The sequence below is a fragment of the Hippopotamus amphibius genome, chromosome X (genome assembly GCF_030028045.1).
Source record: "Hippopotamus amphibius kiboko isolate mHipAmp2 chromosome X, mHipAmp2.hap2, whole genome shotgun sequence".
In the NCBI taxonomy this organism is placed as follows: Eukaryota; Metazoa; Chordata; class Mammalia; order Artiodactyla; family Hippopotamidae; genus Hippopotamus; species Hippopotamus amphibius.
In genome coordinates, this window is record NC_080203.1 from 118,889,902 (window position 1) to 118,961,990 (window position 72,089).

Sequence of the window (72,089 nt, forward strand, 5' to 3'; positions counted from 1 at the left end):
TTAGGAGCTGAGTAGATTGTCACTCCAGAAAGCCTTTGTCTGTTCCCTGAGAGTTTGATCTGGAGTTAGGATTGACACTGACCTCAAGAAGGAAGGACCTTACCAGTTGGGAAGCCCCCAACAAAATTAAAAGCTTGGTGGAGGTCCAAACCAACCTTCCAGTGCTGTCCAACAGCACTTTCTCGGATGATAGAAAAGTTCTATTCTATGCTGTCCAATACCATAGCTGCATGTTAAACATTTGAACTGTGACTTGTAGGAATGAGGAAATAAAATTTTAATTTTACTTACCTTTAATGAATTTAAAATTTAAAATATCCATATGTGGCTAGTGGCTACTGAGCTGGACAGCACAATTAGGCACCTCATCCCCGCTAATCTCTCTTATCCTCTGTTTTCAATGATCACCACCCAAGATTTTATTACCTATCAAAACCATATGATTGATTTTGATGATATCAAATTATGACCTCTTGAAAAATTCTCTCCAGGAAGTTAAAATTACTAAGGAAAAGTTTATTCATCTTACAAATGAGTGGTATTCCACACATCACTTATAATTTATTTAAAAAATGTAAGTTCAAAACTAGTAAGATACTGATGTGCTGGGTTTGGGGCAAGGCATTTAACCTCCATGGATCTTTGATTCTTCACCTGTAAAATAAGGTGTTTATACTAAATGAACCTGAAACCCTTTACTAGCTCTAAAAGAATGTGATTTGAAATAGCTGCTATGATGGTGAAAATGTTACATATGTTCAAAGAAATAAAGTTATGGAGATGGCTGACATTTCTAATAAGGCTGCTACAAATTTAATGAAAACATGAATTCAATATAATTACAGGGAACAATATTAAGACATAATAGTAAAGTATAAGGTAAATCTGAAGGGTCTTGCCTTGAGGCAGAAAGTCTGAGAAGGAGAATTTTCTTAGACTGCTCACTGTTCTCACTGTCCATTATACAAAAAAAAATTCCATTTATTGATTCTAATGAAGCCCATAAGTTTAACCTACAATTTGCTGTAAACAGTAAAAGATGTATTACTTTGAATTTGTTCACATAGGCCTTTAATAACTTTTAGAAACCCACTGAAAAGCAAGAGTTGATCATCAAAGAAATCATTTCCTAGCTCTCATGAGGAATTACTTTGATCTTAGCCCTGGCAAAAAGACACTATCAAGACCACAGTTTTCACATCAGTGCATATCACTTAACATCAACCCAAACACCTTATGACCCCACATCATAGAACAACCGGAGCTCAAACTGTTTTGGGAGAAAAAGTTGCTTTTACAAAAGGTGCCCAAAAGTGACTAAATGAAATGTTTCTAGTACCAAACATCCAAGTGCACCAAAGACCAACTGCAAATTTGGCCACACCAGCCCTAGAAAAGAGCAAATCCGTGCTAATATGTTGCTTGTGGAGAGAATTCTACAATCTGGGTGACAACATTCTGAGAAAACCCTGTCCACAGCCTGGGATTCTCCAGAAACCCAGCAACTCTAAATGGTAATAATAACAGCTAATGATTATATAGCACTTACTATGGGCCAGACACTGATCTTGGTGTCTGGTGTTAGAATAAGCCTGAGTCGTCATAAAAGGGATGAAAGTTTGGCTCATTCACACTCAGCACAGAGTACTTAGCCAATGGTACCTTCAAAGCACTGCCTAATTAAAATGCTTAAAACTTCTGAATAGACGGAATGCTATATGCAACACAATTTGTTTAAATTATTTTATAAACTATACTGGAAATTACTTAGGGATCAAAAAGTTTTCAACATGAATGTAGCATTTTCCTTCTCTTATCTGGAGAAAATAAGCTCAGATAATTGGGGAAAAGTGTGGCGGTGTCTGTCATAGTCTATAGGGACCGAAGTGCAGGCAGATAAAGGAAACAGCAGTCTTTGAAGCATTTCAGACTGGAGAGCCCCTCTCACAGGGACTTGACACCTCAGTACACCTTAGTGGTGTCTTAGAATAGATTTACTTGTTCACTGTTCTGACTTCCCTTTTTTCAATTACTAGTTCTTTCTGACTAATGTTAGAGAATGTCATGAAAAAGAAATTTGTCACCAGTAACCTGCATCTTTTCCCTTAACAGGCCCTCTTCTAGAAGACATTCCTTTAAATTCTCATCTTGCTTTCTCCTTTCATTTTTGCCTTGCTTAGCGCCTTTTCATCTGTAATCAAAACCACATTTCTTGGATTATATAAAAGTTACATTCTTAAAATCCATTGTATAAGCTTCCTCAGAATTAAGAAATTAAGGTTTATAGTTTGGCAAATCAAGATTTGAAGTTACTAGTGGATAACCTTAGCACTTAATCCTTTATATATTACTGTTCCCTGTTCTCAATGAAATTGGGTAGTAAAATCAACCTCACATACAGTGGTGCCCTTGATTCACAAAAACTGCTAAATGTTCAAGACTTTTGTGCACTGATTATTAAACACAGTCATTATTAAAGATTAAATTATACAAATTTATGCTTAAAAATTATATTAAGACAAAAATAATACTCAAAACTCATCACTTGCTGATTATCTCACTGCCTTTTATGATTATCTGTGCTTTCAAAGTTAAGTCTACTGTATCAGTATAGTGGAAGTACTATATGGTGTGCTACTGCACATCTCTTCCTGCACCCGTCCATGTTTAGTAAAGTCAGGTTGGTAGCTGGAAATCAACCAGGGTGGAAATATTTACACCATGGAAATCAGCAAACACTACAGATCAAGGCTTCTTGTCCCCTGGGGTAGATGTCTGTTAAGCATTTGCCTGCATACCACTGCTCATATATGTGATATAAGAATAAATATGAAATAATGTATAAAAGGTGTTTAAGTATGTGGCTCTATTATCATTCAGTCAATCAGTGAATCAGTTGTTTATTGTGTAATTCAATGCACTGAAAGATTTCTAAGAGCATATTAAAAATTCAGTACTAAGATTTGTTTCCATAATGACATGGAGCTCAGCTTGATTAACATAATAGCCTTATCTACAGCTTGTCCTAATTTTGATTAGTGATATGCCTTTTATGGAAATTTAAAAAAGTATTTTGAGTTCTAGTATAATCCATTCATTTGTCAGAGAAGGAAACAGAGGGTCCCAAAAGCCTAGTATTTTGCCCAAGGTGCCACAGACCTCTAGTAGTAAAATGGTAGTAATATATGTTATCTATGTATCTTATAAAGTCTTTTGACACCTTTCATAAGTGGATGAATTGTTTATTAAAGGTATGAACCAGTGATGGTTCTCACTTTTGGTATTTATGATGTCCTTGTGGAAACTGAGGACAACATATATAATAGAAATTGAAACATAGGAAATTACCTTTATTGTAAATAAAGAATGGCTAAGTGTTAGCAATATTATATAGTTCAACTCATATATTTAACCTAACAAAGCAAATATTCAAATTGATGTGACCTTTACTTTTCTTTCCCACTCCTGTCTTACAAACATAACGTAATTAAGATAAATTTAATCACATGCGTATGTTACAGATGTTTAAATGAGAATTTGTGGAATTATTTGGCTATAAGAATTTTATGGTTTCTTTTCTGAAGAATGATATTGTGCTACCATTGTACTTTGAAACATTGTGAAACAACTATCCCCAAGCTTTAAGATGAAGAAGAAGGAAGACAAATAGTTGATATAAGTTTGTGTGGAATTTGTGTCATTTTCTGGTTTGGGTTTAAGATCAAAAAATGGCTAAATTATATGTATTAGCCTAAGCTTTAAAAAACACTCACCACGTAAGCATTGGCTTAGAAAACCTTAAATTGCTTTTAAAAATGGTCAAGCCAAAATAGAAGAAAATTCGTGGTTTTGTGCCCAATATACAATTACACAATTACAGAATTTATATGCTTGCAGTTGGATTTACAAAACCTCCTTAATGTACTAAAGTGTGGTCTAATTGCTTACTAATAAAAGGGGGGAAACACTCTCTAATTAGATAAATACCTTTTACAGCAATCTTAGGAAACACAGTCTGTTTGCCAGAGGGTAGCAAAGAGTTGGGAATGTGTGCTCTGTGCCTCTTTTCACCCTGTTGTTCCTGGTTGGGCAAGGTCAGCCTGGAATGCAGGGTCCTTGCCCAGAGCTGCTCAACATTCCTGACTAACAGCTCTAATCAGCAACTCCTTTAGTCAACAGCATTCAAGAGATGAAAGGAGGCAATGGTTTCAATTTTTTTCCCCAGATAATTGGAGTCAAAATAGTAATTGACTCTTGTTTGTTTTTCCAATGTACCCTCTGGGAATAACCTCAGGGTCAGAGTAGTTCTCAGAGTCCCTAATCTTTCCCTGTGTTTCTGTTTTCAGTAGTTTCTGCAGATCCTGCTTTGTTTTTGTTGCTGTTTTTGTTTGGTTTGTTTTTTGTTGTGCTTTGGGTTATTTAGGCTCTTATTCTGAAAAGCTTGAGAAAGCAGCTGTCCTCCCTTTAGCAAGCTGAGTTGTAGAACACTGGAAAGCATGGTTATGGAAGTCATAAAGCCTGAGTTCTAGTCCTGGATCTGTTACTAATTCATTATGAAACCTTCAGCACATCAATTGAATTCAGAGTACATCAGCATTCCCATCTGTAAAATAAGATGTTGGGCCGGAGAGTATTCTCTTAAATTCTCAATAGCTCTGTATTAGCTGGAAAGCTGTGATTCTAAGGGAGAAAATCTTGTCCCAGAGGCTTCCTGCATCCATTTATACAGAGAAGCCTTTTTGATACCTTCAGAGAGCAACAGTCTCTTCCTTTTTTTTAAAATATATAACTTGTGCACAGCCTTATTTCTCTATTTATCATGCATGGCTCTCTTACCAGGGATGTGAGACCGACCCTTCAAGTCCGGAACTGTAATTTACTCAACTCTGTTGGGGATTTAGAGAGAGCATAAAAGCACAGCCGTGTTTATGGAAGAAGGGATGAGGCTGGTGTACTCTGAATTACTGTGAGGCAAGAGTAACAGGGATGAGAAAAAAAAGGAATAGGGAGGGGAACACAAATAAGAACTCCACTATTTTGGGTGTGCTGGGCTGTGTTTAGGAGATAAATTGTGGAAACACACTAGCAAGAAGGAGGTGACTCAGCAGAAGTCAGAGAATTCAGAGATGAGAGACTTGTTTCTTAAGAGAGGAGTAATAGTTCCTTAAAACAACAACAACAAAACCTAAAACAAAAACCAAAACAAAACCTGAAATTTTTCTTATTGCAAAAATAATCCATGCTTACTGTAGAAAATTTGGGAGGTAAAATAAGACTATCAACCATAGTCAACAACCATTTCTTTACAGTGTTTTTTTCTAAACGTCTTTTTGTATACCTAATATTGTATTGAGTAAGCAATTTTATATCTTGACTTTTCACTTAAAATGACACAATTTAAATTCTACTTCATGAATGTACCATAATTTACTTAACAATTCCCCTGCTTTTCCCTATTTATAATTTTTCTCTATTATGAGTATTTCCATGATAAATGTTATTTATTTATTTTATTGAAGTATAGTTGATTTACAATATTATATTATTTTTAGGTGTACAACAGTCATTTGATATTTTTATAGATTATACTCCATTTAAAGTTATTATAAAATATAGGCTATATTCCCTGTGCTGTACATTACATTCTTGTATCTTATTTTATACCTAGTAGTTTGTACTTTTTAATCCCCTTCCCCAATCTTGCCTCTCCCCACACTGGTAGCCACTAGCTTGTTCTCTGTATCTCTGAGTCTGTTTCTGTTTTGTTATGTTCATTTGTTTATTTTATTTTTTTATTCTACATATAAGTGAAAACATACAGTATTTGTCTTTCTCTGTCTAACTTACTTCATTTAGCATAATATACTCCAGGTCCATCCATGTTGTTACAAATGGCAAAATTTTGTTCTTTTTAATGGCTGAGTAATATTCCATTGTGTGTGTATACACACACACACATACATGAGGGTGAGTCAAAATTTATCTGCACTCTGGCTGTAGGATTTACTTTAATTAACTTTTAGAAAAGATAAATACATCATTTTTCAACATAATCTCCTTGCTTTTTAATATACTTTATCTATTTTATATTCCCTCATTAAAAAATGTTTTAGGCTGAGCTGCGAGCCATGAATGCACTACTGTCTTCACTTCTTCATCAGAAATGAATCTTAGTCCTTGTAGGGCTGCTCTCAGGGGACCAAACAGGTGAAAGTCCGGTGGCACAAGATCAGGACTATAGGGAGGATGCTTGAACACCTCAAAACAAAATTTTTGAAGAGTGTCGACAGAGTGGGCAGAAGTGTGCGGACATGCACACCCTCAGACCACAAAAAACGAATTGCTGCATGCTGATTTTTTTTCATGCAAATCACAAGTAGGGCATCCATTTTTGCTCACACCGCAATTACAAATGAACTGATGTAACACTTTCACACCTGCACAGCAGTGACTGGGCAGATAGTAGCTTTGAATGGAAAGCGCTGATAAGACAGTGTGGCCAACAGAAGTTTTAATATAACCAGAGTGTGGATAATTTTTGACTCACCCTCATATATACCACATTTTCTTTGTCCATTCATCCATGATGAACATTATTATGTGATACATTTCTCCATATTTTTGAATGATTTTCTGAGAAGAGATTTCTAAAAGAAACATCGCTAGAAATAAAGATATGAAAACTTAAGGAATAAAAATATAAACAAACATATAACAAAAATATAAACACACATAAACATTCATATGTGTTACTAAATTGCTTCCTAAAGAAAGTGTTATCAATCTTCACTTTCACCAGAAGGGACCATAGAAATAAGAGCTGTCTGAGGTTGAAATGTTCTATCACATTTAACTGAATTATCTCGGCCCCTATTGTAAAGGAGTCTCCTATGAAGGGAGGTGGGACTGAATGACCCAAAAGGTACCTGCCAACTACAAGAGTCACTGATTAAAAATAACTGAACTACTACCAAGAGAACTGGCTATCCAATAATTAACTCCCCAAGAAGCTGGAATCTCAGCTCACTTAAGGCACAATGCTAGCTGCTGAGGATATGGTCCCTGTCCTTAAAGAGCTTATACTCTAGTGGAGTGACAGATATTAAATAGTTAATTTCAATATAATGGTAAATGATAATACCTGAGACATTTCCAGGGTATTATGGGATCTCAGAAGAGAGGCCCTTAAGCAAAGAAAGGTGGGGAAATCATTGTAGACAAAGGAAACAGCATTATCAAAGTGAAAAACATGTATTGTGTGTTCTATGTGTGTGTGTCTACAGGCCATTAAGTTTATTAAAGGATAAAGTATTAAGTGGGAGATGATGTAAGCTTGTAGGATAGTCAGAGGCTAGGTCATGGAGGGCTTTACATGCCATACTGAGAAGCTTAAACTTTATTTTATAAGCAATGGAGAAATATTTGAGGCTTTAGAGAGAGAAATATTTGAGGCTTTAGACAGTCCTATGTCATGATAGATAACATTCTGACTGTGGTGGAAGAATGGATAAATTTTGAATGAGGCAAGACCAGAAACAAGGAGATCTGTTAGGAGGCTTTTATAATATCCAACTGAGGAATGGTAAAAGTTTCAGTCAGGGCAGAGGCAGTATGGAGGAATGGAGAAGAAAGGAAAGGCTCAGAATTATGCTGGATGTCAATTTGGCAGGAGTTGGTAATTGATTGAATGTGGGGGCTAAGGGAGAGAAAATACCACATAAAAATCAAGATAATAAGAATTGCAAAGAATCAGTGCTCAACAGGTTAACTGTAGAAGAGAGGTCCAGGGGAACACAGTAGAGGAATGTCTATTGATTTTGGTAACATGGGTGTTACTGATGACTTTTGCATAAACATTTTAGAGAAGCAGTGAAGAAGCAGTAGGTTAAGGAGTTAGTTGAAGGCGAAGAAGTGTACACAGTGAGTGTATAATGATCTTTCAAAAAGCTTGGTTCAAAAGGACAGAAAGAACTAACACTGTTGTCAGAGAGGGAATCTAGGGTCAATGGAACATTTTAGGTTAGGAGGAACCCAAGCTTCTATGTAGGTAGGAGAGAAAGAGCTACTGGAGAGGGAGAAATTGAAGATACAGGACAAAAGAAATGACTGATTAAACGAGATAGTGAAGTAAATAGAAGAAGTAAAATCAAGAGTAGGTATGGAGACACTGACTTTGAATGGTAAGGGAGACTCATCACCTAAAACTAGATAGGAAGAAGGAAAGATGGGTCAGAAGTAAGTCTGTCAGTGGGGTCAGGAAGATAAAGATGTTCATTCCTAAAGAATGCAGAGTGTTCCAGAGAGATAAGCGTATATGCAAAGACCTGGAATGAGAGGTAGAGAGAGTGTGATGGTTTTGAATAACTTCAGTATAGCTGAAACATAAATTGAGGAGAAAGGTAAGAGGAAGGGTTAAAAATGAGGCCATGGTGGTAGCTGGGTGGTCCCTTGTAAGCCACATTAATGGATTTCAGCTTCGTTTCAAGGATAGAAGAAAGTTTGTAGGGGCTTAGAGAATGTCTTGATCAGCATTTTGTTTGGAAGCATCACTCTGGCTGAAGTATGAAGAATGGGTAGGAGGGGTAAGACCTAAGATAGGGAGAACAATATAGAGGCTGCTGGAGTAGTCCTAGTAATGGATGATAGTGACTGGATTAATGTATTGCCTGTGAGGTAGAGAGAAGTAGATGGATTTGAAAGATTTTTAGAAAGTAATAATTGACAGGGCTTGTTGATGGATGGGATGATGAGGTGAAGGAGAGAGAAGATTAAAGGATACTCCCAAGGTTTCTAGCTTAGGCAACTGGGAGGGTGGCGGCACCATTTATTTGAGACAGGAAACTCTAGGAGATAAGTATGTTTGGGCTCTACTGATGAGTTTAATTATGAACAAATTGAGCTTGAGTTCCTGTGAGACATAATACACTAATTCATTTATTCATTTACTCAACAAATATTTCTTGAGTACCTACTATATGCCAGTCACTATGCTATGTTCTGGGACTAGAGCAATGAATACAGTCTAGTTTAAAGTCAAGTAGACATGTTGATATTTGAATGAAGGTAAGGAAAGAGTTTAAAGCTAAGTTATAGGATTGGGAATCACCAGTGCATGAAATCATCTGGGGAGTCTCTAGAAAAATGTCAATATATGGGGCCGGTTGAAGAAGAGGTACCAAAAAGAAAGCTGATAGGTAGTGGCCAGAGATAGGAGAGAAATTAGGAAATGTGGTATCACAGAAGCCAAGAGATAAAAGTCACTTGAGGATCAAGTGATGAATGTTTCTGACAGATCAGAGGAGAAAGTCACTGTCCATTGGATTTAGTGATGAGGCACTCATTGGTGAGCTATATGGGAATATCATTGGAATAGTATAGGCAGAAACCAATTGCTGCGCATTTAGGAATGAATAGGAAAAGAAATGGAGATGGGCTTTGTAGATGTTTTGAAAATTTTTAGCTATGAAAGGGGAAAGTAACATCAATAATAGCTGGAAGAGGAATATGGGTACCCAGAGTTAGGCAAACTGTAATGTTGGGGACACAGTCCTTTAACATTTTTTTTTTTTGCCACACCATGGGGCATGTGGGATCTTAGTTCTCCAACCAGGGATTGAACCCCCACCCCTTGCAGTGGAAACGTGGAGTCTTAACCACTGGACCACCAGGGAAGTCTCTTTTAAACATTCTTTTTGGGAGGGGGGAGGACACAGTCCTTTAAACTCACAAGTCTGTCTAAGACTTCTGATCCCAACTACAAGGAGTTGGGGTTCAAATACAAAGCTAGAGGGTAGAGTCCACACATGATCACCCTCCTTCTGACACCAACTATAACTTTGGGGGTTTCCCCAAAAACCCTACGTTTCAGTAATTTACTAGGAAAACTCACAGAACTCATTGAAACGTATTATACTCACAGTTATTTATTACAGGGAAAGGATACAAATTAGAACCAGCTAAATAAAGTAAGTGATATATAGGATAGAGTTTGGGAGGGTCAAAGGTGAAGCTTCTGTTGTTCTTAGGATGCATTACCTTCCTGGTTTTAACGTGTGAAAATATGCACAGAGTGTTGCCAACCTGTGACGCTCACCCAGCCACGATGCCCGGAATTTTTATTGGAGCTTCACTATGTAGATATGATTGATTGACTGATTGTCCGTGTTGTTGAATTCTGTCTCCAGGTCCCCACACCCAGGACACTGGACTGATTTCACATGGTCCTAGGGGCCCACTTTGAATGGCAAAGACACCCTTATCACTTGGGAAATTCCAGGAGTTCAGAGTTCACTTCCCAGGAGCCAGGGATAAAGGCCATACTTCTTTTTGACAAGGCCAAAGTTTTTACTATACAATGGAATTGAGTGAGGATTTTTGGTTTTGTATTTATTTAGTCTTCGTTGAATGAATTAGGCTTGGACATGTTTAAATGCTGATTAGTAATTGAGAGCTTCAAGATTAGAGATAGAGGGCAAAGTTCAGACAGCAAGATTCTTGAGACAGCAGGAAGGGATGGATTCAGACAACCAGGGAACACAGGTGTTAGCCTCCATCCACATAGCAGCAGGGAAAGATGAAAGGATGAGGACTGACTTGATGACTGCATAAAAGGAAGTCTTGACTAATGACCTCTAATTTCTCTGTGAAGTAGGAAACAAAATCATTTGTTAAGAATGATGGCCCAGGAGAAAATCAGGAGTATGAGCAGAATGGACAATGTTGGAAATAGTTGCCATGGACCAGAAAAACCCAGCAAGCCAGAAGGCCTGAGCTAAGAGTCTATTTGATATTTTAATACTGATGACCGGGAATTTATAGTGGTGCCAATCTGCATGGTTTCAAGTTAAGTTCAATGATGCAGTCCAGGCTTAAAGGATTCTGAGGAAGAGATTCAGAAATGGAATTTTGTAATGTTCCCAATTATGAGACAGGAGTGAAGTTTCTTTACTAAAATATTTAGTGACAAGCTAGAGGCTGCTGGCCACATCCACAGGGTACAGCTAAATGATTTGGAAGGAGGGTTGCAGCTAGAGTAGGAGGGGAAGAGCAGGACAGTATGCCTAAGGGAGTACAATGAGAATGGAGGGCCAGAGAGATTTGCATTTGGGTGCTAAGGCGGACAGTATAAGAGGCATGGTGGACTTCATAGTCTTGGTATTGAAAATGGAACTTTTGGGCCAAGTTAATGACATTCCTCGGGACTCCCTTAATAGTACTCTGTGGGAAGTTATAGGTGTCAGCCTTCAGATGGAAGATCAGTTGCCTCTGGTTTATAGCTCTGGGAATGGGGAAGTGGGAAAGAGGGGAAAGGAGTCTATGATGGTAGCTTCTACACCTAAGTTCACTGAATTGGTGTTAGTCACTGTTGTCTTTTAAGTTGTAAGACAGGAATGTCTCTCTGATCAGAAAGTAAAATTAAGAATCTAGAGGAAGGGCAATTGAGCTCGGTGCACCAATTTGTATTAGGGACTGGGGAAAAAGAGGAATGAATATGCAGTGAGGACTTCTGCAGCAGATGCTATCCACGTACTGCCCATGCTCCTTCGACTTTACATATCAGTGTGCTCTGGGCAACTTCCACCTCCAGGATTTCCATCTCTACCTGAGGGTTTTCTCCAGAGGACCACTCTACCATCTCACAGCAAGCCTTAAGTGCTAGGGAATTCTCAGCCCCAGGAGCAGCCCTCAGTCAATGGCTGGCAGAAGTGGGTGTATAAATGCCCTAGCTGCCTTGATTCCTGTGAGGGATTATCTGAAGCATGTGTTTTATACAGGTTCCTAGCATTTCCCCAGTGGGATTTGGTCAGTCTGGTAGGTGTCAATAACCATGCCCTTTATTGGCTTCCTTTTCCTCTCTCACTTCTCCACTTCCCTGGCTGTATTTACCGCATCTCTCCAATAATAAGCCAGGTACACCAGCATCCTTGTCTTTGGGTCTGCTTTTTATAGACCCCAAGCCAAGTCAACAATCTACAAGCCTGTTGTTTTGCCTATGTTATCAAGCTTAATCCTAACAACAACTGAGAGCAATAGTTATTGTCTTAGTCAGTTCAAGCTGCTGTAACAAAATAACACAAACTGGGTGACCTATAAATGATAGAAATGTTTTTCCCTCACAGTTCTAGAGGACAGATCTGAGACCAGAGTGCCAGTATGGTCTGATTCTGGCAAAAGCCCTCTTCTGGGTTGCAGGCTTCCAGCTTCTTGCTCTGTCCTCACATGGTGGAAGGGACCAAGGAGCTCTGTGGGATATTTTTCATAAGAGTGCTAATTCCATTCATGAGTGCTCTGCCCTCATGACCTAAGCACCTCCCAAAGGCCCTACCTCCAAATATCATTACCCTAGGGGTTCAGGTGTCAACATATGAATTTCGGGAGACACAAAAATTCAGATCACAGCAGGTATGATTATTCTCATTTTAGAGATGAAGAAATTAAAGCTCAATATGTTTTGGTAATTTAGCCCAGGTAAAAGATTTAAACAGCAGATCTAGGATTTGAACCCAGGTCTTAACAGGATTAATCCATAGCACCACAGAAATAGGAAGTCACTATTTAGCATAAGATTTCAGTTCAGAAAAACTCTTTATTGCTTTTATTTCCTGTATTTAAAAATGAATATTTTTATACTACTTTTATTTGGGGGACAGTAGTTTCTATTTTGTTTCCCTAGTTTTTTAGTAAACTTCCCTTTGAAAATATTAGTCTGCCTCTTCTATGCTGAAGTGGAAGAAGAAAAGATGTTTTCATTTTATTCCAATTGCAGGGAGAAGTGAGTGCTCAGCCACTAGTGTGGCTGTCCGACTCAGCTCGGCCATCATTATTCCGAAGCTCGTTATTGCTCAGACCTTGTAAGGTTTGGTTTTACTGAGGAATCCCATTCATTATTGAGGGCATGTATCAAAAATAGATTCTGACGAGTTAAATATAGAAAGTCCAGGCCATCATCTAGATGTCAGAGTCATAAAGAAAATGACAATGATTCACAGAATGTCAGAACAGGAAGAAATCTCAAAAACCACCCTGTTCACTTTATTTTACAGATACAAGACCTGAGACCCAGAGCAGTTAAGTAATGTTCCAGAGGTCGCACTCAAGTAGTACGGAATAGAGACAGAGCCAGATCACCTGATTAAAGTTCTTTTTCTATCCTTAACATTACAGTGCCCCAAATTTTGTTTTGTCAGATTCCTACTCTTACTCCTCACATCCAAAGTTCTTTTAATGTTTCTGATCGCCAAGTGGGCCACACAAATATTGGTCTCTTCTTTTGTTCTGTTGCTAGATTAGAAACTAGGAAACTTCTAAGAAGGGTAGGAGATGGCTGACATTTCTCACGTATCTCTTCTGTGTTTTCCGATGCTGGTAGAAGGGCTTATACCTGAAGGTGTCTATGTATTGTGACAGTTTTAGAACATGATCCCGAAATTCATTAATACTCCTCAAGAAGCAAAGTCTATATCCCCTGCCCTTGAATATGGGCTCTATGAATGCCTGACTGCTAGAGTATGGCAGAAGTGAGGCTGGGCCAATTTCTGAGCCCAGGCCTTAAGAAACAGGCAGCTTTCACTTTCTGTCTCTTGAGATGGTCATCCTTGAAACACAGCTACCATGTGTGAGAAAGCCAGCAACCCAAGGAGAGGCCACAGTGAGCTGCAGCTGGCAGTCAGCACCAACTTGCCAGTCACATGAGTGAGCCTCTTGGAAGTGGGTCTTCCAAGCCCATTCAAGCTGCCCCATGTGGAGGAGAGCTCTGCCTGCAGAGCTCTGCCAAAATTGTTGATCTGTGGGCAAATACATGGTTATTGCTACTGTAAGCCACTAAGTTTTGTTTTGTTTTGGTTTTTGGTAGTGGTAGGGGGATTAAATGGCAAAAGATAACTGGAACAAGTATTTCTACAAAAAATGCTGTATAATAAACAACCCCCAACTCATTGGCTTTAAATAGCAGTCATTTGTTCTCTCAGATCTTCAGGTCACCTAGAGCAGCTCTACTCCATGTTCACTCACTTTGGGGACCAGTCTGAGGGGTTGCAGTCCCTGGGACAAGTTCTCGTGGGATGGTAGAGGTCCAAGAGGGAAGCAAAAGACACAAGGCCCAGGCTCAGGACTGGCCACTGTTGCTACTGCCAACATACCATTGACCAAAGAAAGTCAAAGGGCCAAGACCAAAGGCAAGCAGTGAGGAAATATACTTTGTCCCTGTAATCAGAGGAGCTGTGAAGTCACATAACAAAGGTGGGAAACAAGAAGGAGTGAAAAATTAGGACCAATTGTGCAGTTTATCACAGTGAATAGAACTGAGCAACTTTGGGCTGAAAATACCTCTTTTTTAAAGCATTAATAGATTCTCTGAGATCTACTATCAGGATGTTTTACTGATTTTAGAAAATTTAAGAATAAAATTAAAGTAAACTCAAGAAGAAGGGAAAAAAAGAGTTCATATGCACAACATTTTTTTTTAACCTTGAGTGGGCTGAGAAAAATACTTAACTAAAAAGAAATAGCTGCTAGAAAAACACGATTGTCTTTTTTCCCTGCCTAAAATGCACTGTACGATATAATCTGGAGATGAATACTTTTTGCCTTTATAAAGCAGATTCTTTCAAGGGAAGTGTTTATTGTATTCCCAGTAAAATCGTGGGTTTCCCATGAGGATAAAAATACTATCTTTGGGAAGCAGTAGAAAGCTATATTATTCCTCTTTGCCTCTCTATAGCTATTGAAGATTAAATTGGGAAACTAATTTATAGTCTGTGAATTTTTTTTAATTTAATTTTTATTTTATATTGGAGTATAGTTGATTTACAATGTCATGTCAGTTTCAGATGTACAGCAAAGTGATTCAGTTATACATATATATATCTACTCTTTTTCGTATTCTTTTCCCATATAAGTTATTACAGAATATTGAGTAGAGTTCCCTGTGCTATACAGTAGGTCCTTGTTGGTATCTGTTTTATATATAGTAGTGTGTATGTGTTAATCCCAACCTCCTAATTTATCCTCTCCGCCCTCACTTTTCCCCTTTGGTAACCTTAAGTTTGTTTTTGAAGTCTGTGAGTCTGTTTCTATTTTGTAAATAAGTTCATTTGTATCATTTTTTCAGATTGTACATATAAATGATATCATGATATTTGTGTTTCTCTGACTTACTTTACTGAGTGTGATAATCTCTAGGTCCATCCATGTTACTGCAAAATGGCATTATTTTGTTCTTTTTCATGGCTGAGTAGTATTCCATTGTATATGTGCCACATCTTCTTTACCCATTCCTCTGTCAATGGACATTTAGGTTGTTTCCATGTCTTGGCTAATGTAAATAGTGCTGCAGTGAACATTGGAGTGCCTGTATGTTTTAAAATTATGGTTTTCTCCAGATACATGCCCAGGAGTGAGATTGCTGGATCATATGGTTGCTCTTTTTAGTTATTTAAGGAACCTCCATACTGTTCTCCATAGTGGCTACACCAATTTACATTTCCACCAACAGTGTAAGAGGGTTCCCTTTTCTCCCTCTCCAGCGTTTATTGTTTGTAGACTTTTTGATGATGGCCATTCTGACTGGTGTGATGTGATTGTTTCTCTTTAGAGAATCTGATTTTGAGTAATATCAGAATAAAGCAAACACTATTGATGGGACTGTGGTAGATTTGTACTGTCAACTTAGCTAACCCAGAACTACATTTCCCAGAATTCCCTTCCTTGCATAGTTTTTGTTAATATGGGTCACAAGAGACATTTTGGGTAAGATTTGGATGGTGGAAGTGAAGCAACATAGTCTTCTTTATACTTGGAAGGATAGTGCAGGGTCACAGGTGCTCTTACAATGCCCACATTTGTCACTGATCCGCTAGCTCACCCTGTTGGTGTGGGGCAGTAGGTGGATTTACCTCCTCCAGCTCCTGCCAGATCCTCTACAGCTTCTTCAATCCTGAGACAGTGTATGCAGCTTCTGGGAAAACAGTGAGGTCTGATTCCTCTAGCTGTAACTACCTCTTCAGCTTCTCTGATTCCTGTATCAAGCCCATGTTCAGCTTTGTGATGAAGGGTGTCAGGTTCCCCTTCATGTCAACACATCACTGACTAGAGGCTTCGGGGCAATTAGAGACTCACATAAGTTCTAGTTTGTTTTCAATGTCCAATTTCCTTCCTGGCTGCCTGTCCTGCTCTTTAGACCCAGTGCTTGGTGCAGAATCAACAGCCATACAAAAACTATTTAATCAGCTTCCTTGATTATGTAAGGTCAAATTCCATAATAAATCCCTTATTTAACATAATTGCTTATGGTTTTGCTTCTCTGATCAAACCCTGACAAATACAAGGACCTTATGTAAAACTCAATATGATTTATCTTTTCTAATATTTTTTCCAAATACCCAAATCTGTTAGCCTATAATAAAGACTTACTAGATGCCAAGTACTTTGGTAGGCACTAAAGGAAACAAGATGAATAAGATAGTTGATTCCTGCCCTGGGAAGCTCAGTCTGGTCCCCACATGTATTGCTAAGCTATGTAAAGTAGCTCAGTTAACAGTAGCACTGTTAAATACAAAGAATGTTATTATCCAACTCCTAGAACAAACCTGGGTGCTCTACTGATTTCTCTGTAACCTGTGATGTGTGTCTAGGTACAGTGGAGTTGCCTGATGACACGTGTATGACACTAGGGAATAGGGTAACATGGCACTTAGTTGCTGTGACATCCCAGTGACATGTCACAGTCTTAAGTGACCTCGAAAAGTGAAACCAATCTTTCCCATGCCCAGAGGATAATAATAGAAAGTATATAAAAGTAGTATTGCTAATAAAATAATATAGGTTGAGAAGGTAGAAATCCAGCTTTCTCACTGGAGCAAAGAAAATGATTCCCAGGTACCAAGGGTCTGGTGGCAGAGAGGTGAGGGGCTGTGCATGCTGCAGGCTATGGGGAACTTCATCACCAAAATTAGTGCCCCTGGGAGGAGGCACAGATACCACATAACTTACCTTAATAGGGGAGGAGGAAACTGTGTGATGATGCTGTTCCCTGTAGCAATGTCTTCTGTACACATATTTCTAAAAGGTAAAAATGATCTCAGATTTAGTTAAATACACGATGGCACATCCATGCTGTGTAATACTATGCAGCAATAAAAAGAGTGAGGTAGATGTATATGGACTGTTGATGGGAAAAAGCTGCAAGACACATCAGTCAGTCAAGCAAGGGGCCAACTGTGGATAGTGTGCTACTGTTTGGGTTTGTAAAGGAATAAACATAGCCTATATACATAGTTGCTTGTGTAAGTCTGGAATATCTTTGGAAGGATTCCAAAAAAGCCAGTAACATTGGTTGCCTCTGGAGGGGAGGACAGGAAGGCTAGGGGCCAAGAGTAAGAACAAGACTTTTCACCAAATACTCTTGTACCTTTTCCATTTTGTGCCATGTGAATTTAGTACCCATTCAAAAAATAAAGAAAGAAAATAAAATGTAAAATTAGAGAGAAAATGGCCAGGCAAATGTCAAAGGCATCTGGAAGATAACCCACCCCTCTTGGAAGCTCCACAGAGAAAACTGGTGCTGGAGAAGGCCCCCTACTTACTGTGGCATTTGTCCAGATGCCAGGTTTCCAAGTACAGGGAAATTAGGGCTTGAAAAAGAAGTACCTTGCAAACAATATGGCGCAGATCCAGTCTCGGGTGAAGAGGTCAAGGGTAATTATTTGCAGTGAAGGCCGTTACAAAGGACCACAGTGGCTTACTTGGTAGAGCTAATGGCTCCTCTTTTGACTAGTTCCCCAAACTGGAAGATTGGGAGGTCTTTTTCAAAGACCATCCCATCCATTTGCCACATAAACTATCAAAAACAAGACAAAATGCAACCAAGAATCCAAACATTCTCAAGAGTGGCTAAAGTGTGAGTCAGTGCTGGAACAACTGAAAATTCCTGCCAGCTAAGAGCTAAGAACAGAGCTACTTGTTAACCACCTCAGGAGCACACTCAGTCAGCAGAATGGAGCCGTGTATGACAGAGCCTCGGGGCTTAAAAAAAGTTATTGAAGCAGAGAATCCCATTAGAACCTTCTGGGGACTAGTTCACACACTCCCACGTCACACTGCATACCTCAGAGAGTGCAATTCCCATCTCTTTTAGGAGAAACCAGCCTCTCATTTGCTTTCTCAATCACAGGTATTTCCACCTTTGTGTCTGTCAAACCACCAATACAGAAATTCCAAAGGCAGCCAGCTTTTCATCTGGAAGAGAGAAAGGCAGCCAAAGTCCTCAGTCTCCCATCACAAAAACCCCCAAGGCCCCAGAGTCTAGAAAGCACATATTTTCAGCAGAAAGTGCTCAGCCCAGCCCTGTCAGGATTGCAGTCTTGGTGTTTGTTATGTATATTTGAAATGTTCGGAGGGAGAGGGGAGATGAAAGAACTTAGGACCCTCAGGCACATCGGAAGTCATCCCACCTCAATTAGCTTTTCTTCCACTCTGTCACCAGGTTTAAGGGGAACTTGAAAGGAAACTGCAGCTGCAGGATGCCCCTTTGCCCATCCCCCACCCAGTCCAACCTACTTTCATCTCTTGCCCTAAAAAATAAATAGGACAGTGTGAGGATAGAGGAGGAAAAGAGAGGCTGGGTCACAAACCTCATTTTCTACCTCAACTCCTGCTCTTTTGTTTTAAGATCACCTTTACCTGGACCTTACTCCCCTGCATTCCTGATCCTTCTTTTAAGAGATCTGAGTTTATTTTCCCAAGTCAAAATAAAATACCCAAGGCAGAAAATGCTCTGCAATGCAAAACACATCAACCTTCTTTTCAGAGCATGGCTTTACACAATTATAGCATGTTTGAGCTTCAGGAGAACTTAGACATCATTTTTCAAATCTCTCATTTTGGGGCAGCTGAAACCCAGAAAAGTTAGTCGACTTGTCCAAGTTAGTTGCAGAGCCAATAGTAGGAGGGAGGTTGTCTGACTCCTATCCAGGATGTTTATCTACACACTTCAAAGTGAGAATTATATTTTTTATTCTTTTTTATGCTTCATACTTTATGCTGAATTTTGAACATACTAAAATAATACTCCATATTGAAAAGTCACTTATCTAATGATGTTAACTACTCACAGCACACAGTTAAGAATCAGAAAGCAATTGAAAAAGATCAGATACTCCAAATAAATGTATTTGAGTTTATATACTAAGTTTCTTTACTCTGAATATAGGAAAGGTCCTCAAACCTTCCCTCAAAGTCTATTTACTCTAACTTTGCACACAGTTCTAACAAGTTTAGGTATTTGATTTTCTTCATTCATTTGTTTAATATTCATCCACTGAACCCCTGCTCTGGAGCAGCCACTGTTCTTGGGGGTTGAGGGTTCAAAGATAAATAAGGCACAGCCTTGCAGCTCACATTTTAGAATTGTAAACTTAAAATTCCAAGGCAGTATGCTTGTATGGAGGTTGGTGCAGGTGCTATGGGGCCACACGAAATCCAGCCTGGGAGAGTCAGAGGAGACCTCACAGAGCAGGTGAAGTCTGTGCTGGGGCTGGGAAGGCAAATAGGTGTTTATTTGTCAAGACAAGGAAAGAAGGACATTCTAGGCAAAGAGAACATGATAGAAAAGGTAGGGGGCTTGGAAGAGCGTCATGCCTTCCAAGAAGTACAAGTTTTCTATGACTAGAGAATAGGGTAAGTTCAAACATTGTTGGGCTTATATACCACTCCCAGAAGGTTAGACTATGTCCTGAAGGCAATACGGAATTAAACAAAAGTGATAATTAAATTTGCATGTTTGAAAGAAAACTTTAGGGACCTGTGATGAATGGACTGAATACATAGGGGACTGTGGGACTGAACTCAGAGAACTTCTTCTTCAGGTTTCCATAACAGTACACGTGAGAGTTGGGGCCTGAGTAAACTTAAGAGCAATTTAGGGGATACAGTTACGAGAAATGTTGATTTTGGAGGCAGAAGGTGAGGAAAATGCAGGAGATGAGAATGACTCCCATATTTCTAGCTAGTTGTTTCCCCCCATTACATTATGCCCTTCTTTCCTAGTAATAGAAGCTTGAATTTTCATGGGAATGGAAAAAGCCCATATTTCCCAGCCTCCTTTGCAGCCAAGTAAGTTCTGGCCAGTGGCTGTAAGTGAAAGTGGTTTGTGAAACTCCCAAGATGAGCCCTTAATGGGAAGGAGCATGCCCTTCTCTTCCTTTTTGGTGACTGGAACACAGCCATAATGACTGGAGGTAGAACAGCCATTTTGGAAGATAAGGCGAAAACTGCATATAGAGGAGGGCAGAGGAGCAAGATTGAAAGGACTTGGGTCCCTAATGATTGTAGAGCTGCCAACTCAGCCCTGAAGTACTCTCATTTACATGCAGGAAAAATAAACTTCTATTTTGTCTAAGCCACTGTTCTTTCTGGGTTTCTGTCACTCACAGCCACAACAAATCTTAACACAGATAACCAAACAGTTAGTTAAACCATGCACTGAGAAAGTGAATGAAAGGAAGAATAAATTTGGGAGAGGGAGAGAATATAAACTTGGATAAGTTGATGTTGAATTGTATATAGAGCTTCCAGATAGAGATATCAAGCCAGCAGTCAGCTCTACAGGTTTGGAGAGGTTTTGGATAGAGACCCAAACTTTAGAATGGCCAATGTGGAGGTGGCAGTAAAAGCCATGGGTGCGATTATGAGTGAAAAGTGGATGGCCAAGACAGGAGTCACAACTGGGGGTCAGGAAAGTCAATTAATGAGAAAGAAAGGAGAATGTATATACTTTGGACACAGAGGCAAAGCCAGAGTCATAGGCAATGTGCTCAGGCCAAGATGGAACGAACAGATGGACATGCAGCCAGTGGACTATGCTGATTGTCCAAAGCCAGAGTGGAACACAGATGAGGCAGAGGCCAATGGTCACTCTAAAGGCCTCCATGCTGTTGATGTGGGAACAGTGAAAAGTGTGGTCTGAGCATTTGGGAGAGCACAGTGAGTAACAAATCATCTCATATACAGAGGAACGATTAAAATATGAAGGTATGACATTAAGAGAACCTGCATCATGAGTAGTTTCAGACAACACCATTATCAGGGAAGTTTGACCCCTAGCATGGGAGCTATCTATACTCTGCCTTGGTTATAAGTATCTTTATGGTAGAAGCAGGTAGTAACTAGAAGGCTAGTGCATCTGTTCAGAGCAGGGCAGGTCCCTATAGAAGCCAGTGGTTAACAATGTTTTGATTCTCCCTGGGGTTCTACTTGGTTTAGTAACAGGTCTTGTCCTGTGATAGAGCAAAAGAGAAAGGAGAATAAGATGCAGTGAAGAGAGAGAGAGAGAGAGTGAGAGAATTCTGAGAATACTGATTTGGAACACTCCATAGTCATGTCATCTAAAATGCTTTTGCTCCCTGAGAAAACCATAATCCCAAAAGATACATGTACCACAATGTTCATTGCAGCACTATTTACAATAGCCAGGACATTGAAACAACCTAAATGCCCATCAACAGATGAAAGGATAAAGAAGATGTGGCACATATATACAGTGGAATATTACTCAGCCATAAAAAGGAATGAAATTGAGTTATTTGTAGTGAGATGGATGGACCTAGAGTCTGTCACACAGGGTAAAAGTAAACCAGAAAGAGAAAAACAAATACTGTATGCTAATGCACATATATGGAATCTAAAAAAAAGGTACTGATGAACCCAGTGGCAGGGTAAAAATAAAGATGCAGATGTAGAGAACGGACTTGAGGACACAGTGGTGGTGGGCGGGGGGCGGGGGGGCGGTGAAGGGAAAGCTGGGATGAAGTGAGAGAGTAGCATTGACATATATACACTACCAAATGTAAATAGATAGCTAGTGGGAAGCTGCTGCATAACACAGGGAGATCAACTCGATGACTGGTGATGACTTAGAGGGCTGGGATAGGGAAGGTGGGAAGGAGTCGCAGGAGGGAGGGGATATGGGAATATATGTATAGATACAGCTGATTCACTTTGTCGTATAGCAAAAACTGGCATAACAGTGTGAAGCAATTATACTCCAATAAAGACCTAAAAAACAAAAAATAAAAAAATAAAAATAAAATGCTTTTGCTTTCCCTGTTACCAAAATATTTCCATATCTACATTCTTTCAAGATCCATCTCACATTTTATCACCTCCACAAGGACTTCCCAAATCGCCCTGTGCCACATTGAGCTCACATTCATAAAAACTCAAATAGCACTTCTACCTCATTTGTACTACAAAAGCAATCATTTAATTATATATTGATTTTGAATTGTAATCTCTGTGGAATCTTGTCTTTCTGAATAAATTACATACTCTTTGAACACAGGGATTACATTGTACATGGCATCTGTATCCCTCACATGTCATGTTTATAGTAAGTATTAAACAGATATTTGGTGATGAAATGGAACCAAGGAAGCATGTGAATTGTGTAAATGTCATGACACACTTGCTAGTAACAGCATCTCCTGGTGACTCTTTAAGCAGGATTAAGAACATACTATATTCCCTGTTCTTCTCTTTTGACATATGTATTAGAAAATATTTAAGTAATCACCCAGGAGTGTTAAGGTGAGCCACCACCTTATAGTATACATAAGGGGACAATTACTTATCTAGTGGCTGGTTTATCCTATAGTGCTGACCCTTTGGCTTTCAAAACTTTTTCATCTTTTTACAAAGTAATTTACCTCAGTTGGTTGAAATGGTTTGAAGTTTCTTTCTTCTTTTTTTTTTTTTTTTTAAGGAGCAAGGAATGGGTAAAGGGCTCGCATTTCCATGTAATGACTCTTAGACATAGTTTGAATTCTCCTATGCAGAATGGCGCTGAGACTTGGGGTCTGCAAATTTATATGTAAACCTCGAAGCTCCTAGTGGATACTCTGACCAGTACATTGAGGATTATGGTGGCCAAGGTGAACTGACTTTCCAGGGTCAGCCACAGTTAGGCTCTGTTTAACTATAGAGATAGACCAAAAGATAGAGTATATTGAAAACTATAAGCCCCACCCTGATTATTCAAAATCCTGAATGGAATATAGGAAAAACAGAACTCTAATAACACAACAAAGACAAAAAAATGAGTTATAGATTCAATGGCTATTAGTCTTAAGTTTGGTAGCAGGAACTACCTGATCTTACAGAGATGCAAACTGTTGGAAATGACAGTAGCTGCTTTTATTGAACTGTAGTGCCAGGCACTATGCTTTGTTCTTTAAGTACATTATCTGTAAGCCACAGCAATCTTACAAAAGTATCATTATCTCCATTATATGGTTTTGAAAACACAGTCAAAAGGATGCTCAGTAAACTGCTTAAGGTTGCATTGGTATTAATTGGAAAGAAGTGGGATAGAAACCCAAGTCTGTCTGAAGCTAAATATTATGCTTTTTTTCAACAGAGCTATATATTTGCTGAATTTATGTACAGTTGATTTAGTTTAGAAAGAACTTTCATGTATTTCATCTGATAATTATGTATGACAGGTTATTGTTATATCCATTTTGCAAATAAGGAAAAACAGGGGTAAGTCACTGAATATGGATAAGTATCAGTTTCCTCTGCTGTAAAATGGGGTAATAATGTCTGCCTTGACTTGTTATTGGGGGCTACACGTTTACCATGTCTAATTACCAGTCCACAGTCAGTGCACAATAAATGCTAGCTCTCATATTGTTACTATCATTGGCAAAGTCACAAAGTCACACAGCTTAAAGGACTTGTGTGCAAGTTTTCTGATCCTATCCTGGTGATTTACCTCCTGTGGCTGGGTCCAGTGAAGCCTTAGGAGGATATCTCTACAGGTCTGCATTTAAGCTAGACAAGCAGCACAGGGTATAGGCAGAAGTCAGGCATCCCAAAATCCTTACTGCAGTCAATCCTGCAATTGTTTTTTCACCTTGGCTACACATTAGAATTAACTGTGAGTTTTAAGAAATCCTGATGCCCAGGCCAAATATCAGACCAATGACAACAGGGTCACTGGTGGTGGGGCTCAGGCATTAGTATTTTTTAGAGTTTCCCAATATACAGCTAGGGTTAAGAGCCATTGATGTAGAGAAAAATAAGGGCAAAGATTTGTCCATCATGAGTTGTTTCTGACTCGTAATGGCCTTGTCATCCACAGGCAGCTTCCCATTATAACATCTTAGCTTCATATGATGCTCTTCAGCTGGCAGAGTACTTTCTCCTTCCTCATTAGGCCATCAAAACACAGAGAAGCAGGCCAAGCAAAGACCATCCCCATTTTTTTTGATGAGAAAACTTATACCCACAGACATAATTTTGATTATCCAGTGTTGTGACTAGTTAGTGGTACTGCTGAGTCTGAAAACCTTCCAAGCCAATACTCAATTTTATACCCAGACTCTTTTTAGTATATTTTTCTTTCTTTGGGTTATCCAGAAGGATATTTGTGGTCCCCATATTAATTCCTTGAATTCCTTTAAAGAATCCCCACTTCATCAGCTGAAAATTTCTTTAATTGCCATTTTAACAAACATTGATTTGCTGGCAAAAGAAAATTCAAAAGCAGCCGTGCTGATCTTAATAGTAAGTGGCATTTGTAGAATGTTATTCTATAAATGGCATTTATAGAATGTTATAGAATGCTATAGAACATTTAAGAATGTTATTCCAGAGCAATGTAGCTATTAGATTAATTTTATATCTGATTCTAGTAAACTCTTGAAATTGAGAAGCAAAATTTCTGAATTCTATAGAATTAAGACAGTGATGGTTCTTGGAAGGGAATTTGATCAAACCCTCTTTGTCACTTCACTAAACTCTGACTCCTATACACAATACGTTATTTAGAATATAATAAAATGGCTTGCTTCTCTGTAGTTAGGAAGATGATCTAGTCACTGTTTTGAATTTCAGCTGAGTGATGTCCTCATGTATATCACATTTATAGCTGATAAGGTTACAACTGTGATAACTACTCTACTAATCACTGAAATGTAGACAAGGTCAAGTTTTGACTTTTTAGGCAAAATTCCACAAACCAGCCAAGACTCCTTTATTTGAGATCTAAAGAAAATGAAGTCAGAAGTGTGTTTTCCAGTGAAGAGTGGAAACAAACAGGCCTGGAGGGACTATTAGGGGAAAGTCAGTATGGATTTAGCATCAGCTTAGAAAGGCTAGTGGCCTGGTTGCTAATTCTAACCATCCTTGACTTTCCATTAGCCCAGTATTTAGACTGTGTATTTTCTAAAGTTAAGAACCATCCATTTCTCACTAGCCATTGCATTTGCAAAGCAAACCAAACCAAAATAAAACAAACAAACACTGCCCTCATCCCAAACTGGATCAAAAGAGATATTGTACTAAGATATTAATACATGACATGTCACAAAGACAGAACAGGCATCCCCAATCACTGTGTAAAGTATTCCCAGTTCCCAATTATGAGAGCTTTAGAGAAGGCTTATGCTCTTATTGCCTGATTTTCTCCAGTCCATAGTAATTTCAGTTGTATCTTCTTCTATCTAATTCTTTGAATGGGTGTTGGCACCTTTTTCTCTTAGATTGGAAGCTGTTGGATCTAAAGTATAGGCCTCTGTCAGTTGCCATCAAATCATTTTACAGTTACTCAGGAGTCATGCAGCTCATTTAATTATTAAATATCCTGAAATATCAGGTGTACAATTTGCAGTGGAAATATAACAGTAGACCATCTTTTCTAATGGGATTTCAACAGGAATGAAACTAGAGGGATAAATCTGGCTCTCAAAGTCATTAAGAATATAGGGCATTCCAGTTCCAAAGCGGTTCCTAACGAGGAGGATTATGTAGCAAAGAAGTAAAAAAAAAAATGCAGGTATTCAGTTATCATAACTACTTACCCCAGAGAAACATACAAGTTGTAGATTTTGATGAAGAATATATTTTCCATTCTTGATAAATCAATTGTGATCTTGTTCACTTGTGTTTAAGAAGAGATATTTCCCTCTTGAAGAAACCAAAGTATGTTTGGTTTGTAGTTTATTGGAAAAAGTCATCCAGGACATTTGTCGAAAATAAACACACAAAATTTACTAGGATCCAGATGTTGCAAATCTCTACTTTTCTTTTTCAGAGTTACTGGTGATGGGGGTGGGTTTATGTGTATGGAGGGGGATGTCATCTTTACTGGAAGAGAGATGGAATCCTAGGGCAGAAGAAACAAACTGAAGCTTTACTGCACACATAAATCATGCTTGGCCCAGGGCAGCTGACAATTTGTAAGGCTAACCTATAATTCTTTTCATTCTTGGAATCACTTCAAACTCTAAACTAGTTTTGTATAACTGTCCAAAGCCAGTTTTTTTCTTTTTGTTGTGCTTTTCTATTTCTATTCATTAACAATGATCACAAACAAAACAAGAAAGAAATTAAATGGGTAATGCTGGGTGCATTCATTTTTATACTGTAAAGAGATCCTAAATCAGTGTGCAAAGGAAAGGAATTCATTTGCCTTAAGGAGAGTATGAGTAGTCCCACTCTACATCTGTTTGCTCTTCAGCAAGACAGTCCTGTTTAGAGAGCTGTGATGAAATCCATTAAAGACCAGTTATAACTATTAAACAATCCTCTCTCTCTTCACTTGCTCCATTCCCCATCACTTAAGACCAAATTTCACAGGAGGACACATTGTGGTTAAAATGTGTGTAAGACTGTACCATAATCCAAGAGGACGTAAAGGCTAGCTTTGTGAGTTAGAGACCTATTTGATGTCATTGAACTGAGAAACCATCCTTTTAGCTATATTTCTTTAGTCTTTTAAAGTAGCTTATGGAGTGGAAAATGCTTCTTAGGGCTCCAGTTGAAATCCCAGCTATCAAGATTCTCACCCCAGAAGGCTTTAAGGTAGTCGCTACCTATCCATTGGGAACATGAACCCTACAGAGTGAGGGTTCTCTTCTGAAGATGGGATATCAAGTGCTCCTGGAAAAATAAGGAGTTCTTCACTGAGAAAACATGATCTGTGTTGATGAGCATTGTAGATTTGTTCAGTGTTGACTTAGCTAAGCTGGAACTGCATCTTTCCAGAATTCCTTTCCCTGCACAGTTTTGAGTTAGAGTGAGCCACAAGAGACATTGTATATCATTATGAAGATATGAACAAAGCAGAACCATCTTCTTAATCCTGAAAAATCACTGCAGGGCACGAGGTGCTGTTGCAGCTCACATAGTTTCTTTCTTATCTCCTACTTTGCCATAGCTTTTCCAACTCCTAGGACAAATGGATGTTTATCTCTGAGGTGAAGTGTGCCAACTTATATAGGAAACACTCGTCATCCAAGTTGGAGGCTTAAAGCTCATGGTGAGGGACTAACATGGTTCCACTTCATCTTCATGGGTTCCAGCTCAGCCTTGTGGGTTCCAGTTTATGTTTGTTTCCCCTAGTTCATGTTTGTCTTTCCTTTTTGAATGCCAGCCCTGAGAGTTTGGGCTCCAGTACCAGACTCAGAAGCAACAGTTTCACATTGGCTATTTGATCAACTTCCACAATTGCATATGGTAAAATTCATATAATAAATCCCTTAATATAGCTATCTATAGATATAAATATTAGTAAATAGATGTAGTTAGAGATAGAGATAGTAATAGAGAAAGAGATGGTAAATTAAATTAAATTTGACTGTGCTGAGAGGCTTACGGGATCTCAGTTCTCGGACCAGGGATTGAACCTGGGCCATGGCAGTGAAAGCTCAGAATCCTAACCAGTAGGCAACCAGGGAACTTCCTGATTCTGCTTTTTTGATTACACCCTGACTGATACTAGAAACCTGGACCCTGTAAGAACTTGGAGGACCACCTCATGGGGAAGGAGCTAAACTGATAGTGACTAAGGGAACCAGCTTAGACCTGAATGTCAGTTCTCTTGCTACTGCCTCAAGGTCTGGCTCCATCACTAACTTCTGGCCTTTGTTCAAGCCACAAACTGTCTTATTTTTTGATCCTGCCCCTTACGTCATCTCAGTCTGCTCTACTAACTATTGTTGCCTTGACTCGTGTTTGTGGCCATTTTTCCTTGACCTTATTCCTGGATCTTCCATCTGTGTGTGTGACTGCACGTCTCACTGAAGTCCTCCTGCATCCCTGCTGCCTATGGTAATGCATTTATGGCCACATCTCCTGCACTCGCTATCCCCTCACCATAGTCTGCCACTGTCTTTGCAAAGGCAACACCTCTAATATGCTGACTTCTGTGCTAAGAAAAATAACATCACACAGAGAGTTTGAGGTGGTAGGTGGGTAGTTGAGAGTGAGGGATTCAGAGTTCTGTTAGCAAAGGCAAACCTATGTAGGAGACCACATTGGTGGCCTCTGGTTAACCAAGGAATATCAGGAAAACTGGTATGCCTTCAGAGAACTCTGGAGAGCTGTGATTGAGGCTCTAAACAAAGAGTTGAGGACCCCAACACAGACCTCACCTGCTTCTGAGTCTGAAGAGAAGCTGCTTTGCAAACACAGTAATTGGTAGTGACACTCTTAGCAACTGGGACAGTGTGCCAAGTCTTTGAGATGTGACAGGACATTGCACTGCCTGAGCAGCCCTCTGCAATGGGTAAGCTAGAATTGATATTTTTCTTATGTTTGTAACAATTTTTGACCTCTAAAGTTTCAACCTGAAGTTCAAAGAAATAGCCTTTTGTGAAACTTTCAATTAAAAACAAAAGTCTGTATAAGAAAATAGATTTACTGTAGCATTAAAAAGAATAAAATAATTAGTAATAAATTTAACAAAAGAAGCACAAAATATATACTCTGAAAACCACAAAACATTGTTGAGAGGAATTAAAGAAGGCCTAAATAAATGGAAAGATGTTTCATGCACATGGATTGCAAAACTTAATATTGGTTAAATGGCAATACTCCACAAAGCAATCTCTACAAGAATCCTAATTGAATTCTTTGCAACATTTGACAAGCTAATCCTAAAATTCATGTGGAAATGAAAGGGACCCCAAATAGCCAAAACAATCTTGAAAAAGAAAAGCAAAGTTGGATGACTCACGTACTGCAATCTCAAATTTTACTACAAAGCAACAATAACCAACAAAGTCTGGTACTGGCATAAGGATAGACTGACAGATAAATGGAATAGAATTGAGAGTCCAGAAATAAATCCTCACATTTACAGTTAACTGATTTTTGACAAGGGTGCCAAGACAGTTCAATAGAGTAGTCTTTTTCAACAAATGGTGCTGAGACAACTGGACATCTACATGCAAAATGTCCATCAACTGATGAACGGGTAAATAAAATGTGAACTCCTACTTCACACCATGCATGAAGTTTAACTCAAAATGGATCAAAGACTTAACAGTAAAAGCTAAAACTATAACATTCTTAGAAGAGAACAAGCATTAATATTTATTTTGAATTAAGTAAGATATGACATCAAAAGCAAGCAACAAAACAAAAACGTGTCATCTAGACATCATCAAAATTCAAATAATTTGTGCTTTAAAGGACACTATTAAGAAAGTGAAAAAGTAACCTGTAGGATGGGAGAAAAATTTTGCAAATCATACATCTGATTTAAAAAAACTTATCTCAGATATATCAAGAACTCTTACAACTTAATAATAAAAGACAACCCAATCTAAAAATAGGTAAAGAATCTGGATAGACATTTATCCAAAGAAGATTAAAAAAGTCTGATAAGCACATGAAAAGATGCTCAACATCACTAGTCATCAGAGAAATGCAACTCAAAAACACATTGAGATATCACTTCACATCCACTACACTGGCTATAATCCAAAAGACAGATAATAACAAGTGTTGATAAGGAAGATAATAACAAGTGTTGACAAGGATCTAGAGAAATTGGAGCTCTTGTACACTGCTAGTTGGAATGTAAAATATTTCAGCCACTTTGGAAAACAGTCTGGCAGTTCCTCAAATAGTTAAACTTAGAGTTCCCATATGACTTATTAATTCTAGTCCTAGGTATATGCCCAAGAGAAGTGAAAATATGTGTCCACAAAAAACTTGTACCTGAATGTTCATAGCAGCATTATTCATAAAAACCAAAAAGTGGAAACATACCAAATGTCCATCAACTGATGAATGGATAAATAAAATGAGGTATATCCACATACTAAGAGTATTATTAAGCAATAAAAAGAAATGAAGTACTGGCACATGCTAAAATATGGATACCTTGAAAACGTTATGCTAAGTGAAAGAAACCAGTCACAAAAGACCACATATTCTGTGATTCCATGTGTATGAGATGTCAAGAATAGGCAAATCCTTAAAAATATAGAATAGATTAGTGGTTGTCTAGGGCTAGGAGGGATAGGAGAATTGGAAGTGAAAGCTAACGAGTATAAGACTTCTTTTTGGAGTGATAAAAATATTCTAAAATTGATTGTGGTAATGGATGCACAACTCTGTGAATATACTAAAAACCATTTTAAAAAATTGAAATATAGTTGATTTACAATGTTATGTTAGTTTCAAGTATATAGCATAGTGATCCGGATATATATATATATATACACACATATATATACTTTTTCATATTTTTCCCATTATGGTTTATTACAGGATAATTGAATATAGTTCCCTATATAAACAGCAGTAGAAACTTGTTTATCTATTTTATATATAGTAGTTTGTATCTGCTAATCCCAAACTCCTTATTTATCCCTCCCCCTTCCCCTTTCCCCTTTGGTAACCATAAGTTTGTTTTCTATGTCTGTGAGTCTGTTTCTGTTTTGTAAATAAATTCATTTGTATCATATTTTAGAGTCCACATATAAGTGATATCATATAATATTTGTCTTTCTCTGTCTGACTTACTTCACTTAGTATGATAATCTCTAGGGCCATCCATGCTGCTACACATGGCATTATTTCATTCTTTTTTATGGCTGAGTAGTATACTATATCTTCTTTATCGATGGAAATTTAGGTTGCTTCAGTGTCTTGGCTATTGTAAATACTGCTGCAATGAACATTGGGGTGCATGTACTTTTTGAATTAGAGTTTTTTTTTTTTTCCAGATATATGCCCAGGAGTGGGATTGCTGTATCATATGGTAACTCTATTTTTAGTTTTGTAAGGAACCTCTATACTGTTCTCCATAGTGGCTCCACCAACTTACATTCCTACCAACAGTGTAGGAGGGTTCCCTTTTCTACACACCCTCTCCAGCATTTGTTATTTGCAGACTTTTAAATGATGGCCATTCTCACTGGTGTGAGGTGGCAACTTATTATAGTTTTGATTTGTATTTCTCTAATAATTAGTGACGTGGAGCATCTTTTCATGTGCCTATTGGCCATCTGTATGTATTCTTTGGAGAAATGTCTATTTAGGTTTTCTGCCCATTTTTTTGGTTGGGTTATTTCTTTTTTTGTTATTGAGTTGTATGAGCTGTTTGTATATTTTGGAAATTAAGCTCTTGTTGGGTGCATCATTTGCAGATATTTTCTCCTAGTCCATAAGTTGTCTTTTCATTTTCTTTATGATTTCCTTTGCTGTGCAACAGTTTATAAGTATGATTAGGTCCCATTTGTTTATTTTTGCTTTTATTTCTCTTGCCTTGGGAGACTGACGCAAGAAAACATTGCAACAATTTATGTCAAAGAATGTTTTGCCTGTGTTCTCTTCTAGGAGTTTTATGGTGTCATGTCTTATACTTAAGCCTTTAAGCCATTTTGAGTTTACTTTTGTGTATGGTGTGAGGGTGTGTTCTAACTTCATTTATTGATATGCAGCTGTCCAGCTTCCTCATCATGACTTGCTGAAGAGACTGTCTTTTCTCCATTGTATATTCTTACCTCTTCTGTGAAAGATTAATTGCCTGTAGGTGTTTGGGTTACTAAAAGCCATTTATTGTACACTTTTAATGGGAGAACTGTGTGGTATGTGAATTTTATCTCAATAAAGCTGTTAAAAAAAAGAGACTAATAAAGCTTTGCTTAGAGAAAAAAATTCCTCCATCATCAGATACATCTGAATCATTGGGAGGGAAGAGGAGGCCAAAAGCTAGTAGAAAGAGTGTTGAGGATGCCAGTGGGTGAATTGCCTGTTCACAGGAATAGGTAATGAGAATGTTTGGCAGATTTGTTCTTCAGGGGGTAAATTAATAGCTGGAATTAACCCAAGTTCAAAAAGGGCATTCTTAGCTAATTAAGATTGTAAAAATCTGCCAGATTTAGTAGCATGGTGGATACATGTTTTCAGAGTAAGCTTAACTATAACATTATTGCAAAAAGTAAACTTCTGTAAATTAAAAGCAATAAGAGTTTTAAGTGTTCTCTCTGAATTGATGCATATTAGCCAAAAAAAAAAAAAAGAATCCTCCAGACATATCTAAGTAGTTTCTAAACTCTATCCTTAATGTGCAGTTATAGCTAATTCCATTAATTCTGTTTCTTGTGTATTGTTGCAGAAGGATTAAAAATGCCTTCTATCTAAAGCCATTCTCTATACTCTGAAGGTTCAAAAAGTGTTGTCCCTTGTGCTCAAACTTGGGACAGGGAGGGGAGGGTCATATTTAAAACCCAGTTAGTGACTTTTGTGTCAGGCCAGCAAATAATTCTGACCTAACTTGAAAAACCCATTAATGCCAGTCTTGTTAGAGCTGATCACGCCCCTTAAACAATGCCATCCCCACAGAGGTGAGTTTGCTCTGCTCATCATTGTTCAAATCTCAACTCTTCCAGCCAGTTATTTCTGAGTAAGAGGTCTATCTGCCACCATCCAGTCCTCAGCTCTGAAGTACTGATACCTCATGGGCTGGTAGCATGGTGTAATTCAAAGCTGGAATATTTTTTTAGTGTACACTGTCTCTCCAGATGAACTAAGAAAAAATATTAATAGTATCATTGAGCCATTTTTATATTGTTTCATGTATATAATTTTTTTCTCCACACAAGTTGGCAATGCAGTTATATTAGTTATATTCCCATTTTATCAGTGAGTAAACTAATAGTGAGGTTAATCAGGTCACCCAAAGAACCAGTGTAGTTAAATTAGTCAGTCTAGTTTGAAAGCTGCTTCCATGTCATATCCACTGATTACAAAGCTCATGCTCTTAACCATTGTTTTTCTAAAGTGTGGACCATGGGAAAAGTGCCCTTATGTCCTTCTTTGGCCAGAACAGTTCTCATTTATATTTGCTGACCTAGTAAAATTACTGAGAATATCCCCATTCACTCTTGTGGTGGCTATGAGAATATATCTTTCAGATCTTCAACTGCAGAGAGTGTAATTGACCAATGGCTTCCTCCATCATATGGCTCTAGCACCAGACAAAGGAAGAACATAGAAAACCATGGGAAGCTTTAGGAGTCAAGCCAGAAGTAGAATACATCACTTCTATTTATATTTCATTGGTCATAATTCAATTGGAAGGGATCCTGAGAAGTGTAGTTTATTCATGTGATGAGGAGGAAGAGAGTATGGATATTGGTGAACAAATAGCCAGTGTCTTCTACAATCTGTAGTACTTTTGTTATGCTTCTTATGTCTGGCACCTTATTCAGGAATAATCACTAGAAACCTATTTATTTTATGGTCACACATGCACAGAGTCAAGGAGGTGTAAAATCCTCATTTACTTTGAATTATCTTTTGGTATATATAGAATTTGCCCGAAAGGCATTTGGAGACTTTGTCTTCTCTTTCTCTGTTCCCCCAATCTTTTGTCTCCCTTTCCCATGGTCACTTTGGTACTTCTACACCTCTGTTCTTTCCCAGCATTCTAGCGCTACCCTAAAGAAGAAGCATGTCTACGTGAGGTTCTGAGAATCCTTTCCTGATGCCAGAAAAAGGAAGGGGAGACCATTTTTTGAATGAAATGAGGCAGCCCTGAATCCTTTGGATTCCTCAAAAAATGGGAAATGTATAGTTCAAACTAAGCTGTTTCTTGCTAATATTGACCACCACTCATGGCATAATTTCAATGTGCTTTATATCATAAAAAGTTTCCTTAAACAATTTCATACTCTTTGATCCTGCAATTCTATTTCGAGGAATTAATCTTAAGGAACTAATCAGACAAGTTAGAAAAGACACATACATAAATAGCTTTATGACTGCATTGTTTACAAATAATGAACCAGAAGCAGTCTAAATATCTGAATGTCTTACAATAGGAAATTGTTCCAATACATTTCAGTACATACATATAAAGCATGAATATCATGCAGCTATCAAAAATGATGACTCATATCCATATTTACTTAAAGGAAAACTATTTATAATATAGAATTGAAAAATTATATTACAAATAGTAATTATTTTATGATTCTAATTTTTACATGCATGTATTTTCATTGGGAAATATTAGAAAGATTACACCAAAGCGTTAACATTGATTATCTTGAGGTCAAGGAATTTTGTATTGTTTTAATATTGCTTGATTTGATAATCATTATTTCCAAAGAGGTTCACCACATTTAGTACTTGTATAATAAGAGAGTGAAGAAATAAAATAGGGAATCAGAGAGTGAGAGATGAAGATAAGTCTCAGAAGGTGGTTTGATTTAAAAGAAGAGTGCTGGCATTTTCCTTGGTGTTTATGAAAGCACTTTGTTCCCAATGTTCCCCACCCATTCTCTCACCTATCTCCTTCACTTTAGGAACTGTTAGAGGGAAATTCTCATTTTGAAATCCAACAGTGTAGTACAAAGATATATTGAGTAACTTCCCCAAAGGCACACAAATTAAATTTCTGAAATAGTGGTTCTTTTGTCCTTTGTAAAGTCAGTTCCTTTGATTTTAATGTGTTATGAATAAAAACAATCTTATATTTTCCAAAAAAAACAAAACAAAACAAAAAACAAACCAACAGGCAAACCCATGATGCTTGGAAGAACAGGTCTGGTAAGTCATTTTTGTAACTCAAGAGCAAAGCTTAACAAAACACTGAAAGATGCAGGACATCCATTAGGATGGCTTAGGCTCAAGGACTCCCCTACAGTATTTCCATACTCTTAGAACTGCATTGTAGACTAAGATGCTTCCTTCCTTCCCTCTGACCTTCACTTGGGTTCAGACCTGCGTTGCAGTCTCATGGCTCTTCCAGCCTTTCCCAGCTGCCTCCATTTTCTCTCACAGGCATGTCCCCTAATAAATTTCTTGAACATTTAATGCAATCTTGGCATGTGTTTCTCTAAAAACCCAAACTAATGCAAATAGTTCATAATGTGCCCAAGAGATTAAAGGTTCAGTGGTGTGTTTATAACCACACTTATCACAATTCAGGTTCCCTGCAGCTGTCCTTTAAGGGTTTCATTGAAACCTAAACTAAAATTCTATTAAAATTTATTTCACTTTGAATGGAGTTCCTCTAGAAGTCTTTAATCAGCCAACAATCAGAAATACTAATTGCCCCTGCAAAGTCAGAATTTAGAACCCACAATCACAACCATCAACCAGCATCACTGATCTTTAAAATTAATCCCTCTGTCTTGGAATATTTGCTACTGATTCATTATCAGCTTTGGACATGGTCCTTAAATTCTGTGGGACTCTTTTCTTCATTTTGAATCTTTTGCTATATGGGAGTCCCTTTGGGTTTAAGAACAGTGGCTATTAAACATTGTAGGGTTTGAATCCTGGCTCCAGCTCTTATTAACTGTGTGACCTTGGGTAAGATACTTAATATACCTTAGCCTCAGTTTCTTTATCTACAAAATGGGTTTAATAATAATCTCCTAGGGTTATTATGAGGAGAATAGTATTTGGTGTGCAGTACATTTTCATAAGTGTTGGCTATCGTGGTTAGTATTAATTTATTGATCCCCTCCTATGTGCCTAGGTGCTCTGGGGAGAACTATGAATATAAAAGTGTGGTTGAGGAACTCATAGAACAAAAACGGCTGGACATAATTAATCGTGCAGCTGTGGGATAAGGGCTATATGAAAGGAAAATAGAAGATACAGGGATTCTATAAAAATAGGGTAAAATGGGTTCCCGGAAGTCTTCCCAAGAGATATTAGTTACACTTGAACTGAGTTCTGAAGGCTATAGAACTTGATTAGTCAAAGAAAGATTTGCTCGCAAAGAGGACAGCTCATGTGGAGGCATGTGGATGTAGAACAACATGGGGCATTCCGGGCAGATGCAAGAGATTTGATCTAATGCAACTGAAGAATGTGAGAGGAGAAGCATTCAGAGGCATACCTTCAGAAGTTGGCCTTGACTTCCGTGCAGTGGAATCTGGATTTCATACGTAGAGAGTGGAGGGTCATCAATAAATGGGTTAGAATAGGCTAGGAGCATCACCAACGATTTGTTTTAGAATGCTTTTTCTGAAAGCTTAATGGAATATAAACCAGGTATGGGAAGGACTCAAGAGAGACAGGAAAACCAGTAGGGAAACTCTTATGATAAAGCCAGAAAGGGAGAGGGCTGGAAAAACCAGGATACAGGATACAAGAAGGAGAACAAATTTGCAGGAAGAGTTAACAAGTTCTTCCTTTATGTATGCTCTGCTTAATTCCACAAAGAACTTGAGGTGGCTTTCAGAAAATACACAGGATAGTTAAATAATTAAAAAATAAAGCACTAGGACCAGGGGGAATACAAATTAGATAAGGAAATATGAGCTGGAATAGAAATAAGACTTAAATAGGCCAACCTTTTTGGGCTTGAGCAGGTGCTATCGTGACAGCCAAAATGAAAAAATTGATTTGATATAGTGTTCATCAGCTGTACTATAGGTCAGTTTTCTCATCATTACCCTCAGAAGCATCAGTTAATGAGACCATTTGGAATGTTGTGTTTAGGTGTCTGTGACACGTCTAACTGGAAATATCAATAACATTTCCATGTGTGAGTCTGGTACTCCAAAATGAGCTTGAGCTGGAGAAACCCATTAGTGAGGCCTCATTGTCCATGTGACCATCAGAACCATGGTGTAGATTAAACTCATCTAGGGAGACTCTGTTGGCCAACTTCTTGACCAGATAAACTCCTGGTGTTGGACAAGGCGTTCTCTGTGATCCTTTTAGCTCTAGCATCCCATGGTGTTGTCTTTTGCAAACAGAATGCTACCTGTCTTATTCATTAAATTATTGATTGGGCAAGTAGTTATTGAGCACCACTATGTGTCAGGCACTCTTCTATATACTGGGAATCTTACAGTGAATGAAACAGACAAAAATCCCCATTCTCATGGGTCTTACATTCTAGTGGGTAACTAGGGGATCTTAGCTCACCACCTGTCTGGTGCCTTGGAAATTCCCTGTCTGCTGCCTTGGAAATACCCGGAAATCTGGATCTGAAGAAATAATTTAGAACCTGTCTACAGAAAGAATTGGTCCCAGTCAGGATATTAAAAGTAACCACCAATACAGGGAGGATCTAAGAAAATGGGATTTACTGGCCCTAGGCTAGCCAGACCTGGGGTGCTTCAGGTTCAGTTGGATCCAACTCAGTTCAGCCTGATTCACTCAAAGCTGGAACAAAATCTGTTGAATTGGGAGGGGCAGATGAAAGAGAGCTTGTGGAGTAGTACATCATTGCCCATGTTCTAATCTGCAAATGAACCAGATGTCTGGATTATATGAGATGTTTAATTCTTGAACGTCATAACTAAGCCACTTTACTCAAGATTTTCTGCTCTATCAAAAAAAGTAACCTTTATTGAGTATCTTGTCCATTTGACTGAAGTAGTACACATAGGCATAATGCTTTGGGGTTCTCTTCTCTTACCTCCATGTGCATCGACTGAGTTTTTTTTTTTTTTTTGCTTTTATTTCCTTATGTTCCAATTTTTTGTTTCTCGTAGATTGGAAGAGATACTCTATTTCTATGCTTTCTGTGATTACCCTGGAATTTTTCCTACATTTTTCAAATCTAAAGGAAATCAACGATGTTGTCTTCTTCTCAAATAATACAAGGACCATACATAGACCTTAAAACGTAAATGCTAATCACTCCTTACTCACAACTCCTATGCTTTTATTGACCATACAACCACATAATTCTATTTTGAGTGTTAACTGTGCAAATTACATGCTATTGATTTCAATATGTGCTTAATTTTACCTACATGTTGACCATTTTATATGCTCAGCATTCTTTCATTAGTGTTCATTTTCCTTTTCCTGGAAGTACATCCACTATAAGTTCCTTTAATGATGGCATTGGTAATTAAACCATTAAAACATAGTAATAGTAATAACAATAATGATGATGATAAAAGTAATAACTACAAATTATTGCATGTTTACCATGTGTCAGGAACTGTGCTAAGTGCTTTAAATGGATTATCTCTTATTCCTCACCCTAAACCTGTCAAATACCATCATCATCTTTATTTTACAGATAGGAAAACTGAGTCTTAGATTAACTAACGTGCTCAAGGACACATAACTAGACCAGAAGGCATTTATAACCCAGTGTCCATGCTTCTAACCATTCTTCTTGCATCCATACAACTGTGGACATATTTCGAAATTTATTCTATAGTCTCTTCTGTCTTACTTGTCAGTAGACTTACAGATTCAATTTGTGAATAGAATGTTTAGCACCAATTGGAGGCTATTCACAAATTGAATCTGTATGTCTACTGACAAGTAAGACAGAAGGTGCCTGAGAGGTTTTTCAGATATGAAGCTATCACCACAATGAGTCCTTCATTTGTGGCTACACATCAATAACTATATAAATTGCTGGCAAACTATATCATAATGCTACATCATTAGTCATGCTGCAGTGGATCTGACTTCAAGCTATCTTAGCCTAAGCAGAAAGAAACCACTCTCAGATTTGTGGCCTAACACCCAAAACATTGTTTTCCATTATTCAAAGGGTGCATACATATTGAAACTTTCCTTTGCTAGAACATTTGAAGTCACTTTTCTGGGCACCAATCTCCTGCTCAAATCACAATAATACTTGTTTGTTCAAAACAACCAGGAATAAGTAGGGCTCTTCTGTGGCCCCTCATTTTGTGGTGCTGAATCTCACTACAAACCATCTGTATGTTATTCATATATATTTGTTTTGAGTCTTGATAAGAAGATATTATTGAAAGGAAATATCATTCAAGTACCATCAGGTAAATATCTCTAGCCACCATCTTAAGGTTCTGCACAGCCTGAGAGAGACACTGCCTGGAAATTCATTTTCATGTTGGGGAAAGAAGATTCCATGGTGTTCTGAAAACCTGACTAGTACCATATCAAATAAGACCTACTAGGGGTAACTGCTCAATAAATTTTATGGAGCAAGCTAAGCATCACTTATGGGTCTTTTGGCCATTGAAAGAAAGAAAGATAAACAAAAAGTGACAGGAAGCATAGGAAAGCTGGTGTAGCTGTACTGCTCTCAGACAAAGTAGACTTCTTCAGGACAAAGTGGAAGACAAGTATTACCAGCGATAAAAAGGAAATTTTATGATAAGAAAAAGGTCTATATATTGAGAAGGCATAACAATCACAAATATGCATCCATCTAATAACGGATCTTCACTATGCATGAAATAAAAACTTACAGAACTAAAGGGAAGAACAGAAAAAGCCATAATCAGAGTTGGAAATTTTAACATGCCTCTTTCAGTAATTGTCAGCATAAGTAGCCCCTCCCTCCCAATCAACAGAAATACAGAAGAACTTAGCAACACTTTCAGTTATCTCACTGATATTTGTAGAGCACTACATCTAACAACACCAGAATACACATTATTTGAAAAAGGAATTGAGTTAGTAATAAAAAAAATTACCTACAAATAAAAGCCCAAGCCCAGATGGCTTCACAGGTGAATTCTACCAAATATTTTTTTAAAAAATGAATACCAATTCTTTTCAAACTCCTCCAAAGAACAGAAGAGCAGGAAACACTTCCCAATTCAGTCTATGAGGCCATTAATACTCTGATACCAAAAGCAGGCAAAGATATCATAAGAAAAAAAGGTACAGACCAATATCTCTTATGCATATAAACACAAAAATCCTCAACAAAATACTAGCAAACCAAACTGAGCAACATGTAAAAAAATATATACCATCACCAAGTGGGTTTTATCTCAGCAATACAAGCTTGGTTTAACATCCAAAAATGTATTGCACCATATCAATAGAATTAAAAAAAGAAAAACCACATGATCATCTCAATAGATACAGAAAAAGAATTTGATAAGATCTAAGACCCTTTCATGATAAAACACTCAACAAACCAGGAATAGAAAGAAACTTTCTCAATCTAATAAAGCACGTCCACAAAAACCCATAGCTAACGAAATATAAAATGATGAAAGATTTGATATTTTCCTCCTAAGATCAGGAATAAAACAAGGATATCTACTCTTGCCACTTCTATTCAACATTGTATTGGAGATTATAGGTAGGGAAATTAGACAAGAAAACGAAATAAAAGATATCCAGATTGGAAAGGAAGAAGTAAAACTATTTCCATTCACAAATGACATGATCTTGTATATAGGAATTTCTAAAGAATCACTAAAAAACTATTAGAACTAATAAATGGGTTCAGCAAGGTTGCAAGATACAAGATCAACAAACAAACATCAATTGTATTTTTTAAAAGATTTTATTTTGGTGTGGACCATTTTTAAAGTCTTTATTGAATTTGTTACAATATTGCTTCTATTTTATGTTTTGGTTTTTTTTTGGCTGCAAGGCATGTGGGATCTTAGCTCCCTGACCAGGAATCAAACCTGTGCCCCCTGCATTGGAAGGTGAAGTCTTAACCACTGGACCACCAGGGAAGTCCCCAATTGTATTTTTATACACTTGCAGTGAACAAGCCAAAAATGAAGTAAAGAAAGCAATTTCATTTATAACAGCAACAAAAAGAATAAAATGGGAATAAATTTAATAAGTATAAAACTACAAAACATTATTGAAAGAAATTAAAGAATATTGAAACAAATAGAAGGAATCCTATGTTCATGAATCATAAAACTTAATATTGTTAAGATGGTAATGCTCTCCAAATTACATACAGGTTCAAAACAGTTGCTATTAGAATCCCAGCAGGCTTCTTTGTAGAAACTGACAAGCTGAACCAAAAGTCCATATGGAAATGCAAGGGACCAAAAATAGCCAAAACAATCTTGGAAAAGAACAAAGTTGGTTGATTCACACTTCCAGATTTCAAAACTTACTACAGAGGAACAGTAATCAAGAAAATGTATACTAGCATGCGGATAGACATAAATCAATGGAAGAGAATTGAGAGTCCAGAAATAAACCCTCACATTTATGGTCAACTGATTTTCAGCAGGGGTGCCAAGATTATTTAGTAGGGAAGGGAATAGTTTTTTCAACAGATGATTCTGCAGCAACTGATATCTATGTGCAAAGGAATTAATTTGGTCCCTTACCTCACACCATACATAAAAATTAACTCAAAATAGATCAAAGGCCTAAATGTAATAGCCAAAACTATAAAACCCTTAGAAGAAAGGACAAGGGGTAAATCTTTATAATCTTGGGTTAGGCAATGGATTCTTAGATATGAAAAAGCATAAGCAAGAAAAGAAAAAAAAGTAGATAAAATGGACTTTATCAAAATAAAAACTTTCATGCTTCAAAGGAAGCTATCAAGAAAGTGAAAAGACTGTATAGAATGTGATAAAATATTTTCAAATATATGTCTAATTAGAATCTAGTATCAAGAATATATAAAGAACACTTACAAGTCAAAAATAAAAGACAGTGCAATTAAAACTGGAAAAAGACCAAGATAAACCATTGTCTAGGGCATAAAATAACTTTCAATACATTTCATAAGATTGAAATAATAGAGCTCTATTTGTTCTCTGATCACAATGGAATTAAATTAGATATAAATAATAATAAGATATATTGAAATACTTCAAATATCTGAGGGGTTAGTTTCTAAGTAACCTACAGATTAAAGAAGAATTCACAAGAGAAATTAGAAAATATTTTGAACTGAATGATAATGAAAATACAATGTATCAAAATGTGTGGGATGCAGCTAAAGCAGTGCTTGGAGAGAAATACATGCCTTCTCTACAATATAAAGATGTGTGTATTTTTAAAAACTCATTGAATTGTACGCTTAAGATTTGTACATTTTACTATATGTAAATTTAGCTTCAATTTAAAAAAGTAGCACTAGGCTATCAGAGAAACAGAAATCATGGGATAAAAAAGAAGGAATTCAATGAATGAAGATTGGGGAAGCAATGGTTACAGTGTGTTTTCTAAGTGGTACCAAGACTTTTTTTTAATGTATAATTAACATAGAGTAAAATGTGCAAATCTTGATCACTCATATCAAGATGAAGAGTATTGTGTCACCACAGAAAGTTTCCTCCTGCTCCAGTCCATTCAGTACCCCTCCCTCAACCTCTAGAGTGATCCCAGCAGTTTTTACAATAGTAGTTTTGAAAGTGAAACTGCTCAATAGTGACAACTTTGACAGAGGTCAAGTAGAATAAAGATTTAGGAGGACACTGCAGATGATAAAAGTAATGGGCGCAGATTCCAAATGGAAGTTAATCTTGAAATGAATGGGAAGTGAAAAAGAAACAAACTTTTAAAAACCCTGACAGTGCTAGTATGCTGGATGGTGAAAAGGGAGGGGGAAAGGCAATTATCTTTCTAATACTTGAGACATTTTCAATATATTTGGAGAGTTAAAACACTTTGAAAATGTTTTTCATCAATAGGCTAAATAATGATTTGTAAGCAAATAATATTCTAACATGTACATATAATTTATTTAGTCACTTTTCCAATGTTGTTACTGAACCAAACTTGGGTCTGCTCACCCGCATGCAGTAAGGTCAATCTGTTGCAGGAAGGAGGACCCCTGCCAGGGCCCAAGAGTGGGCTGTTGTGTAACACTCGGAAATGAATTATCCAAGGAGACACACATGCTGACAAAGCAAAAGACTCTATTGGGAAGGGGCGCCCGGGCAGAGAGCAGCAGGGTAAGAGAACCCAGGAGAACTGCTCTGCTACGTGGCTCACAGTCTCAGGTTATATGGTAATGGGGTTAATTTCTAGGTTGTCTCTGGCCAATCACTCTGACTCAGGGTCCTTCTTGGTAATGCGCGCATCGCTCAGCCAAAATGGATTCAAGCGAGAAGGATTCTAAGAGGTTAGTAGGACATATGGACTGGTGTCTCCTCTGTCCTTTTGACCTTTCCTGAATTCTTCCAGTTGGTGGTAGCTTGTTAGTTCCGCATTCCTTACCAGGACCTCCTGTTTAAGATAACTCTTGCAAATGGTTACTATGGTGCCTGGCCAGGGTGGGCAGTTTCAGTCATGGCTCCCCTAACAGATCTACTGACACGGGTTGTGGTGAAGGAAAATGCAGCTTTATTGTAAGGCGTCAATATTAGGAGAAGGGGTGGCTCCTGTTCAAAAACCCTGAACTCCTCAAAGGGTTTCAGTAAAGCATTTTTAAAGGCAAGATGAGGGAGGGGCGTTGCAGAGTATGTGATCAGCTCATGCACAATTTTCTGATTGGTTGATGGTGATCAATCCTTAGGTGCCAGAAGGCCAGGGGCTAAGTGCTCCTGATAATCAAGTAGTTAATTTCTTCCATTTGGTGGTGGCTTTAGCATCTTAACTCAGGAAATACACATCCAATACTATTAGCTATGTACTTCAGAGAGGAGCTAAAGCAAAGGATATGGGGGAGGGGTCTGTCCCAGGAAGGCCCCATAGGGTCCTGCTTGGTTACAATATTAAACATGTATATTATATCCAAGTCTTTATTATTTTAAATAATAATACAGTTGACCCTTGAACACCATTTGAATTATGTGGGTCCACTTATATGCAGATTTTTTTCAATAAATATGCACTATAGTACCACACAATCTATAGTTAGTTAAATTTGAGGATGTGGAACTGTAAAATATAAAATGTGGATTTTCCCCGCCTTGTTCAAGGGTCAACTGTGTAATCAATAACCTTATACATACATTTTTGTTTGTTGCTCTGATGAATTCAGTTGCCCAATAAATAATTTTGAGCACCTACTGGATTTCAAGCACTTGGCTAGACACTGAGGGTTGGATCAGTGGACAAGACAGAAATGTATAGGAGGAAGAAACTTTTTCCTCTACCTTCTTAGGTTCAGGCTGGCCCCTACAAATTAAACTGACAAAAGACAGATTAACAGGAGCAAAAACAAAAGATTTAATTTCACAAAGTTCCCAAAGAAGTTCACAAAGAAATGTGGCTCAAGGAAGTGGTTAGAATTTGAGGCATATATACCATCTTAGTCTAGACAAAGAAAAACAGATTGGGGGGTTCCTGGGGGGAGGGATGGTAAGTTAATGGGAGGGTAAGGAGAGGAAATGTATGATTGATAATGATTGATAAGGGTTCTTTAGTAAGGTTTGTTACGCAGGTAAGAATCATCTTAGGAGTTGAGTTGTTTCTAGGAGTAGTTCTCTTCCTGGTACAGAGAGGGAGATACCTTTACAAAGAGAAATTTGTGTCCTGCTTTTTGACAGAAAGGAGTCGGGGGCAGAGAGCTAATTGCCTTCAGCTCAAAAGAATACTTATGCTAAGGTGGCATATTTGAGTGTGGCATATTCTGGTCCCCCTCAGACACACTAGCTGTCTCAAGGAGATTATAGTCTAACAAAGATGAGAAACATTTGACTAATTGTGATTGATCTTAACTAAGCAGAACTAGGTAACAGACGACCCAAAAAAGGCCTTTTTGAAGAGGTGACTTTTAGTCTGAGCCCTAAAGGCTAAGAAGGAGTTTACTAAAAGGGGAAGAATAAAGTGTGCCAGTGTGAAGGCCCTAAACGGAGGAGAGAACGATGCCATAGAGTATCTAGACGAGGTGGAGGGAAAGGAAGGCAGGGGTACCATCTCCTAAGTCCTTGTAGACAACTCTAAGTATTTTATCCATTTTCCTTAATGCAATAGGAAGCTATTGCAGGATTCTAATGAGGACAGTAACAGGATCATCAATGCAAATGGCAGTCCATTTCTTCAGTAAGCTCCACTTCCTCCACATTTTGGGAAGGGAGGAGGGCTTGTCTGATTTGGCTCCTGAGTTGTCTCCATAAAAGTTTCCTCCGTGTTGTAAATTGCTGCCCGCCTCTCCATGCTGCCTCACTCCTGCTCACTTCACTGCAGTTGTAGCTTAGACATTAAGCAGAGTTCCCTAATGGACTGCGGCAGCTCTGTAGGGCCCCAGTGAGGGAGAAATGAGGCAGGGCACATTTTCTTCTTTTGTTCTGTCCATTTATCCCAACAGTTCCACCCTTTAAAGCTGTATGGATATTAGAATTCCCTACATGGTTGAGAATTACAGTGGAGCAGGGAAGAAAAAAAAAAATCTAAAAGGACATAGCAAATATGTTTACCCCCTTAAGCCAAAGGAAACAGAGGGGTATGTATGTGGGAAGGGGTACCAAATTTCACACCCATGTTCTCAGATCCACTTCCTCTCCAAGACAACCATCTTCTACTATCCATCTCACAAATCTTTACTGGCCTTTCGGGACATCTTTCCAGCGCACATAGGTCTTGTTTCTCAGCCCTGGAAATATCTGTCTCCTTCTAGCAATTTCCCTAAATCTGAGTTATTCGATCTATAATTGTGACCTGGGGTCGAGCAGGACAATCGTCAGTAATCTTTGACATTCTGCATCCCATAGAAACTTCCAGGTGTTCATTGGCACCACTCTTATGTTTTCATCTGAGCTCCTCCCACCAGCATGGCTTGCCTACAAGTCTCTATTTTTCTGATTGCTCAGTGGTTAGCTGTTGGAACACATACTTATGTGTACCCACACACCCTCACCCATAGTCTTCAGAGGACAAACACTATTTGGCAGAGACAGTACAAACAAGTCTCACAAGAAGGAAAAGGTAATAATTCCCTAAGGTTTCATAATTTACAAGGTCACCTCTCTCACAATGGAGTCAGTACAGTACATAATTATGCAAAGCAGTGTTAGTTCCTTTCTATTATCCCCTTCTCTCAAATTGTACCTCCTTGAGCTTGCCAAGAATAAGAAATGGCCCATTACTAAGCCATATACCTCTTAATGACCACTCAGTTAGCTGCACAAAGACCTGGTTAAAGCTCGAAATTACCTCTTGAAATTTTCCAATTAGCTATTAGACAAAGGCCATCCGTCTCCCCAGCCTCTGTCTTGGGAGGAAGAATTCAGTGCTTGGGAAGTAAGGGAAGTGAGTATAATCAGATTTGCATTTTTATCAGAATATCCTGAGTGGTAAGTGGAAACTGTTTGAGGGGGGAGGAGTGCAAGTGCAGGAGTACTTGCTGGGGGGCCAGGAGGAGAAAAAGGACAGGTACATTGTGATCTTAATTTTGCAGTCAAACAACTCACAAAAAAGAAATTCATGAAAAGGAGCTTTGTCAAGTAAGATAGGTTCTAGTTTACACTATTGAAATTACTCTGAGAAGGTGGTGGTGTCTTAGAAAATTTATAGGGTTTCATGAGTGTGGACCATCACTATTTTATATATAGGAGGGAAAACGTAATAAGATGAAATGGCACCCTCCCCCCAAAATAACCAAACAGTGATAGAATCTATGATCTGTACAAACTAATATAATCTTTTCCCTATCACTTTCCAAAGGGAGATCCTCAATAACAACAACAAAATTCCAGAAACTTTGTGTATGATGATGACCACTTTATAAGCATTTGGATCAATTTCATACAACTATGATAATTATGTCGCTTTTGTTCTAAAGTTAAATTTAACAAATGATAATTCAGAAAGTACTACCCCCACACCTCAGATATTCTTCCTCAGAAATGAGATTTCAACTTTCCTGACACTAAATTTGGGCAGAGGTGTCAAATCATTATAATAACTACAAGCTGGCCCCAACTAAAATAGCATTTCAGCAGCCTGCCACTGGCATATAATTAACTGCACACCCACTGCTGGACTTGATACACAATTGTGGCACCAAAAAATGATTAGAATATACCTCTCAGTGCCAAGTATTGCAGTACACCAAATTAACCTTTGACCAGAATAATTTTCCCACTTTCTGGATGTCTAAGTCAGTTAAGCATTTTCAGATCAATGCAACCATATGTCTACCTGTAACATGAGAAATTATGCCTTATTTGCAGAATAACCCTCTGTCTCACAAAGGACATACTATGTCTTTCAACTCAGAAGAGTGGGAAAAGCTATTTCAAACTATTTGACACACTAAATAGTCCAGAAGTGCTTACCTACATGCATCATATGAGTATATCATATTTTAAACATTCCCACACAAAGCTGACCGAAATAGTCCTCTACAGAATAGTTTCAGTGCTTTAATTTTCTCAGGATTGTCAAGATCAATACCTTTCTCTGCACCATATATCTTTGTGGCAGTAATTAGCTTTGTAGAATTGTTGTTAGAGAAAGGTAGGTTTCCCTGGAGAAGAACAAGGATCTACGAGTTGTTATGTATATAAAGGCAATTTTAGGAGGAAAATAGTATAGAGTGGGCAGCTGCTGTAAATAGTCTAGATATATTCCTTTACTTAAGTCTCAATGTTTTTATTTTTCTATTTCTGGACTTTTAGCTGAAGTATAACTATCGTTATTAAATTGTTCATTAGAGTCATCTTTTGTAGAAACTTAATTCATATCTAAGGTTACAGTGTTCGGGATCACAAGCATTCCTGTCTATTTGCAGCTTACTTCTTCCATAAAATCTCAGTGGAAACCTTATTTCAGGGCAACCCCTCAAAAATTGTGTCATTTTCTACCAAATAAATGTAATACAAATGTGCTCTCCTTAAAGGAGACCCCATGGGACCAAAACAAGCCACAAACAAAAATCAAAATAATAATAAAAATCTTCAGTCACAGTACTTTACTGTATATCAATACACTTTTTAGTATGAACTGTGAATAAAGGTATATTTGTTGAAGTTTTATCCAGGAGTGTTAAACAACACAAAAGAAAAATCTTTTTAGAAGGAATAGGTAATGCTTGGGGGCTTTAAATGGCCATTTAACTTTGAGTAGAAGCACAAACAAGAGTTGACCTGTAAAGGCTAGAGCACATGTTAGCTGCATCTCCCCCTTCTGCTGGACAGATCCAAAAGTAGGAATATTTTGGCATAGTGTGTAACTTTGTTTTCTAAACAAGACAAACAGTGGACTTTGTTTTATAGAACAAAGTCATAGGGTATACTGAAAGGGGCACATGCTTTCAAATTAGAAATATACAACTTTAGATACTGCTTCTACAACTGTATTGCAGTGTGGGGCTCTGTTTTCTCAAGTGTAGAAGGAGGATAAAGTCAATTAGAAGGGATTGGTGTAAGAATTAAGTGAAATGTTTGTAAAAGCACATGGCTCAGAGTAAGTGCTCAATCCTCTCTGGTCCTTTCACCATTAGTGATATGATTTTCATTGGATTTAAGTGGGGTTTACAAGAAGCTCAAAGCTGTTTTCCCAAGGAACATATCAACTTCGTAGCACATACAGAAGAAAAACAGGAATGCATCAATTTCTATTGTAATATTTCAGGAGGTCATACAAACCATTAAATAGAGAGATGCCACCAACATAAAAAAAATTAATCCGTAAATACTCATTTCCTCATACCTGTCAAATCCATTGATTATAAAGATCAGCAAGTATATAATATCAGTTTTACTCTTTTTTTCTTGGCTTTAGAATGACTGTAGAATGATATCGGCCACAAGATGATTGATACCTAATAAAGATGATTAAAATAAAATATGGAAAATACAGAATCTGAAGAATGTCAACCTCATTATATTTTTTCTAATACAGGAGGAAAAGATGGATGGCTAATTCTAGAGTTTGGTTACCATAAAAGTATTCACTTTAGAATTCTTAATTACAATGTATACTTCCCTGTTGTAAAAAGCTGGCCTGTTGACTTAAGAAGCTCAATCAGTTTGGTACCCTGCAAAATTATTTTCTTCCTAATGTAAGTGGAATTACATTAGAAATACATTACTTTAAAATTCTTCCATTGAGATATGTGCTCCAACACGGGATTCCTGGGCATCCCCAAAGGCTCTGAAGAATTCATATGGAGAGGAGCATTTTCCCAGGAGGCAGCATGTCACCTCCTCCTCACCACATAAGCCTCTTTGTTTTTTTTCCTTCCCTCTCACTAACATCTTGACATTTCTCTTCATCTTACCACTATTCCTACATCATTTTAACAGTTCCTGTTTCTCTCTCTTCTAACTATCTGATCTTCTTTTCCCTATTTGGTGTACCAGCTTTGGAGTAAGGACTTGAAGACAGTGCTTGCCAGCACTCACAAGCTTCACTGAGGTCCACAGAAACAGCCGAAGAGTCAGATCTGCATCTGATAGGATTGATATGGAGAGCTGAGAAAACTGAGTTGTCCTTGGGGCATTGGTGTGTAGGGGAAGGAAGGCTTTTTCCAGGGGCCTTTGAGCCAAGATTGTGATCTGGAAGGGAACTGCCCATGGTTCTGAGTGGTCCCACTGAGGATGTGGAGAATAAAAAAGGCCCATGAGCAGTGCTTTGAGGAGGAGATAGAGGTGATTGAAGCAAAGCTCCTCTGACCACAATTCCAGGCTTATAACATTGCTTCTCTGTTAGTGTTGTTCTTCTCTTGTTTCCTCTGCCCTCATGTGTAGAAACCTATAAAACCAGGACACTGGCTGAAGAGGCCCAATGACCTCACTTCCTGGAGGCCAATATCCCACAGTAGCCATCACGTCATGGATGCTGGAAGGAAGGACTTGATACAGAGACTCAGCCCCTATTTCAGGAATAATTTTTAGGATGGAGCTAGTTATCCTCTGCCTTAAAGCTTTGAAAGGATTAAAAATGTCTAAAAGTGAGCTTGAGGGCAAAATGTACAAAGAGGCAATATTGTTTATTAGACCTTTGACCTTTAACAGAATTTGTGACCATTTAAGGAATGAGAAAACCCCCAAACATTTTTTTCCCTGTAAACTTATCTTCCCTTCTGCTGCTTTGAAGTATGTGTGTTGGATGGGAATTTTAAAATTCATGTCTTGGATTTATGTCTCTGATTACACATAATTCATCAAGATCTTGCTCTTCACAAGCTATTTAATACTCAGGAAGTCATTTAAGTCATTTGAGAATCTTCCTAAAATCCAACAGGAAGTTGTGTTTACAAAGGACACACAAACCTGAAATATTTGTATATTTCATTTGAATCCAAATGCAGAAGCCATAAGTAGTTCGGAATGGGAAAGAAATTCAGCCTCTCTCTTTTCTGTCAATAAGAAAGGTCTGATGCAAACATCATCCAAAAATGCTTCCTGATAATCCCACGTGGACGTGATTTGTGGAATCTTATGTTACACACATCATTCATTGTCTACGGTCTCATGTTATAGTCATTTGTGTGTGTCTCTGTTCTGCATACTTCATGAATTTGGACACATCAAAAGTGATAATGAACCTAAACATATTCTGTCAACCCCTAAATGATAATTGGCATCTATACAATTTTTACTTGTTTACACTTATTGTTTCAACATGAATTTTTCAAGGTTTGCCACAGAAACTTTGTGGGAAAAGAGGACAGAAACATGGGAAGAGTGGAGAAGTTTTATTTTCAACAGACATTTCTTTTTATGCCAAAGTGGAATGCCTTTATCATAACAATTATATGCTGTTACATACCCTATTGTGGCCATTTCTAAATAAAGAAAGGGAAAACTTACCAAGTCCTGGAAAGCTAATTTTTATAAATGTCTCCAGGTTAGACGTTTTAGCATATTTTATGGTGAGTTGGTTCAAACTATGGTATTTTTCAAAAACTATACTAACTTTTTGCTTAAAGAATATATTACTTGTACTATGTAATACAGTATATATTTATAAAAGAGACATTTCAAATATAATCTTGATTTTTATATTATATTTTGCTTAAAACTTTAGGTGCCAACATATTTTAGAAATAAGGAAGTCACTTGCATTTTTCTGCTTCTCACAAACGAGGAAGTAAATGTGTTTACCACCACATGTGATCCCCCAGGAGGGTGAATTTTATTCTGGATGTCAAATTTTAAGTGGAAGAATAACAGGGTGCAGACATACTGAGAACACTCTCTTGGTAGCTGATGTTTTTCCCTCCAATGGGTAATGAAAATCAAATCCCCAAACTGCTCCTTCTGGGCTTTTTACTAATTAACTTGACATCTGTGGTGAAGCGGAACATAGACTAACCTTGTTCATTCCCAGTCCCGCAATTAAATTGCTGGTAGTTCAGGTCAAAAGCTTATCTCTGGAAATTTGAGAGTAAAATAATTGCAAATTGACAGAAATTATAAAACAACTTCTTTAATATTTTTACCAAAATATTCAGGAAAAGGGGAGGGGCTTTCAGGTACGGTAAAAATTGTACTCATCAATACACCATGATTCCCTACTCTGTATACTGTAATTTTTCTCCGTCTATTGAGGACAGAATCAAAGGATCCATGAAAATAGGATCATTCATGTAAAACCATTCTTCTTACAGAGCACAGAGGAGTGGAGTAATGCTGTGATTGGGATGTGATGTAAACAGAGATGGGGTGGGAAAATGAAGTGGGCAGAAAGTTTCTTGGAAGATCTAGGGAGGAAAAAAATGATTCTCTAGAAAAAAAATTAAAGAATAATATAGCAAAAAATGTTTCCCGCAAAGAGTGTTAAATTTCTCTCATTTATGCTACTATCAGAAAGTATCTGGTGGCCTACATGTGTCAGTAGCGTAGAGTCCATGCAGACAAAACTATTGGGTGACCTGTGGCTTATCAGAAGGAAGGAAGTAAAGAGGTTATGTTGGGAAAAACTAGAGGCAGACTACACTTATGTACAAATGAGAATACAGATGAAATAGCAGCATTGATAGGCAAAAGGACACGATGGCTGGGATTTTCTTTAAAATACTACATCAGGGCTTCCTAGGTGGTGCAGTGGTTAAGAGTCCACCTGCCAATGCAGGGAACATGGGTTCGATCCCAGCTTGAGGAAGATCCCACATGCTGCAGAGCAACTAAGCCCATGTCCCACAACTATTGAGCCTGCACTTTAGAGCCCATGAGCTACAACTATTGAGCCCATGTGCCACAACTACTGAAGTGCACACGCCTAGAGCCCCTGCTCCACAACAAGAGAAGCCATGGCAATGAGGAGCCCACACACCGCAACTAAGAGTAGCCCCTGCTCACCGCAACTAGAGAGAGCCTGCGTGCAGCAGCAAAGACCCAACACAGTCAATTAATAAATAAATAAACAAATAAATTTATATAAAAAATACTACATCAAAAAAATTTTTAAGTGTGAAATTGAAAAACGTTACTTATACAAACAACATGGATAAGTCTCAAAAACGTTGTGTTACACAAAAGAGCATTTACTTTATGATCCCATTTATATGAAGTTCTAAAAAAGGCAAAACTAATTTTAGGTGAAAAATGTCAGAAAAGTTGTCTCTTGGAGTCAGGATAGAGGCATAAATTGACTGGGAACGGGCATGAGGGAGTTTTCTAGGGTGGTGGATATACTCTATGTCTTAATAGGAGTTTGGGCTACACAGGTGTATGCATATGTCAAAGCTCATCAAATGGAACACAAGATTTGTAAATTTCACTGTATATAAAATTTACTTCAAAATAAGAAACTATAAACAAATGTTGAAGTCTACTACTAATATGCTACCTGAAGTTTTTTGCAGAAATACACTGATGCCTGTATTTACTTAGAAATGCATAAAAATATAAGAGTTTGGTGAGAGGACAGATGAAGAGATGGATAGATATATTATAAAACAAGTATAGGAAAAAGATTAATGTAGAGTCTAGATGGTGGATACATGAGGATTCATTTTACAATTTTTCACCTTTTCTTTATATTTGAAAATTTTTATAATGAAATGGAAAAAGTGGGAAGTGAGAAAGATGAAATAAGATTGGCAAAAATGTGACTAGTGCAGCTAGGGGACAGTTAATGGATTCATTATACTCTTCTCTCTACTTTCTCTGTGTTTGAAATTTTCCATAATAGTTAGAAAGGAATTTGTTTTGTTGGGGAGGAAAATTTTTTCTTATACCCTTTTAATTCCTGGCTGGTCTAAGAATTAAATTACATATCCATAAGAATATGAAGCCCCCAGGCACTCAAGCAGTTGTAGCTGACAGGCCAATCAGAGCTAAAGAGAAGAGGGTATTGGTCTGGGACTTCAAAGGCGAGTAAGACAATTCACAGGGTGGTAGGAAGAGCAGAAGTTTGGTAAACAAATGTTTGCCATGCCAAGCAGAGAAGTCTTTCTGATGTAAAAAGAAGTTGTCTTTGGTAATTGCTCTCTTCCAGGTACAGGCTCTCTATCTAAATTCTTTTAGGTCCTATAGGAGGAGGTAAAAAGAAAAACTATCTGAGTCTTCTGTTTCTCAAAGATAACTAGCCCCAAACAATCGTCATACCAAAGAGACACATTTGGGGATGGTAAATTTTGCTCCCCTACCATACGAAGAGATTATCCAAATTGAATACAGAATTCCATGTAAGTCATGTAATTATGTAAATGTGTTTTCTCTCTATTTAATAACAGCATCTAATTTTGCCGTAAAATAAGGGGGAAATGGAGAGAAGTGGGTTCAGATAGGAATCTAGAAGAGGAGGTCCTGGACTACCAATAAAAATTCCATCTCCATCAAAAGATAATCATTTTTATAAATCACTTCTCTTCACCTGAATTTAGTTCAACTCTGTATCCTGATCCCTGCCTAGAAAAGGGGAACATACCTCTAAAATGTGAGGAGTAGAAAATGTAGTTATTAAGAATGCAGACTTGAAAGAACAGGAAGGAATGTGGTGGACACTGGAGCCAAAATGTAAGCCTCCTACAGTTTTCACTCATCCTCCCCAGTCCCTATCTTGGCTTTACCTCTTTCCATAATGTTCAGGTAACATGTAAATGTGCTAGTGAATTGATTGATTTCACAAATCCTAATTCTACTAACTAGCCTTGATACTTGCAGCTCCTTCTATGCTATAGATTCTGATTCTAAATCCTCCCTTTGCTCAATATTGCCTTCTCAACTGACTCCTCAAGCAATGCCTTCACAAAACTACTCTTGGGTTGGCCAAAAAATGTCTTCGGTTTTTAAGTACAAAAAAAAGACACATTTTTCATTTTCACCAAGAACTTCATTGAACAGTGTATTCACCCTTTTGTTCCACTACATTCTGCCATTTTTTGGGCAAATTCATAATTCCATCTTCCCAAGACTTTTTATCTTTTTGAGCAAGGATCCATGTGCCTTTTACAGTCTTCCAGGGAATTGAAAGTTTTTTGTATTAAGAGAATTTTGTACAGAGTGAAATAAATGGAAATCTGAAGGTGCAATGTCTGGTGAATACGGCAAATGAATCAGAACTTCCCAGCCAAGCTGTAACAGTTTTTACCTGGTCATCAAAGAAACATGTGGTCTTGCGTTATCCTGATGGAAGATTCTGTGTTTTCTGTTGACTAATTCCGGACACTTTTCATTGAGTGCTGTTTTTATTTGGTCTAATTGGGAGCAGTATTTATTGGAATTAATCATTTGGTTTTCTGGACTGAGCTCATAATAGAGGGCTCCCTTCCAATCCCACCATATACACAATGTCACCTTCTTTGGATGAAGACCGACTTTGGTGTGGTTGGCGGTGGTTCATTTCGCTTGCCCCACAGTCTCTTACATTCCACATTATTGTACAGTATCCACTTTTCATTACCCATCGCAATTTGTTTTTAAAATGGAAGGTTTTCATTACATTTAAGTAGAGAATCCCATGCAGATATACGGTCAAGAAGACTTTTTTCACTTAACTTATGTGGAACCCAAACATCAAAGCGATTCACATAACCAAGCTGGTACAAATTATTTTCAACGCTTGATTTGGATATTTTGAGTATGTCGGCTATCTCTTAAGTGGTATAACACTGACTGTTCTCAGTTAATGTCTCAATTTGATTGCTATCAACTTCAACTGGTCCACCTGACCGTGGAGCATTATCCAACAAGAAATCTCCAGCACACTTCACAAACCACTTTTGACATATTTGATCAATCACAACACCTTCTCCATACACTGCACAAATCTTTTTTTGCATTTCAGTTGTGTTTTTACCTTTCTTGAAATAATAAAGCATAATATACTGAAAATGTTGCTTTTCCTTCTATCTTCAATATTAAAATGGCTACACAAAAATTCACCAGTTTTGATAAGTTTTTTTAAATGCACACTGATATGACAGCTGTCACAATACAATCTAACAAAATTGTTTCGAATGAAGTTAAAGACAACTAAGCACTTACTAGAGCCATCTTACGGGAAAATAAAAAGAACCTTTTGGCCAATCCAATATTAAGATTATATCTCATTTTAAACATATAGAACCAATATAAAAATGGGCATATGAAGAAGGTCTCTGTCGTTGTTATAAAATTGCTGTTGAAGATACAGTCCATTGTATTGTTCAGTCCCCAACTCATATGTTCAGTTTCTCCCAGAGTTCTGAGCTATGTTTAGTCTCTCCTGGTGGGTTTGTATATCTCCCTTTGTTAGATAGTTGTGTAACCCTCATGTTTCCCTTTTTACTGTGGCTTCAAAGAAGTTTAGAGCTACTTGATTCATTAAAAAATAGCCTTCCTTGGCTCCATTTTCTGTTCTAATTATTCCATTCTTGTCTTTCCCATATCCATCCCAATCATTGTTCCCATGACTTAATACTTCCCCTCTAACAATTATACATTTGATGGATTCATGGTGTCTAAGTTTTTGTAAACTGGTTTACATTTGGAAGTAGGTAGAGAATACGAAATAATTACTATAAACCCTCCAATTCTGTTAGCAAGTTATGTTACTCTAGTTCAGATTTTATTGCAGTGATATCTTGGCATATTGCAATAAAGGATAGGCTTAGCTAATATCTTTTTTTTTTTATTGGCCACACCACACAACTTGTGGGATCATAGTTCCCCAACCAGGGATTGAACCCAGGTCTTCAGCAGGGAAAGCATGGAGTCCTAAACACTGGACCACCAGGGAAATCCCTATCATATCTTGAAAAAATAAAGTTCTTTGTTATATTAGGAAGTCATCAAGAAGCAATTAAAACGAGGAAAATTTGCCCAGTTTAGAGTGATTTTATTAAAGCAAAAAAAAAGTCTACTTACAACATGCTACATTGTCCATCCATTCTCTTGTGTTTTTTACAGTTTTTTTCCTGTAATTGATTTCTAATCTCATAACATTGTGGTCAGAAAGGATGCTTGATACAATTTCAATTTTCTTGAATTTACCAACGCTTGATTTATGACCCAAAATGTGATCTATCCTGGAGAATCTTCCATGTGCACTTGAGAAGAACGTGTATTCTGCTGTTTTTGGATGTAATGTCCTATAGATATCTATTAAATCAAGCTGGTTTATTGTGTCATTTAAGGCTTGTGTTTCCTTATTAATTTTCTGTGTGGATAATCTGTCCGTTGGTGTAAGTGGGGTGTTAAAGTCCCCCACTATGATTGTGTTACTGTTGATTTCCTCTTTCATAGTTGTTAGCATTTGCCTTATGTATTGAGGGGCTCCTATATTGGGTGCATAGATATTTATAGTTGTTATCTCTTCTTCTTGGATTGATCCCTCGATCATTATGTAGTGTCCTTTCTTGTCTCTTGTAACATTTTTTATTTTAAAGTCTGTTTTATCTGATATGAGTATCACTACTCCAGCTTTCTTTTGATTTCCATTTGCATGGAATATCTTTTTCCATCCCCTCACTTTCCGTCTGTATGTGTCTCTAGGTCTGAAGTGGGTCTCTTGTAGACAGCATCTATATGGGTCCTGTTTTTGTATCCATTCAGCCAGTCTGTGTCTTTTGGTTGGTGTATGTAGTCCATTTACATTGAAGGGAATTATCGCTATGTATGTTCCTATTACCATTTTCTTAATTGTTTTGTTTTTGTTTTTGTAGGTCCTTTTCTTATGTTTCCCACTTAGAGAAGATCCTTTAGCATTTGTTGTAGGGCTGGTTTGGTGGTGCTGAATTCTCTTAGCTGTTGCTTGTCTGTAAAGCTTTTGATTTCTCCATCGAATCTGAATGAGATCCTTGCTGGGTAGAGAATTCTTGGTTGTAGGTCCTTCCCTTTCATCACTTTAAACATATCATGCCACTCCCTTCTGGCTTGCAGAGTTTCTGCTGAGAAATCAGCTGTTAACCTGATAGGAGTTCCCTTGTATGTTATTTGTCGTTTTTCCCTTGTTGCTTTTAATAACTTTTCTCTGTCTTTAATTTCTGTCAGTTTGACTACTCTATGTCTTGGCTTGTTTCTCCTTGGGTTTATCCTGCCTGGGACTCTCTGCACTTCCTGGACTTGGGCAGCTATTTCCTTTCCCATGTTAGGGAAGTTTTGAACTATAATCTCTTCCAATATTTTCTCAGGTCCTTTCTCTCTCTCTTCTCCTTCTGGGACCCCTATAATGCAAATGTTGGTGCGTTTAACTTTGTTCCAGAGGTCTCTCAGGCTGTCTTCAGTTCTTTTCATTCTTTTTTCTTTATTCTTTTCCACATCAGTGATTATCACCATTCTGTCTTCCAGGTCACTTATTCACCCTTCTGCCTCAGTTAATCTGCTGTTGGTTCCTTCTAGTGTATTGCTCATTTCTGTTATTGTGTTGCATATCTCTGTTTGTTTGTTCTTTAATTCTTCTAGGTCTTTGGTAAACTTTTCTTGCAACTTTTTGATCTTTGCATCCAGTTTTTTCAAATTCCTGTATTATCTTCACTATCATTATTCTGATTTCTTTTTCTGGATGGGTGCCTATCTCCTCTTCATTTAGTGGTTTTTCTGGGGTTTTATCTTGTCCCTTCATCTGGTACAAAGTCTTTTGCCTTTTCATTTTCTCTGTCTTTCTGTGGCTGTGGTTTTCAGTTCCACAGGATGAAATAGTGCTGATACTGCTTGATTCTGCTGTCTGCCCTCTTGTGGAGGAAGCTATCTAGGAGGCTGGTGGGTGCTTCCTGATGGGAGGGACTGATGGTGGGTAGGGCTGGGTGGGCGGAGCTTAGTAAGACTTTAATCTGATTTGGTGGGTGGAGCTCAGTAAAACTTTCATCTGCTTGTCTGCCAATGGGTGGGGCTGTATTCCCACCTTGTTGGTTGTTTTGGCCTGAGGCGACCCAGCACTGGAGCTTACAGGCTCTTTGGTGGGGCTAATGGCAGACTCTGGGAGGGCTCACACCAGTGAGCACTTCCCAGAACCTCTGCTGCCAGTGCCCCTGTCTCCTCAGTAAGCCACAGCTGCCCCCCACCTCCGCAGGCAACCCTCCAACACCAGCAGGTAGGTCTGGTTCAGTCTCCTATGGGGTCACTGCTCCTTCCCCCTAGGTCCTGAGGAGCACACTTTTTTGTGTGCCCTCCAAGAGTGGAGTCTCTGTTTCCCCCAGTCCTGTGGAGGTTCTGCAATCAAATCCCACTGGCGTTCAAAATCTGATTCTCTGGGGATTCCTCCTCCCGTTGCCAGACCCCCAGGTTGGGAAGCCTGATATGGGGCTCAGAATCATCACTTTAGTGGGTGGACTTCTGTGGTATAACTGTTCTCCAGTTTGTGAGTCACCCACCCAGCATTTATGGGATTTGATTTTAACGCGATTACATCCCTCCTACTGTCTCATTGTAGCTTCTCCTTTGTCTCTGGATGTGGGGTGTCTTTTTTGGTGAGTTCCAATGTCTTTCTGTCAATGATTGTTCAGCAGTTAGTTGTAATTCCGGTGCTCTTCCTAGAGGGAGTGAGTGCATGTCCTCCTACTCTGCCATCTTGATCCTCTCTCTCATCCATTCTCTTGAATGTACGTGTGTTCCCAATTTCTCATCACAATGGTCAGACTGATCACTGATGTGATCTCATTGCTCTCAACTGACTTTTATCAAAAAGAGAGTAAATCTAGGTCATCTCTCTTGGAGATAGTGCTATATCTCTGTGGATTAGAGAGAAAAAGCCCAACAGTATGACAGAAAAAATTCAACTGTCAAAGTTAAACTAAGTGTCTTTTAATTTCATCATAATTTCATAAGTGTATATTCCTTAAAAGATGAGAAAGAATGATCCCTCTACCACAGTTCACCTGGGGTAATTCATTCTTCCTAAACACATAATCACTAGAAGCTATGAGTAACCCACTGATTAAATATTCAGAAGCTGAAAAAAAGTTTAAACCCATAAAAGCACAGAAGAAAATGTCTAAATAATTATCTGATCTCCAAGTAAAGAAAAGTATTCTAATCTGGAAAGTAACAAAACAATTGCAATAGTTATGTCTACATACCAATGTAAGACTTCTGCTTATCAAAATTAGAAATCAAACAATAAGCTGGGACTAGTATATGCAAGAAATGTGAGACAAAGATTAAAATCCTTAATCTACGAAGAGCTCTCAAAAATTAAAATGCTTTCAATAAACAAAGGAAATGACATGATCAGAAAATTCTTCCAATATCAAAAATAAAAATTAGTAATAAATACCTGAAAAATTGGTCAACACTACTGGCAATAAAAATATAAAATAAAAGAAGATTTTTTTTTTATGTCTTTCAAAATAGCTCAGGTGTTTAAACAAGCATATACTTAATACTGGTGAAAATGCATAGAAAGAATCTCACTCACTGCAGCCAAGAACAGAGACTGATGCCACATTTCGAGGAGGACAATTTGATATGTTTCAAGAGCCTTAAAAATATTAATTGATTTTTTTCTGATAATTCTAATTCTAGGTATATATCCAAATAAAATAACCAGAAATGTGAATATATGTACAGAGATATATGTACAATAATGTTCATCAATGTAGTGTTTATATTAGTTTGCAATGGAAGAGAACCTAAATTATAAGTCATTTTATGGAATTATAAACTAAAGTCAATAAAAATTATGCAGAGAAGGGAATATTACATAACTATTTAAATTATTTTGCAGAAAAAAATTTTGATGGGAAACTGCTTAATGTGTATTTTCATAGAAAAAAGAACATTAAGCATTATAAAAGATTTTAAAACTATGCAAAATTGTATGTAAAACATGGAAAGAAATGTGCTAAAATGTTAAGTATCTCTGGAAAACAGGATTATGAGTGACCATTATGTTGTTCTTTTTTTAAAATAGTTTTTAGGAACTTTTATTGAGATATAATTGACATACAGTAAACTGCATATATTTAGTGTGCAATTTGATATTTTTTCTTATTAGTAATGTATAAACAGCAATCCCAATCTCCCAATTCATCCCACCCCCCATTCCCCCACCCCCCCCCCCCGCTTTTCCCCCTTGGTGTCCATATGTTTGTTCTATCTTTTTTTTTTTTAAGAACTTTTATTGAGATACAGTTAAAAGGCAATAGACTGCATATATTTAGAGTGTACAATTTGGTATCCCAATCTCCCAGTTCATTCCCTCCCAACCCTCCCCACATTCCCCACTTGGTGTCCACATGTTTGTTCTCTACATCTGTGTCTCTACATTTCTGCTTTGCAGACCAGTTGAACTGTACAATTTTTCTAGATTCCGCATATATGAATTACTGTATGGTATTTGTTTTCCTCTTTCTGACTTACTTCACTCTGTATGACAGTCTCTAGGTCCATCCATGTCTCTACAAATGTCCCAATTTCGTTCCTTTTTACAGCTGAGTAATATTTCATTGTATATATGTACCACATCTTCTTTATCCGTTCATCCATTGATGAACATTTAGGTTGTTTCCATGTCCTGGCTATTGTAAATAGTGCTGCAATGAACATTGGGGTGCATGTGTCTTTTTGAATTATGGTTTCCTCTGGGTATATGCCCAGTAGTGGGATTGCTGGGTCATATGGTAATTCTATTTTTAGTTTTCTAAGGAACCTCCATACTGTTCTCCATAGTGGCTGTATCAATTTACATTCCTACCAATCATGCAAGAGGGTTCCCTTTTCTCCACACCTTCTCCAGCATTTATTGTTTGTCAATTTTCTGATGATGCCCATTCTAACCGGTGTGAGGTGATACCTCATAGTAGTTTTGATGTGCACTTTTCTAATAATTAGTGATGTTGAGCAGCTTTTCATGTGCCTCTTGGCCATCTGTATGTCTTCTTTGGAGAAATGACTGTTTAGGTCTTCTGCCCATTTTTTTGATTGAGTTGTTTGTTTTTCTGATATTGAACTGCATGAACTGTTTGTATACTTTGGAGATTAATCCTTTGTCTGTTGATTCATTTGCAAATATTTTCTCCCATTCTGAGAGGTGTCTTTTCATCTTGTTTATAGTTTCCTTTGCTGTGCAAAAGCTTTTAATTTTCATGAGGTCCCACTTGTTTATTTTTATTTTTATTTCTGTTACTCTAGGAGGTGGGTCAAAAAAGATCTTGCTGTGATTTATGTCAAAGAGTGTTCTTCCTATGTTTTCCTCTAGGAATTTTATAGTGTTCGGGCTTCCATTTAGGTCTTTAATCCATTTTGAGTTTATTTTTGTGTATGGTGTTAGGGAGTGTTCTAATTTCATTCCTTTTTTTAAATAAATAAATGTATTTATTTATTTGCTTATTTATTTATTTATTTATTGGCTGTGTTGGGTCTTCATTTCTGCACACAGACTTTCTCTAGTTGTGGCGAGTGGGGACTACTCTTCATTGTGGTATTCAGGCTCTTGATTTCAGTGGCTTCTCTTGTTGTGGAACACAGGCTCTAGGCATGTGGCTTCAGTAGTTGAGGCACTCAGGCTCAATAGTTGTGGCTCATGGGCTCTAGAGTGCAGGCTCAATAATTGTGGCATGTGGGTTTAGTTGCTCCGTGGCATGTGGGCTCTTACTGGAGCAGGGATAGAACCCACATCCCCTGTATTGGCAGGCAGATTCTTAACCACTGCACCACCTAGGAAGTCCCTAATTTCATTCTTTCACAAGTAGTTGTCATGTTTTCCCAGCACCACTTATTGAAGAGACTGTCTTTTCTGCATTGTATATCCTTGCCTCCTTTGTCATAGATTAGTTGACTATAGTTTATCCCTGGGCTTTCTATCCTGTTCCATTGATCTATAATTCTGTTTTTGTGCCAATAACATATTGTTTTGATTACTATAGCTTTGTAGTGTAGTCTGAAGTCAGGGAGTCTGATTCCTCCAGCTCCATTTTTTCCCCTCAAGATTACTTTGGCTATTCAGGGTCTTTTGTGTCTCCATACATATTTTAGGATATTTTGTTCTAGTTCTGTAAAAAATACCATTGGTAATTTGATAGGGATTGCATTGAATCTGTAGATTGCTTTGGGTAGTATAGTCATTTTCACAATTTTGATTCTTCCAATCCAGGAACATGGTATGTCCCTCCATCTGTTTGTGTTGTCTTTGGTTACTTTCATCAGTGTATTACAGTTTTCTGAGTACAGGTCTTTTACCTCCTTAGTTAAGTTTATTCCTATGTATTTTATTCTTTTTGTTGCAATGGTGAATGGTGTTGTTTCCTTAATTTCTCTTTCTGATCTTTTGTTGTTAGTGTATAGGAATGCAAGAGATTTCTGTGTGTTAATTTTACATCCTGCAATTTTACCAGATTAATTGATTAGCTCAAGTAGTTTTCTGGTGGCATCTTTAGGATTTTCTATGTATAATATCATGTCATCTGCAAACAGTGACAGTTTTACTTCTTTTCCAATTTGGATTCCTTTTATTTCTTTTTCTTCTATTATGTTGTTCTTTATATTTTTCTAGGAATAATAATTTCATTATCCACAAAGTACTACTAAAAACCCTGGAAGAACCCCTCTGTTTTCTATCTTTAACACTTACTCAAATCATAAGAAAAAAATCCATTTCTCTTTGAGCTAGGACTTGCTACTTTAACAGAAATAATCAAACACTTCTCATATTTCTATCACCCTCATTATACTGTGATTTACACTAGGAGAAATGTCCTCTTAATCCCTGTCTCTTGAATATGAATTTCCAATTTAGGAAGCCAAACTGGATTCAGAGCAGGTAGAAAAAGCACTATAATAAAACTAATTAAAATTGCTCTAGAAACTCACAGAAGAGAATGCTACCAGAAATAAAATATTGATAATAAAACATTCCAAGAGGAAAGATGACATTTTTGCTTTATAAATTTGAGTTCTGAAGCTAAACAGGCTCTTTATTTTCACTTAGGTACATGGCTTATAATTATAATATGGTGAGTTTTTAGCAAATCAGTTAGCCATTGCTATGTAACAAACCACCACAAAGCCAAATGACTTAGAAAAACCACCATTTATTTAGCTCACAATTGGCAAATTGGGCTGGGCTCAGCTGAGCAATGCTTCCAGTCTCAGCTGGGCTTACTCATGTGTCTGTAGTCAGCTACCCTGTAGTCAGAGGAAGGCTGCTCTAGGATGGCCTGAGTTGAGGTGTCTCTATTCCATGTAGTCTCTCATCCTTAAACAAGGTAGCCCAGGTTTGTTCTCATGTTGTAGGCTCAAGTTCAAGAGGGAGAGCAGAAGTAAGATCACTTGTGGCCCAGGCTCATAACTACCACAATGTCATTTCTGCTTCATCCCAGTGGCAAGTAATTCTAAGACTAGCTCAGATTCGGAAGGAGGGGAAATAGATTCCATTTTTGATAGGAAGACCTGCAAAAATTCCCTTTGAGGATACCAGAAGAGTGAATAATTGTGTCCTTTTGCAATCTACCATGTTAGGTTATGACATCTATGCCACCCTATTTTACTCATAGGTGTGATTAAGTTTAAAAGATCTGGCAGCTAGGAGACAGATTTTTCCCTACAATCCATAGTTAAAAAAAAAAAAAAAGGAATAGAAGCATGCACCTTCCTAAATTTCAGCTAGGTCATCACATATAACTAAAGCATTGAATATTTCTGCCTAAACTCCATCCTTCTTTGCAAATCTGATTTCCTTTTTTTCTAAAACAGTAATTGAAAAACCTTCCCTTTATTTTATTTTATAATTGCATTTAATTTTTTATCAAAGTAGTTACTTGCACATGGTTTTAAAAAGTCAAATAGTATTTAGAAGCTTTTAGCAAAAAAGACTGCTACCTATTTCAAACCTCCTGTCCTGACCAACAAGCACACAGGGCAGTCACATTTCTTAGAAGCAACCTCTTTACACTATTTCTTGCTGTTTTTTCTCCTTTGGAAATAATATATATATAATTTTTAAAATTCATTCATGTTAGATATTCAATGTAGTGGCAGGCAAAATAATAAACTCACAAAGATATCCATGTCCTAATTCCTGGAACCTGTAAATTTGTTACCTTGCATGGTAAAAGGAACTTTGCAGATGTGATTAAGGTTAAGGACTTTGAGATAGGGAGATTATCCTGAATTATCTGGGCAGCTCAGTCTGATTACATGAGTCCTTAAATATATAAGAGGAAAGCAGAAGAGAGTATCAGAGCTATGGATGTGAGAAATACCACCTCCTCCCTGCTTTCTATCCCCAATTATTCCCGCCCCCCCCACCATCACCCATTGCTGGCTTCGAAGAAGGTAAAGAAGGGGAGCTATGAGCCAAAGGATGTGGTGACCTCTAGCAGGTGGGAGCCGCCTTAAACTCACAACTAGTAAGAAAACAGGGACCTTGGTTCTACAACTGCGAGAGACTGAGTTCTGACAATCACCCAAATGAGCAGGAAATGGATTCTTCCCTAGAGCCTCCAGAAAGAAATACAGTCTGCTAATACCTGGACTTTAGTTCAGTGATACCCGTACTGGATTTTGGACCTCAGAACTGTAAGATAATAAATTTGTGTTGTTTTAAGCTACTAAGTTTGTGATAAATTTGTTACAGCAGCAGTAGAAAACTCATACAGGTATCGACTTCTTTCTAAAAAAGATGAGGATTTTAGCTCTTTCATATCATGCATTGTCTCCTCTCCTGCTTTTATGATAGTTGTATCACAATTTTTAGTTAAATTTATGTTCCAAATTTTTAAAATTATTATGATATTGTAAAGAATGTTTATATCTGAATCAAGAAATATGTGGTGGTTATATTTCCTTTCTTACACAACTCTTCCCATGTCAAATCCTCACCACTCCCCCACCTTTGCTGGCATTAATAACTGCTTAATTTCACCCACCACCTTAAACTTATACAAAAGTATATGTCAAATATATTTCAATTGAAAAAAACACACACACAAAAAGGAGAAATAGGAAAGAGGAAATGAGTAATAGGTCCTGAGCAAGTCCAAAACCTTGAGGCCCAGTGGGGCTGTGGTCCAATCTCCCAGACACACTGAGATGGGCGTTGGTCCCCCAAGGCTCCCAGGCGACCCCACACCCAAGTTTTGTTGGGCTCACATGTCAGTCATGGGTTGGAGTCCTGTGCCTGTGGCTCTCCCAGGTTGCAGTCGCACAGATGGCTTTAAGGTTTGGGGTCTAGGGGTGGCCTCGTCCACACAGTCCACTGGGCATTGCTCTGGTGAGGGCTGTTTATGGTGACCCTGCTCCCACAGTGGCCCTCTGCCAATGTTGTGCACCTGCAACCCTGTGTGGCTCCATCCTTTGAATTACAGCTTGAGACAGCAACACCATCCACCCCACCCCCACCCCCCTTCCCCAGGCCTTGCTGGGTACAGTGACAGCTGCACCTGGAATGGTGGAGAAACTGGTTCCAGAATTCAGGGAGTGGAACCACCTGGCAGATACAGCACCTTCTTTGAAATCATTTTGCCATGCAGGCTCTTGCACTATGGGCCTGTGGAGGGAGGGGTAGCCTCTCAGCTCTAAAATGCCCTGGGGGTCATTTTTCCATTTTTTGGACAATAAGTCCTGGCTTCTTTTAGATGGCCAATCAATCTCCCCATTGTCTTGATGAATAGCTCCTATCTTCTACAGAAATGGTCAATCCATACCAATCTCCTCACCAAATTCAGGACACCCTTTGTGTGCTCTCTGAACAAGCTTTCTTCTTTCAATATGGCTAGGTCAAGAATTTTCCAAATTGTCAACCAATCTACTTCCTTTCTGATTAACAATTCTACCTTCACATCATTTTGCTCCTCACATTTTACTATAAGCATTCAAGAGAAACCAGGTCACTCCTTCAATACTTTGCTTAGACATTTCTTCAGTCAAATATCCATTTTCATTGTTCTCAAGTTCCACCTTCCACAAAATACTAGGACACAAACGTAGTTTATCCAAGGTCTTTGATGGTTTATAACAAAGATTGCCTTTCCTCCAGTTTCTAATAATATGTTCATCATTTCCATCAGAGACCTCATCAGAATGGTCATTACTGTCCATATTTCTACCAACATTTGTTCATGACCAGTTAGATATTCTCTAAGAAGACTGAAGATTTCTCTACAGCATTCTTCCTCTCCTGAGCCCTTAGGAGGATCACTCTTAACATCCATTAACAGCAAAGTAGGCTTTTTCTAGCATGAATCTCAAAATTTTTCATGCCTCTGCCCAATACCCAGTTCAAAAGCCTGTTCCACTTTTTAAGGCATTTGTTACGGCATCACCTCCACTTCTTGGAACCAGTTTTCTTTCTTAGTTCGTTCCAGCTACTATAAGAAAATGCTACAGACTGGATAGCTTATAAACAACAGAAAATTATTTCTTACAGTTCTGGCGGCTGAGAAGTCCAAGATCAAGGTATTTACGTGATCCAGTTCTGGTGAGGGCCCCCTTTCTGGTTCCTAGCTGGGGGCTTCTTGCTATATCCTCACATGGTGAAAAGGCTAATTTGCTGTTTTAGTTGAAAATCTGGCTAGGTATTCTGACACCTTAAAACAAAAAGTTTGGAAGTTTGGAATCACAAGACACGGACAGGAGAGTTGGCAAATCAGAGACCAGTTGAGGCACTGTATCTTTTTGTCCCAAGGTAATCACAGCCATGGGGTTGTTACCGAATCCAAGCTCACTCTACTTGCCACATGACAGACCAATGAATCAGAGATGAGGTGTTGAGGCAAGGAATAAGACTTTATTCGGAAAGCTGGGAGACCAAGAAGATGGCAGATGGCAGACTAGTGTCTCCAAAAAAACCACCTTATCAGGGGTCTGGATGCCATTTTCTTTTATAGAATCAGAGAGGGAGAAGCTGTGAGGAAGTAAAGTAAAAAGGTAGAATAGAGAGGGAGAGGCAGCAGGGAAGTAAAATAAAAGGACTATGAGTCTTGCAAAACATCTCCAGGAATGACCAGCCTCCGTGAGGGAATGTGTTAATTTCTTCTTTCTTGCAGCCATTCACACAAGTAGGCAGGGCAGATTGTCTGCCTGTGAGCTGAACAGAGGAACTTTAGTTTAACATTCAGACAGAGGGGCAGGGTTCCCTGAGGCAGGTCATCGTATATGGTTATAATAACAAAAGCAGCAAAAAGCAAAGGTTAAAGTCAAAGAAACAGATTGAACATGGAATCCGATTTAGCTCTTCCCTATTATAGGTTTAGAGTTATAGGCAAGAAAACTGATTACAAATCTGGTATTCAAATATTAAAAATTAGATGCTTTTAATAATGAAGAATGGCAATGTCCTGTTCTGTACCTATATAAACTGTTTTAATTATTTTAATACATGAAATAATATTACCATATATAGCTATTCAAAAATTTTCTTTGAAACCAAATTGGAATGATAACGAAGATTGCATAAGTAAAGACAAGCATTTTGAAGTGAGAAAAATTTGCTAAATCTAGGGGTCTTTCATGATTTAGAAGAAATAAAACTCTGGGTTTCTTTTAAACTGGAAAATATCACACCAAATTAGATAATTATTACAGATGCCATATATGAATACTCTTGCTTGCTGGATAGACTATTTAAACCTGATCTTTTCAGATTTAACATAAATAAAACACTTGAGCTAGATTGAGCATTATTTTAGTATTGAAAAATGTGGGTGAGTTAATAACATTGGTGAAATAACCTATCTCAGGAAATATAAAAGGTAATCCATTCTGGCATTTTATGGCACTAACTGAATAATGTAATCATTACAACTTCAAAAATTACCTCATTCGCAAAACTGCTTAAAGACTCATTCACTCTTTCCCTGGGACACAAAAAATTAGGCAATTTCCCTTCTTCCTGACACTTTTTAGACATACAAAATATATTGCACCATTTTCATTCATCATCAAATCAATCACTATCGAACACATCAGAATTATCAGAAAGCATTTTGTAGGCCAGAAATCAGAGTTTCTGCATTCTAGAAACTTTTGATATTTTCATTGAATGCTGTTACATGGGTCAAAATGTCTAAGTAGTAAACCACAAATGCATTAAATATAATCTTACAAACATTTACATCTGATTCAGAGAAAGAACAAGTGCAACAACAAAGGGGCGTAAAGATGTGAAAGATGGTGGCACGTTGAGGAATAGGTTGAGTGCTTGGAAAATGGCTGAGGATCTGGCATGAGGCAGAAGATGAAGCTGGGAAGTTAAGTAGGGACACAGCATAAGACTTTTTTAAGTCATATAAAAAGTTTGGGTTTGACCCCGAATAGCCAAAGCAATCTTGAGAAGGAAAAGTGGAGTTGGTGGAATCAGGCTTCCTGACTTCAAACTATACTACAAGGCCATAGTGATCAAGACAGTATGGTACTGGCACAAAAACAGAAAGGAAAATCAATGGAATAGAATAGAGAACTCAAAAGTAAGCCCAAACACATATGGGCACCTTATCTTTGACAAGGGAGGCACGAATATACAATGGAAAAAAGACAGCCTCTTCAATAAGTGGTGCTGGGAACATTGGACAGCAACATGTCAAAGAATGAAATTAGAACACTTCCTAACACCATACACAAAAATAAACTCCAAATGGATTAAAGACCTACATGTAAGGCCAGACACTATAAAACGCCTAGAGGAAAACATAGGCAGAACACTCTATGACATCCATCAAGGCAAGATCCTTTTTGACCTACCTCCTAGAATCATGGAAATAAAATCAAGAATAAACAAATGGGACCTCATGAAACTTAAAAGCTTTTGCACAGCCAAAGAAACCATAAACAAGACTAAAAGGCAACCCTCAGAATGCAAAAAAATAATTGTCTATGAAACAACGGACAAAGGATTAACCTCCAAAATATACAAGCAGCTCATGCAGCTTAATACCAAAAAAACAAATAACCCAATCCACAAATGGGCGGAAGACCTAAATAGACATTTCTCCAAAGAAGACATACAGATGGCCAACAAACACATGAAAAGATGCTCAGCATCACTCATCATCAGAGAAATGCAAGTCAAAGCCACAATGAGGGATCACCTCACACCGATCAGAATGGCCATCATCACAAAATCTGGAAACAACAAATGTTGGGGAGGGTGTGGAGAAAAGGGAACTCTCCTGCCCTGTTGGTGGGACTGTAAGTTGATACAGCCACTATGGAAAACAGTTCAGAGGTTCCTTAAAAAACTGCAAATAGAACTCCCATATGATCCAGTAATCCCACTCCTGGGCATATACCCAAAGACAACCATAATCCCTAAAGAAACTTGTACCATAATGTTTATTGTAGCACTATTTACAGTAGCCAGGACATGGAAGCAACCGAAATGCCCATCAACAAATGAATGGATACAGAAGATGTGGCATATACATACAATGGAATATTACTCAGCTATAAAAAGGGATGAGATGGAGCTATATGTAATGAGGTGGATAGACCTACAGTCTGTCATACAGAGTGAAGTAAGTCAGAAAGAGGACAAATATTGTATGCTAACTCACATATACGGAATCTAAAAATGGTACTGATGAACTCAGTGACAAGAACAAGGACGCAGATGCAGAGAATGGACTGGAGAACTCGAGGTTTGGGAGGGGGCGGGGGGTGAAGGGGAAGCTGAGACGAAGCGAGAGAGTAGCACAGACATATATATACTACCAACTGTAAAATAGATAGCCGGTGGGAAGTTGTTGTATAACAAAGGGAGTTCAACTCGAGGATGGAAGATGCCTTAGAGGACTGGGACAGGGAGGGTGGGGGGGACTTGGGGGGGGGGGCTGAGGGAGGGAGGGAATACAGGGATATGTGTATAAAAACAGATGATTGAACTTGGTGTACCCCCCAAAAAGTAATAGTAAATAAAAAAAAAGTTTGGGTTTTATCTGATAGTGTTCGGGGCATCTGTTTATTAGGTTAAGCTGGATAGTAACACAATCAGATTTGTCTTTTAGAAAGATTGTTCCAGTCTGATAGCATTGCATTGAATGGATTAGAGGTAAGAGTGAATGGAGGCTGAAAAGCCAATTGGAAGGTGGTAGCAATAAGCCACATGAGAGGTGATAAGGGTCTGAGCTAAGACAGAAGATGGATTTGAAGAGAAGAGTGGTTTGAATACACACTATAGAATTTTAAATGATGGAACATGGTGAGGTCAGCAGTTTATATTAGACTCCATATATGATTCAGTACCTCCAATCAGTGTATTCATTCTGTGTCATTATCAGTTCTGATCCCTCCCCTTCACGCCTCACTCCAACCAGGTGCACCTGTTTTATTTTCTATCTGTGGTTTGAACTTCCTCTAATCCTGTCTCAGCATTGGCTGCACATTGGTCGCACATTTAGTCATCTAGGGAGCTTTTTAAAAAATACTTTTACCTGAGATTCTGATATAAGTTATCAAGGATATGATCTGAGCATCGGGATTTTTTTAAAAAATCCCCTAATAATTTCAAGTACAGTCAAGGCTGCCAAACACTGATAGAAGTTATTTGTTGTGATAGACGCTAAGGACTTGTGAGACTTCTGCCATTGATTGTTAGGGTTCTTCCAGCTCACTCATCACTTGCCAGAGGATTTAACATCTCATCTTTCTTTTGTTTACAATAATCTCACTTTACCTGATCACTGACTTTGAATTTTCCTTCAATTTCTGGTCTAGCCCTCTGATAAGTCTGTCTTAGCTGCAAGAATGAAAACAAATTCTGACTAATTGAGCCATGAAAGGAATTTATTTAAAGGATATTGGAATTTTCCATGAGCACCAGAGAACCAAGTTTGGAGTCAAGATCAATGCCCAAAATAAAGTGTTAGAAGTGACCTTGTGAAAATATAGTTATTACTGTCATGAGACTCAAGCACAATGGATTGCATAGCCCACACCACAAATGCTGAACACTATACTACTGCTTGGAGCTATGGCCACAGCTACTCCTGTAAAATAGATACAGCATTGTCTGCACAGGAATGAATTCCCTATAGGCCTTGCTTCTCTGTCCATTAGTTTCAGAATCTAGAGAGGGTACAAATGACTGGAAAGCATATGGCTACACTCCAGCAGCAAAGGAGACTGGGAAAGTGAGTGTCTGGCATTTGGGGCTTTGACAGCTGTGGGGAAACTCAGTGGTAGGCCTCATATGCAAGGTGTTCCCATATATCACAAGTAATTTCAAGTTCTTTCTGAAAAGGTAAAAAGATGATAAATAGTTATTACCATTATTTCCCTGCTGTTTCCTGGGTATTCCTGCTTGTCTGATTCCTACGCAACTATTTTCTCAAAACCTAGCAGCATGAATAGGCATTCTTTCCTTTCTTTATTCATTCAACACTTATTTGGTACCTATTACACATGCCTACCACTTCCTCTTTTGTGTTGCTACAAATGGGTTATGATTACAGTCTCTTATAACTCTTCATTGAATTTGTATGGGGGGAGGGGCCTTTGTTTCAGGCTGCATATTCTCAGCTCTAGTACAATGTTTGTTGAATGACCAATTAATCAATATGTCAGGCTTTGGTTTAGAAACACTGATTCTTTCATCAATGAGGCTTAGACTCTTTTCTCAAGGACTTCAGTTTAATCTTTGATGGCTATGGTTGATTGCCATTATTACCTTGATACTTCACCCTTCCCTGTATCCAATTTCTTTGCCATGTGATGTTACCACATCATGTTAAAAGAACAGGTTATAGTTCCCTTTCTCACTTGACTTTACACTCAACCTTGTGACTTGATTTGGCCAATGTAATGGGGAAGACATGATGGAGTGCCAGTTTTGAGCATAGGCCTTAATCACACATATTTCCACTTTACTTCTTGCACCTATACTATTGCTATAGGAAGTACATACCAACTAGCCCACTGGTCCAGAGAGTATGAGAGACAATTAGAGCAGAG